The 60,742-nt window shown below is 44.1% G+C and overlaps 2 protein-coding genes across 3 annotated transcripts; both read right to left on the reverse strand.

The window, feature by feature from the left end:
• Nucleotides 1-5,113: 5,113 nt before the first annotated feature.
• Nucleotides 5,114-18,548, reverse strand: LOC118839192 (zinc finger protein 2-like). Its single transcript, XM_036746646.1, has 4 exons — nt 18,451-18,548; nt 15,614-15,740; nt 13,062-13,157; nt 5,114-9,172 (listed from the first exon to the last, which is right to left on the reverse strand). The coding sequence occupies exons 1-4, from the start codon at nt 18,484-18,486 to the stop codon at nt 7,173-7,175; spliced, it is 2,259 nt and encodes a 752-aa protein (XP_036602541.1). The 5' UTR covers nt 18,487-18,548; the 3' UTR covers nt 5,114-7,172.
• Nucleotides 18,549-38,030: 19,482 nt separating this feature from the next.
• Nucleotides 38,031-55,568, reverse strand: LOC118840379 (zinc finger protein 883-like). Of its 2 annotated transcripts, XM_036747873.1 has the most exons (5): nt 55,462-55,568; nt 47,050-47,157; nt 46,335-46,550; nt 43,955-44,081; nt 38,031-41,083 (listed from the first exon to the last, which is right to left on the reverse strand). In XM_036747873.1, the coding sequence occupies exons 3-5, from the start codon at nt 46,365-46,367 to the stop codon at nt 39,072-39,074; spliced, it is 2,172 nt and encodes a 723-aa protein (XP_036603768.1). In that variant the 5' UTR covers nt 46,368-46,550; nt 47,050-47,157; nt 55,462-55,568; the 3' UTR covers nt 38,031-39,071. The 2 variants fall into 2 exon arrangements, with proteins under 2 accessions (XP_036603768.1, XP_036603767.1); XM_036747872.1 differs by lacking the exon at nt 55,462-55,568 and having other exon boundaries at nt 46,335-46,411; nt 47,050-47,148.
• Nucleotides 55,569-60,742: the final 5,174 nt, after the last annotated feature.

Consider the following 60,742-nt stretch of genomic DNA (forward strand, 5'->3'; position numbering starts at 1 on the left):
GAAGTAAACACAGACATCCTGGAACTATAATTTCAATTGACACTGACATATTTCTTTTTCACAAAACTCTCCTGTTAAGAAATTCCTTTCTCATAGTATAATTATAGTATAACATGGGAACTGTAATTTTGGCTGACACAAGCATCCTGAATCAGGAAGGAGGAGGGGAAGCTCACTGACTTTGCTTTGAGGGTATAAATGTTTCTGCAAATGATTCCTTCTAGGAGTTCTGAATTATTTTCTGTCTCCCATGAATGCATGATTCTCTGGCTTAATGAGAATAAATAGGCATGTTATAGCACATGTACAGCCTGATTCTGTTTGTTCTTTGGACCAAGCATTTGGTAAATGGTTTACCATTTTTGGTGCCATGTGACTAGGATGGGACTGATGGAGAGATGATCCCCCTACAACACTAGTGACTTGATGCCATAGGATTGTTTTTTTCTCAGTCTCATCTTTGCCAGGTGTGTGGGTAGGTGAGTCTTTTTACTCTGAGCTCTCATTCTCGGATTTCCATGGATTATTCTCTTTAAGCCAACTTTGGGCACAGGGATCACTTTGGTTTACCTTAAGTCTTAAAAACAAATTAAGTTTAAAGGCTAACAAGACATCTAAAGTGGGAAAGTTTTGCACTGCTGGTGCTGAAAACAGCAGAGTGAGAACCAGAAGCTTCTTCCCTTAGAGCTGGCAAAGCCACTTCAGTTTCAGCACTCTTTCCCATATCACTTAATCCCTTCACTCCTTCTCCTTTTCCTTAAAGGCCACGATCCTGACAGGGACTCAGATTGGAACCTGCCCCTTTAAATCAGCATCCTCTGGGGCATTCTGAGGAAGACTTTCAAGATCCTGTTTCTATTTTCTCTTTGCCCCTCTCTCACCTAGAAGAAGTATACTGGGGCTACACTGTCAGTCTTGGATCTTTCCAAATTCCCCACCCCCTTTCCTCACAGTAATAATAGCCTATTCATGATTGAGGTTTGTAATTTTTTTTCTGATGGGGGAAGGTAAGGCAATTTGGGTTAAATGTAATTATTAATGTAATTAATTTCTTAATTAATTTTTAATGTAATTATTTTCTTAATTTTAATGTAATTATTAATGTAATTATTTTCTTAATTTCTAGTGATACATTCAAGGACCCCTGGTAAACTTTGCTATTGTTATAGGGCTAATTAATTTAATTGGATATGCTCTTCTTGGCTTATAAAATCTTTTCCTCATTATACCTTTTTGACTAGGAATTTTGTGAGAGCTAGAAATTCTATGGTAACCAGGAATTCAGATTGTTATAGTATTTCGGGAATTTATGTTACTTAAAGACATTTAGGGTTATCAATATACTCAGGAAACACATCTAAATATTCTACTTGTTCAGATGTCTTCCTTTCCCTCCCTCTGACCATTTGAACTGAGGCCCAGGCTTGGAATGTTCTTCCATGGCCCCAGCTGCCTCTACTGACTTCTGCCCATCTCCACAGCTAGGAATATGTTCCTTTCAGGAATCACTGCACCTTCCAACTTTCCAGCCTCCTTTCACTCTTCCATAGTGGACTGTGAATCCATTCCAGCCCAGAACGGCCACTCCATTAAGTGGTCTTACTCCTCTCTGGCTGAGTAAACATCTTTTATGTACCCTTCCAATGCCATTAAGCCTATTCATGGAATCCCCTTGAACCTTCACCCAGAGAACACATTCTCCCGGCCTTCTTTGGTGTCCAGAAGTCTTATCACCTACACTGTGTGTAATTCTTATCTCTAGCCTCACTTCACGTCTTCTTCTAGGTTTTATATCTAGGTACCTAGAACTATGTCCATACCTAGGTATGTTTATAGGTCCATGGTCCAGTGATCAACCTAGGAAGTCCACCAGAGAGTACACCATGGAGGAGTCAGTGGCCTAAGGGGGGGATGAAGGGCTTCCCCAGTCTGGGAACTAGATCCCATTCTGCCCCTGGCATAGCCCCCACCTTCACTAAGGAGATGCCTCTGGAGGTTACTGCTTAAGCAGCCCCACTGTTTCTCAGCTGTTTCTCCACAGACTTAGTAGAGACCAGCAGCACTTCATAAACTTTGTGTCAGCAGTCTGCTGAAGCCTATGGACCCCTTTTCAGAATGTTTATTGCCTACATTTATTTTTTCATTTATTTAATATATTTAGTTTTCAGCATTGATTTTCACAAGAGTTTGAATTACAAATTTTCTCCCCATTTCTACCCTCCCACCCACTCCAAGATGGCATATATTCTGGTTGTCCCATTCCCAAGTCAGCCCTCCCTTCTGTCACCCCACTCCCCTCCCATCCCCTTTTCCTCTCCTCTCTTGTCCCTTATGATTTCTCTTTCTTGTTTACCTTTTCATGTTTCTCCTGATTCTTGTGTTTGAAAGTCAAATTTTCTATTCAGCTCTGGTCTTTTCACTGTGAAAGCTTGAAAGTCCTCTATATTTTGCCTTGGAGCATGATACTGAGTTTTGCTGGGTAGGTGATTCTTGGTTTTAATCCTAGCTCCATTGACCTCCGGAATATCATATTCTAAGCCCCTTGATCCCTTAATGTGGAAGCTGCTAGATCTTGTGTTATCCTGACTGCATTTCCACAATACTCAAATTGTTTCTTTCTGGCTGGTTGCAGTATTTTCTCCTTGACCTGGGAGCTCTGGAATTTGGCGACAATGTTCCTAGGAGTTTTCTTTTTGGGATCTATTTGAGGAGGTGATCTGTGCATTCTTTCAATTTCTATTTTACCCTCTGGCTCTAGAATATCAGGGCAATTCTCCTTGATAATTTCTTGAAAGATAATATCTAGGCTCTTTTTTTGATCATGGCTTTCAGGTAGTCCAATAATTTTTAAATTATCTCTCCTGAATCTATTTTCTAGGTCAGTGGTTTTTCCAATGAGGTATTTTACATTGTCTTCCATTTTTTCATTCCTTTGGTTCTGTTTTATAATATCTTGATTTCTCATAAAGTCACTAGCTTCCACTTGCTCCAATCTAATTTTTATGGTAGTATTTTCTTCAGTGGTCTTTTGGACCTCCTTTTCCATTTGGCTAATTCTGCCTTTCAAGGCATCCTTCTCCTCATTGGCTTTTTGGAGCTTTTTTGCCATTTGAGTTAGTCTATTTTTTAAAGTGTTGTTTTCTTCAATATTTTTTTCAGTATTTTTTTGGGTCTCCTTTAGCAAGTCATTGACTTGTTTTTCATGGTTTTCTTGCATCATTCTCATTTCTCATCCCAATTTTTCCTCTGCTTCTCTAACTTGCTTTTCCATGGCCTGAGACCAGTTCATGTTTTTCTTGGAGGCTTTTGGTGTAGGCTCTTGCACTTTGTTGACTTCTTCAGGCTGTATGTTTTGGTCTTCTTTGTCACCAAAGAAGGATTCCAAAGTCTGAGACTGAATTTGGGTGTGTTTTCGCTGCCCGGCCATGCTCCCAGCCAACTTACTTGACCCTTGAGTTTTTCGTTGGGGTGTGACTGCTTGTAGAGCAAAGAGTACTTTGTTCCAAGCTTGAGGGGATGCGCCATTGATTTCAGAGCTATTTTTTTTTTTTTTTACAGCCAGCTCTGCCACACCAGCAATCCTCCTTCCTCAAGAACCACCAACCTGGACCTGATGCTAATCTTCAGCAGGCTCTGCACTCCTGCTCTGATCCGCCACTTAATTCCTCCCACCACGTGGGCCTGGGGCCAGAAGTAACTGCAGCTGTAGTTCTGTAGCTGCACCTCCCCCGCTGCCCCTGGGGAACTCTGTCCCCTGCAGCTTTTCCCACTAACCTTCTCTGTTGTCTTTGGTGTTTGTGGGTTGAGAAGTCTGGTAACTGCCACAGCTCACTGATTCAGGGTGCTAGGGCCTGTCCTGCCCAGCTCCTGGTCTGATTGGTCCTGCTGCCTCCCACACTGAGCTCTGCTCCCCTCCACTCCGTGCGCAATAGACCTCATCCAGCAACTATTCAGGCTGTCCTGGGCTGGATCCCTGCTTCCCTCTGCTATTTTGTGGGTTCTGCAGTTCTAGAATTTGTTCAGAGCTATTTTTATAGGTTTTTGGAGGGCCATGGTGGGGAGCTCACGCAAGTCCCTGCTTTCCAGCTGCAATCTTGGCTCTGCTCCCCTAGAATGTATTGCCTACACTTATGATAGAAGGAAATGTGAAATTATGAAAATAAAGATGTAAAACAATTTCCCCATCCACATTCAGAGACCCTCTGAAATCTGTCCATAGGCCTGAAGCCAAGAATCCCTGATATGGATAAGTTCTCCTGGCACACTACTGTTATCTGACCCAGTGTCTCTATCAGTCCTTAATAGTGGGTACCTGCTAGCCTCCAAATGCCCAGAAAAGGCTTGAGACAACACCAACAGCTACAAACCCACATGCCTCCTTTCTCATGGTGGACTTTGTCCAACACCAGTGGGAGAAGTCATCCTACTCCAGTTTCCCATACTGCCCCAAAGCAGCTGCTGCCATTTCTACATAGGAGGATATGCCCAGTACCAAGGCATGATTAAAGATAACTCGGGTTAGCTCCCTGGCAATAGTATTTCAGGGACTGATACTTTTTCTAATCCCAAGTGAGGCAATCATCCTTCCTGTCTCATGTTTCATCTTTCACTATATCCTTTTATTTATCGATTTCCAACTTTAGTAGAAATTCAGTGCCAGCCTACCAACTTAATAAGTTTTATGTTCTGGGAAAACTTGATGGCATGATGTGAACCTAGCTCTGTATGGCTGACAAACCATATCTGCTGATTAGAAAACTGGTGCTTTTAATGACTAACTCAGGACCTAGGTTATACTGACCAGAAACCCAGTCAAATCCAAAGACTGATGCAAGGAATGTAAGGAGTTTTCTTCTGTTATACATCTCAAGCAATCCACATGTCTTATCTGGAAGCTTCCTCTTTGCTGTCAATCAGCTACTGTTTCCTTGTTCCATCTTTGAATCATATAAAAGGTGTAACTTACAGACACTGGGTGGGGGAGGGGGAGGTTGGCCACCCTTATTTTGGCTCTCCCCTTTAATGGACAAGTTAATAGACTTCTTGTTAAGTTAACCCAGTTTAAGAATCTTAGTGTCTAAAGTAGAGGTGCAAGAAATGATCACTCAAGTCATTCATGTTTGTCCAGTAGAGTTTATTGGAAGAAAACAGGAACAGGAGAGTTGCAAGAATAGCCTCAGCTATGTAGCCACTGTGGACTCTCATTTTCCTGACTCTGGGGTTCACAGTGAGTTTAATCAAATGTCAAACCCTTGATGTCACAAAAATATAAAGCTGGGTGACCTACTGACCTCCCCTTCCAGCTAAGTGTTTTCTATTTAAGGGAAAAAAGGCAGAATTTTCTAGCTAGAGTGGTCAGGACACTTCTAAATGTGTTCATCCATTCTCTGCCCCAAATGTAATCCCACTGTAGGAACTTGCTATAAGGCAGGGAGGAAATGGAAACCGAGGACATGTGGTACATCCTTACCACATGGATGGTCATGGAGTTAACCCAGATCGCTAGCCTCCAACTGCCCAGAAAAGGCTTGAGACAACACCGATAGCTACAAATCCACACGCCTACTTTCTCATCCTTATACAACTGTAATGATTTACATGCATATTGAAGATATTTGCAATTAAAATGTAACAAACAGGCTTTCACAAAAGTTCTCTACATCGGACAATAAATATCCTTAGTTACACAATTAACTGACTGAATGTTGCAGAGAATATAAGATCCCATGGCGTATACTCACTGATTACAAAAAAAAAAATGGAGTCTCAAAAACTCTTCCCCCACCCCCCACCACCACCAAAAGGAGGCTCTTATGCATAGTTAAGATCATACCAGATTCTCTGGTAAATGCAATCACAAAGATGACTTTCTAAAAGTCCTCCAATCATGTTGTAAGGCATAAACAAAGAGATGGATACTTGCCAAAATCTGCATGTTTGCCACTGTCATGGTGGATCACTTGCATGAGGGATTTCCTATAGATGTAAGGAGATTTCCACATAGAAGGATTTCCACCAGGATATGAGCTCCTTGATTTTCTCTATTTCCCAGCACTTGGCCACAGTGCCACGTATCCTGGAAATACTTAAACATCTATTGGTTTAACTTGACTTGAAGGCACTGTCCTCTGGGCACTCCCATCTGTGGATGATATTGTGTAATCTGATTGCGTCCCTCTGCCCCACCTCCCACCCACTGAAAATGTGAAAATTGCAGGGCCTTCTCAGTAAGATCCATAATTATTAAAGAAGAGCATGGATTAACAACTGATACTAGAGAAAGAAAATGGATGAAAATGTTGTTGTCCAGCCATGCAGCTGAATGGTTATTCTACTGAATTACTCCATCAGAACACATTGCTGAAGCAATAATCGCAGATAATGACATGGGCTCAGAACTGAATAGACAAACACCAGGACAGATGCATTTGACAAAACTTGCACTGACATCAGTGATGCCATGCTGTTTCCTGGCTTACCAACATGAATTCTTTTTGTAAGGGTGGCATAGTGTTACACATACTGGAATACCACCATCTCCAAAGAAATAAAGCTGTAAATGACCCAAAGGAAATGGAAGGTGGTTCTAAATAAGTTGTAATATATTTTCAGTGATGAGCTATGCTCAAGCAATGGTATAAAGGATATCACTAAGGGGACATATGGCCAGAAACTGGGGGGGGAGGGGCAAGGGCAACTCATGTGATAAGAGCGAAAGATAACAGATAGACACTCCGTAGGAACTTACAAAATGTAAGGAACAAGAGGAAGGCCTCCAACATAGAAGATGGATGCTCTAGGTGGGGTAGGCTGGGGCCACTAGGGGATGACATAAATGAAAATTACCAACTATGAGAGGGCATGAATGGGCAGCAATCCAAAGAGATGGAAGGAATGTTTCTGTCAGTGAGACCACAGGTTCACCAAAAGCAGTAAAGGAAAAGTGAGGATGAGAATTTGCCCGTGGCCAGAGAGACTTTCTGTTCTCAGGCTCTAACATCCGTTGAGGACTGAACCATTACTGAAGATCTTCTCACTTCCACTGCATTTATAGGACTTCTCACTAGATAAACTCTGCTGTTTGGTAAGACTTCCACATTCATGATGATTAATGAGCTTTTTTTCCACTAAAAATAAAAGACTCCTCCACACATTCCTTGATAGTATTGGCTTCAGCTAAAAGCCCTGTTACATTTATTATATTTCCCAGCTTCTTTCCTATGTGTTTTCTGATGCTCAGCAAGAGACGTGCTTTGGTTGAAAGCTCTGTCACATTGATTACATTTGTAGGGTTTCTCACCAGTATGGATTCTTTGATGTCGTGTAAGGTTCATATTCTGGCTGAAAGATTTCCCACACTCATTACAGTGATATGGTTTCTCTCCAGTATGAGTTCTCTGATGTCGAGTAAGATTCATACTATGAGTGAAGGCTTTCCCACATTCATTACATTTATAGGGTTTCTCTCCAGTATGAATTCTTTCATGTTGAGTAACTGACGAGCTATTGCTGAAGGCCTTACCACATTCACTACAATTATATGGTTTTTCTCCAGTATGAATCCTTTCATGCTGAGTAAGAGATGAGCCATTACTGAAAGCTTTTCCACATTCATTACATTTATATAACTTTTCTCCAGTGTGAATTCTTTGATGTCGTGTAAGGTTCATACTCTGGGTGAAAGCTTTTCCACATTCATTACATTTATAGGGCCTCTCTCCAGTATGAATTCTCTGATGTTTAGTAAGACTTCCCTGCTGACTGAAGGCTTGTCCACATTCATGGCATATGCATAGTTTCTCTCCAGTATGAATTTTCTGATGACGAATAAGGCTGGTGCTCTGGCTGAAGGTTTTTTCACACACATTACATTTATAGGGTTTCTCTCCAGTATGAATTCTCTGATGTTGAATAAGAGTTGTATACTGGCTAAAGGTTTTTCCACATTCATTACATTCATAAGGTTTCTCTCCAGTATGAATCCTATTATGTAGAATAAGTGTGGAGCTATTACTGAAGGCTTTACCACATTCATTGCATTTATAAATTTTCTCCCCACTATGAAGTCTCTGATGTTGAGTAAGGTGTATATTTTGGCTGAAGGCTTTTCCACATTTTTTACATTTAAAGGGCTTCTCTCCAGTGTGAATTCTTTGATGTTGGATAAGGCTTCCCTGTTGACTAAAGGATTGTCCACAATCACCACACCCATAGGGTTTCTCTCCAGTATGAATTCTCTGGTGTATACTACAAGATGAACTGTTGCTGAAGGTCTTCCCACATTCGTGACACCTAAAGAATTTTTCTCCAGTATGAACTCTCTGATGTCGGATCAGGTTTGTGCACTGACTGAAGGCTTTTCCACATTCACTACATTTATAAGGCTTTTCACCTGTATGAATTCTTTGATGTCTAATAAGGCTTGTGTACTGACTGAATGATTTCTCACATTCAGGACATTTATAGGATTTCTGTCCAATTTGAATTCTCTGATGTGAAGGAAGGGATAAGTTGTTACTCAAGGATTTCCTACATGCATTACAATCACAGAATTTTTCTCCAGTATGACTTCTCTGATGTAGAGTAAGAGTTAAGTTATCACTGAAGGTATTCCCACATTCATTATATATGTGGAGGTTCTCACCAATAAGGATTTTCTGATCTTTGGTAAGGTCTCTCTGGTGGAAAGTTTTCCCAAACTCATAATATGCATAGGGTTTCTCTCCATTAAGTATTCTATGACACTGAACAAGGTCTGAGGGGTAACTTAAGGGAATACAGCATTCATCACGTTGACCAGGCTTTTTCTCTGAGGTGATCCTTTCAAGTTGAATTAGGTCAGAATGTTGTTCAAAGCAAAGTTGTTGTGAATCATACTTAGGGAGACTTTTTCTGGCACTCTGCTGTGTCATAAGAATTGGGTCTGAACAGAAACTTCTTCCAAAGTTATTACATTCTTGATCTCTTGGCTCATCAGCTTTCTTGTGGACAAAGGGTACTTGCCTAAAATTTCTCTCCTGGCTCCCCTGCTGCCTCTTAAACCTGCCACCACATTCCCAGGATTCCCCCCAATTAGAACTCCAGGGACCATGCCAGGTTTCTTGGAATGATTTTTCCATAGCAAAATAAGACTCTGAAATTGTTTCCTCCATCTCATACCTGGCCTCCCAACCTGAAAGAAACAAGAAAATGTAAATGTCCCTTGTTCCACAGTCAGTCAGTAAGTACTTATTAAGCACCTACTATGTGTCAAACATGATCCTAAATGATGTGGAGACAGAAAAAAAGCAAAAGACAAGCCCTGCTCTCAAGGAGTTCACAGTCTAATGGAGGAAACAGCATAGACGCAACTATGTATATACCACATATTTACAGGATAAATTGGAAATACCCAATAGTGGGAAAGTATTAGAAGTGGGGAGTGGAGAGGGACAAGGAAAAACCACCTATGGAAGGTCATATTTGAGTTGAGTCGAAGAAAGCTAGGAAAACAAAGAGGCAAAGGTGAAAAGAATATTCTAGGCATGGAGGGCAGCAAATGAATGGCAGGCATGGATTTGGAAAATAAGAGTATCAAGTTCTAGGAACAGCATTAGATATGAAGGGTGAAGGTAAAATGATAGACAAGGATGACCCCAAGGTCGCGTTCCTGGGTGACTAGGAATATGGCAGTATCCTTCCCAGTAAGGAGGAAGGTGGGGAGGAGAATGAGAATTTGGGAGGAAAGAGAATGAGTTCTGTGCTTAGTGTCAGATACCTACAGGACATCCAGTTTAAGATAGCTAAGAGGCAGTTAGTGATGTGAGACTGGAGCTCAGGAGAGAAGTTAGGAGAAATGGAAGAGAACAGTGTTCCAAAAACCCAGAGAAGCGAGAGGGCACAGGAGGAGAAGTTCAGCAATGTCAAAGGCTACACAAAGATCAAGAAGGATGAGCACTGAAAAAAAAGCCACTCAATTTGGCAGTGAAGAAGTCCCTGTTGACTCTGAGCTAGGTTGACTTGGATGATGAGGTCAGAAGCCAGACTGCAGAGAAAGAAGGAGACAAGGAGAGGTGTTACTGACTATAGCATTCTCAAGGAATTTGGCTTAGAAGGGGAGGACAGATATAGGATGATAGCCAGCCCAAGAAAGTGAAGGCTATTTAAGGAGGGGGAAGATATGGTTGTGTTTGTAGGCAGCAGGGAAGGAGCTAGAGTGTAGAGAGATTACAGTGGAAAAGTGGAGTTCATTAGAGAAAGGGTAATCCCTGGAGAAGTGGGGAAAGATGGGTTCCAAGATGCACGGAAAAGCATTTCCTTTGGAGAGAGGACCATGTCCTACTGTGAGACAGGGGTGAAGGAGGAGATTAAGGCAGGAGGCATCTTGGTGATGTGAGATGAGGAAGAAGGGAGAAGGGGGAGTTTTTGTGGAATGGCCCTCAATATCTCTTCAGCTGCCAGGGTGGCAGGAAGGGAAGCAATGGGAGCCTTGAGGAAGAATGGAAAAGTTTGGAATCATCATGCTGAGTGGGAGTGTCAACCCATTAGGGAAGTATCAAAAGATTGCCTTGCTGCAGGAAGGATGCAGTCAAGATGATCTAACCTGCATCTGTAGTGAACCCAATCACCCTAGTTTTGTGACTTTCTCCAGTTGCATGAAGCAGCACATGAGTAGGGGATTGTGGATTGTGGGAGTAATCTGAGGTTGAAATTTGGCAAGTGATCAGTGACAGAATCCTGGGAGGTTGGAGATAGTATCACCTTCATTTTATAGATTTTACAGGTAAGGAAACTGAGGCAGACAGGTGAAATAACTTAACTAGCATTATGCAGCTAGTAATTCTCTGAGGCTAGATTTAAACGCAGAACTTCCTGACTCCCAAATTTCAATTGCCACCTAGCTGCCTCAGAGAACAGATATAAGGCACTTTACAAACCTTAATGTACTATATAAATGTTATTCTTCACATAGCACTTCCAGGTCTAAAGTACTGTGTTCATGATCATTGAACAATGTGCAGATGAGGAAAGGTCCTGCAAGACTGGATAAAGACCCATGTCATGGCTACCCAAAAAGGGAAGAGAATGGAATCTGCCAACTCTAAGCCAGGGACCTTAACTTTGATTTCCCAAAACTTCCAAGTCCTTCACAATCTACCTCTGGCTCCTAGTGGTTTTCTGAACTCGGCACAGATCTCTAGCCTCTGTAGCTTTGCAGCACCCAAGCCTAGTGGTCACATCCTCTGACTTTGGCCTATCAGAAACACCAACAGTCTTGAAGGTGCTGGGGTCCTTGACTTTGTTTTTTCCTCCTCAATTTATCTCATCTTTAATTATTATTTTTTTATGAGTCAAGCCTTCAAGGAGGATAGAAACTCATCTCCTGTTTTTGTTTCTGTATCTTCAGAGCCCAGCAGGGCCTTGCCTAGTTCAAATGCTTTACACAGGCATATTGAGAAAGATGGATAAAGGGCTGCTTAATACCATTATATAAACCGGAGGTTGATGAGAATACAAGAATCCCTCAAATTTAGGTGTGTTGCTCAGTCATGTCCAACCCTTCATGACCTCATTGGGGCTTTTCTTGGCAGAGATACTGGAGTGGTTTGCCATTTACTTCTCCAATGGAACTAGTACATCCATTTTGTGAAGGGAAGAAGTTATTTGCCAAGGGTCACACAGCTAGGAAGTGTCTGAGGCTGGATTTGAACTCAGGTCTTCTTGACTTCAGGCCTAGCACTCAATCCACTAAGCCACTGGCTTCCTCCTCTGAAGGTAATTTAGGTAAAATGACTTATCTTGAAAGAGTATTTTCTATAGACTAGTTGGGAGTAGAAATCAGATCATGGCACTTAAGAGAACAGAATGGAACCAAGGGCATGAAGAAACTAGATAAAGCTGCTTCACTGGAAGATTTCACGAAGTGAAAGCAAGGCAAAATTGAAAGGAGCTGAGAGGAGACAGAAGGATTTCACTTGTTCATTTTAAGTACAGGGCAGACTAGGGATCCCAGCAGGTGGAAGAAAAGGAACAAGAATGTAAGACCAGTGAGACCAACAGGAAATGATCCTGGCAACAGTGTCCTTTAAGGGAGGGAGGTGGGAGGTGTGGGGGGAATTACTGAGCACAAGGGGAAGCTTTACAAATAAGGAAGCACGAGAGTATCTCAGAGATGAGAGGGAAGTATACTGGGAAAAAGCCAGGAAAGTTAGTGATCCAGGCAAAGAATAAGTCAGTCAACAAACATCTATTAAGCACATACTATGGGTCAGGCGCTGTGCTGAGTGCTAGAGTTGCCAGGCAAGGCAAAGATAGTCTCTGCCCTTACAGAACTCACAGGATAAAGGGAGACCTAACATGATCCACACAAGCTATAGACAGGATACCAGACACCAGAGGGAAAGCACTGGAAACAAAAGTCAACGGTCTATGAAAGGACTTATGTCACAGCCTCAGACCTTCTCAACGTGGCTGGGGTCACACAATCAGCACCTCAGAAATGCTACTTAACTGAAGAAGAGGTCTCTTTTTAATTTAAATTTATTTTTTCAAAGGAATCCTCTCCTTCCTATCTTTTTTTCTAACCCCTGCCCTCCCTCCCCCATACACATTGAGAAAATACATTTTAAAAATACCCATTACAAAAACCATGTATAGCTCAATAAAATAAACCCCACACTGGGAATATTTTACACTTGTACCTGCACACATACACATGCACACGCACACACACACACACACACACGTGTGTATATTATATATAACATATGCATATATTTTATATATGTACATTATCTTTGTGTATCATTATATATAAATATTGCTATGTATATTCTCAATGTGGGGATTTGCTTCACTTAATTATAGATGATTTTTATATGTACATGCATATATAATATATATACAAACATATGTAAAAAATAAATATTCCCAATACATGAATAAATATGTATGTACATAACATATCACATTTTAATTCTGCACTGCGTGTTTGAGGAGAGGTTTTAGAGATTTCATGCCCCACTCACCCTGTGACCTGTTGCTTGCATTGGCTCCCACCTACCTTAAATTTATCCCCTCACCTGGAAAAATGCTTCTTGCTGCTTCTCTCTCCAGCATCCAGGGTGTTTCACTTTGTTCTAATTGGAAGATCACATTTGGTTTGGAAACAGGATGTCCTGCTCATGAGGAAGAAGTAAGAAAATTCTGGGAACACAGAGCTTTCTCCAAAGGGAGTTCTCCTCTCTTCTTCCCCCAGGGAAGGTAGACTTGGTAATAATGATACAAAGGGACTCTAAATGACAGCCAGGCAGGCAAAGGATGGGATTGCAATCAGGGCCCGGCAGGTGAGAACCTTTCCTAAGGATTCTGCCCTGAGCTGCCTTCCCCCACTCCCTTAAGTAACTTCAGTCCCTCTTATGGCATCGACGGTCACCTCTCTTCACATGTCCACACACTCTCTCCATGTCCCAAGCTCTGTACACATATCTCCAGTTTCCTACAAGATCTCTCCCCAGTGTGCTGCCACTTCAAAAGCATCATGTCCAGAGCCAGTACTTAGGACAGTGCCCAGCACATACTTAATAAGTGCTTATTGATTCATTAAACGATGGTCCCTCTCCCACAGCTGTTTCTCTTTCTGACTTTGTTTCACTCAATAGCCCTGTGGTTCACTCAGTGTCTCACATTTGAAACTCTGATATTACTTTTGACTTTTCCCTCTTCTACGACTCAGCTTCCAAGTCCTCTCCAGAACCAAATTGCCATCTGTCCCATTCACTCCTCTATTTCCATGGCCACTTTCTTCATAGAGGCCCTCATTACAGCCCACCTTGGCTATGATAACAATATCCCGGCAGGTCATCCTGCCTATCACTTTCTCACTCCTCCAGTTTAGACTCTGCACCAATGTCAGACTCATTTTCCTTGTGCATGGGACTGGACACATAATTTCTCTACTCAAAATCTCTGGATGACTCCATATTTGCTACTGAGCATAATTCAAATTCCTCAGCCTGGAATTCAGTGTCCTCTAGATTTCTGGCACCAACTTATGTTTTAATCTTATTTCAAACTCCCCTCCATGCACTCTGAACTTTAGATGATGCTCACTGCCTGTATCCCTAGTCCAAGTTCCACAATTTGGTTCCTCCATGTCTTCACAGCTCCAACTTGCCCAATATTTCCCAAGCTTTGATGCTCAACTCAAATGCTACTGTTCCCAGAAGCCTTCATAAATCATGTGATGGTAATAACCTTCCATACCTCAGATGACAGAAAGCACCCTGCACCTCTCCAAGGCACCCTTATTGTGTAATATTTTACAAGTGGTTTGTGAATTCCCATCAAAGAACATCACCATGTTAGAAGAATCAAAATGACAAAAAATTGGGGTCAGTGTTGTATCCCCCAGATATACTGTGAGTCCAAAGACTCATCAGAACTCATCCTTGCCTAAATGTGGGCTCTCCCTGTATCCATATGCTTGATAAAACCTGTGGAACTCACTGGAAGCTTCGTTTTCAGGCATGCGCACTGAGATGCTGGGATAGTAGGAATGTCATGAGGAACAGAGGATGGGAAATGTAAAGCCTCGGGGAAGGCCCCACGAGGGCCTAGTTGTGACAAGTACTAATCGTACAATGTCAAGACCTGTCATCTGGAAACAGTGGAAAACAATGGTCTGCCTCTTACTCCTGAAGCATCACGAATATCTGGTCCTTGCTTGCCACCCCATGGCTAGTCTATGATGTTTGACACCTCACAGGAGGCACTACAATCGTAAGGGGCAGATTCTAAATCAGAGAACAAGGCTGCCCTGGAGACTCCTAAACCAACGGTGGTACATAATGTAACAGAAAGTTGCTGCGCTGTAAGAAATGACAATCATAGTAAATACAAAGAAGCATGGGAAGATTTCCATGAACTGATCCAGAGCCAAGAAAACAATCTATACAATGATAACAATGTAACTGGAGAGAAAGACTAAGACAAAATAAACAAAACAAAATGTTGCAAAAATGTAACAAACCAACTTGGCCTCAAAGAAGCATAAAAAGACACGTCCTCCTCCCAGGCCTTTGCAGAAGCTGGGATCCATAGGTGTGGGACACTACATATAAAATCCTATTTTTTTGAAGGTGTAATCAATTTTGTCAAATTTTTTCCCCCTTTTTCTTTTTCTGTGAGGCAATCAGGGTTAAATGACTTGCTCAGAGTCACACAGTTACTCAGTGTCATTTGTCTGAGTCCACATTTGAACCCAAGTCCTCCTGACTCCAGGGCTGGTGTACTATCCACTGCATCACCTAGCTGCCCCACTTCTTTTTCTTTTTAAAAATTCTTTATAAGGCAGGACTGTCCAAAATTCGGCCACATGCCACCTATAAGCATAGAGATTTACATAAATGCTTTAGGAAATGAAGCCGAGCTACCGCAGAGCTCTCACTAAAATTGCAAATCAAAATATGTTGTCTATTGTTTCAATAAAAACCTAAAGTTGGATAGCCCTGTTATAAGGGATAGCTATCTGGAAAGGGGGAAAGAAGCAGGATGCAGAGGAGAATCTAGATAATATAAAAGCAAAGGGTATTGATAAAAATCTATGTTTATTAAAGGAAGAAGCTTTCCTTACCCAAGGAGACCAAGTTTCTATAGTTCTCCAGCATTACATCTCTGTACAGGGCCTTCTGACCAGGGTCCAGTAGCTCCCACTCCTCCCAGGTGAAGTCAATAGCCACATCCTTGAATGTCACCAGTTCCTGAAACACCAGACAGATTCCTGCTCATCCAAGGCCCATTACCCCTCACACAGCCATGGAGGCAGAGAGGAAGCTGGGAAGTGGTTTCTCACAGTGTTCAGCATTCAGAATGCCAATAAAACCAAATCATACTCCCAAGGCAAATTTTCGATTAGATAAGACATAAAACTCTCTCTCCAGGACTAATCTAAAGTCATTCCATAGGAATATACATCCAGAGCTGCAGGGAACCTCAGAAACCATCCAGTCAAACTGCCTCATTTTACTGGTAAGGAAACAGGCTCTGGGAGAAGTTGAGTGGCCCAAGGTCACACAGGTCTGTGAGGCAGCACATCCTAGCCACCTAATTTGATTTAAATGCAGGCCTTTTTAGTTAACTCTCTTTTCACTGTCCCTTGGGGGGGGAAAATTAGGAATTTCTTTATAATTTCTTAATGACAAACTCTTATCTTGATTGCTTCAACAAAAACCATTAAAAATGGAGGCAATTCAAAGATAGACCATAACTGAATCACATTGACCTGACATTCTTGCTATAAATGAAAACAGAGGCCCAAGGGAAATGTAGCACAAGGAAAGGTCACTCACAACTTCCCACTGCATAGAGAGAGGCTGGTTTTTATCAAGTAACCAAAGACAAGAGGAAGCAATACTCGCTCCCACACAGGCAGGGCTCATGGTAATAATTGTATAATAATTATAACACCAACGATAACTAGCATTTATATAGTGCTCTAGGGTTGCAAATAAGCTTCATAAATATTATTTAATCCTCACACCCACCCTGGGAGGTAGGGGCTATCATCATCCTCATTTTACAGATGAAGAAACTGAGGCAGGCAGTGGTAAAATGAATTGTCCAGGACCACAGCTGGTAAATATCTCAGGCAGGATTGGACCCAGGGCTTCCTGACCCAGAGTTCTACCCAGTGTCCCACCTAGCTGCCTCTTAAAGACCCGCAGGGAGATGACTGAGCTTAGGTTCAAACTGCGCCCTCACCCCCCACCCCCACCCCGCAGCAGATGAAGGGATGTAGGGCAGCTCTGACAAGACTCCAAAGACCCTCTGACACTCAGTGACTTCACTGCCATGGTGGCCACTGGGAAACCCAGCAAGGCCAAAGACTTGCCGCCTCTCCATGGCCTTGTGGGTAGGATGCTGGGCCTAGAGCCATGAGATGTGGGAGTCCCTTTACCTCAGAGCCTTGGTTTGCTGATCTGTAAAAGGAAGGGCGTGGAACCAGCTAGAAACCTAGGAGATCACCATCTTCGGTAACAAGACTAATTTTTTTTCTCAATCAACATTTATTAAAATACCTTGGACTATTTGTGCCCGACCTGAGGTAGAGCATTCTGAGCTCATATACTGAAAATTGACCGTAGCACAGTGATGTCGTTTTGGTCCTCTTCGAGAACGAAGGACAACAACCAGCTATTAAAATACTTACTCTGTCCTAGGCATTCCTCTAGGTCCTGGGAATAAAAAGACAATAACAGCCTCTGCCTTCAAGGGGCTTACAGTCTTTTCTTTTTTTTTACATTTAATTTTTAATTTATTTTTTCTCAATTACATGTAAGCAAAAAATTTTAACTTTTAACTTTTTTTTTTAAATTTTGAGTTCCAAATTCTCTCCCTCCCTTTCTCCCCTATTATACATGTGCAGCTGTATAAAATATTTCCCTGTTAGCCATGTTACAAAAGAAAACAGAGACAAAAAGAAAAGAAAAATAAAGAAGGTTTAAAAAGTCTTCTTCAATCTGCATTCAGACTCCTTCAGTTCCTTCTCTGGAGGTGGATAGCACTTTTTGTCGTGAGTCCTTTGGAACTGGCTTAGATCATCATGTGGTCAAGATTGATTTCTTAAAGAAAACACCAGGTGACCAAGGGACCAGGAGAGCATCAGATAACATCACACAATAAAACTGTCTTTTTAAAGACAGGAAGTGGCTCATTGCTGCTGGGGGGGGAGGGGGTGGTGGTAGCAATATCTTAGCACCCTCCGCCATGAGTTTGAGGCCTGTTTTTCCTGAAAAGGTCTGAGGCCTGGACACTTCATCTATCTGGCTTTCAGCTTCCTGAAACTAGGGTGTTACATTAGGGGTTCCTAACCTGGGGTCTGTGAATTAAAAAAATATGTATATTTGACAACTATATCTAAATATGATTGGTTTTCTTTTAAAGGCAGCTAGGTGGAGCAGTGGCCTGGAATCAGGGAGATCTGAGTTCAAATCCAGCCTTGGACACTTACTAGCTGCGTGACCATGCACAGGTCACTTAACCTCTGCCTCAGTTCCTCACCTGTAAAATGGGGATCATCATAGCACCTTCCTTCCAGAGTGGTTACAAGGATAAAGTTAGACAATCACTGCGAAGTTCCAAGCACCGCAGAAATGCTAATTAGGAGCGTTTACTATTAATCTGTGTTTCAGTTTTTGCATGTAAAAGCACTCCGAGAAACAGTCCATGGGCTTTACCAGACCGCCTGCCGAGGGCGTCTAAGACACAAGAGAAAGTGAGAAACTCCTTCCAGCTCCAATGACTATGGGCTCTCCATCACACACCGAGATAGTCAAGAGTCTTTTGGGGAAAGACGGCTGAGGTTCAGGCCCCTGGATGGGACTTGGCTGGGCCAGGGTGCAGCAAGTGACAGTGGTACCCACATCTTGAGAAATGAGACAGCATTTTGGGACAGAGTCAAAGCCAACTTACCTGTGACCCGCCACTGGTCAGGACGCCAGAAGCCATTGCTTTGTGCTCTGTCTCCTCTTCCTTCAGGGTCCTTTTCTGGGGAAGGGCAGAGTCCTGAGAATGCTGAGCTGCAGAAGGAAGAGAAGCCATGAGAGAGACCAAGATGGGTCTGTAGATGCCAAGCTCCCCAGGGTGGGTTCTATTCAGAGAAGCTGGTTAAATGCCCATGGGCAGAGCACAAGACAAAAACAGGGCTGAGGAATATGTGTGCTGCCTTGCGGCATGACAGATGGGTTCTGGCCTTAAACACCTGACAGCCCAAATGCCCTTGTGGTCCCAGAGGGTTTCAGAGGCCCCTAGCATTCCCCTCCAGAGAGGTAAGGAGCCACCTGGTAGAGAGGTAGCTGGCCTTGCAGTCAGGAAGCCCCGGGTACAGGTCCTGTCACCAAGATATTGCTTCTTGAGCACAGCACAGTGCCCAAGGGAAATCTCCAAGACTTCAAGCTATCTATGAGTTGTGAGCCCCCAGTGACTGGTCATGGAGAGTTTCTGACTTTGACAAAATGGCAGGTGGGGCTTGGGCAAAAATATGTAGTGGCAGCGCCACCTGGGGGAATGAGCTAGGGGGGCCATAGGGAGAGCTGAGTGCCAGGCCCAGCTGGGGATGGGACACCTCTCCTACACCAACCCAGGGTACCAAGGCTAGAGTTTCTGGAGGAGAAGGCTCACCAGGAAGACTTCACTGGTCCCTGCTCACCATCCCAAGACAGGCAGAGCCACCCAACTACAATCCTGAGAGCAAAGAAGGAAGAACACTGGGCTGGAGGATGGGCCCCCCTGGGACTCCCAAGTGCTCCCCTCCCCAGGGAAAACCCTACATCACCATGACTCTTCGAAAAAATTTGTCTTGATATTTTTTGGTATTGATGTCACCTACATTTCCCACTTTATCTCCCCCAGGGAACCATCCCTTCTATTAAAAATAAAACAAGAGGAAGAAAGTAAAGCAAACTTCAAAACTCATCAGCTTATCCAAAGTCTGGCATTATATGCAGTTTCCCAAGCTTCTGCTTCCCCACCTCTGCAGAGAAGTGGTCACTCCACTAACTAGTCACAGGGCATTTGTAAAGATGTAATACCCACCCGCACCCACACCTACGGGATGATATGGGTAAGGCATATGAAAGTCATTTACACATTATATTATAATATATATTATATAGAATATACAGTACATGTAATATCTGTAGCTATTATTCCAATATTAAAGAGAACAGTCCAGATGGACCTGAGTGCGGTTTAGTGGCTGGAGGAAACAGAGACCCTACGGTGGGATTTCACTTGAAGAGATCAGGGATAAGCAAAGAAAAGGCAAAAGAATCTATTGGGCCAAAAATATCTATAGCAGCTCTTTTTGTGGTGTCCAAGACCTGGAAATGGAGGGGATGCCCATCAACTGGGGAATGGCTGAACAAGCTGTGGTCAGAAATGACAAAGGGGATGACTTCAGAAAAGCCTGGGAAGACTTGTACGACTGATGCAAGGTGAAGGGAGCAGAACCAGGAGAACATTACACATAGCAGCAGCAATATTGTAAGGATGACTACACGTGAAAGCCCTAGCCACTCTGACTACAAAAGCGATCTAAGGCAATTCCAAAGGACCTATGATGACAAACGTTCTCTCATTCCAGGGTTAGAACTGATGAACTCTGAGTGCTGACTAAAGGCCTGACTTTTTTAGTTTCTTGACTTTTCTTGGGTTGGTGTTTTTGCGACATGGTTAATACAGAAAGCGTTTTACATGACTTCACATGTATGAGAATTGCTTGCCTTCTTAACAGGTGGGGGAGAAGCAGGAGGGAGAGAATTTGGAACTCAAAATTTTAAAAAAGAATGTTAAAAAAAAGAAATCTGAGGGAAAAAAACGAAGGATTAGATAAATGATTGACCTCCAGGACAGCCGTCCCCCCCACCAACTTTGTTCTTCAGGGAGTTCGGCACCTGGTTCACAGGGCAGGCTTTCTCTCCTCCCCAATACCTGCCCCTACTAGGGGACATCAGCATTTCTACTGATCCTCCCTCAAATCCCCCAAGCTCCCATGACCTCCTCCTCCTCCAGTCCACCAATGCACACACTTCTGAGGCCCCCATCCCCTCACCTGACTAAAACCTATTGTCATCCCAGCCCTCCCTGGTCTGTGGTCTGCCCACGCTGTGACCTCCAACAAGCCCTCAGGTTATCTCTCAAGGCTTCTCTCTCCCCTCTTTTCCCCATCTTGAACCCTTGGTGAATCAATTCAACACTACATTCCTCTTCTCTTGAGTCAGGGCCCCCTTCACCTACCCCTGACCTAGACTGGCCAAGCCTCAGCTGGGCTCCCTCTTGCTCTCGGTCATCTGCATGTTGCTGGATGGAGATGGAGAGAATCAAGCAACCATCTCAAGAAAGTCCACCCAAAATCTGTTTGTCACAAGGGCAGGGGACAGAGGAAGGAAGGTTAAGTATCATTGGGCAGTGTCAGCAATATTTATAAAAAGGGGGAACATAATTTAAAGAGAGAAAAGGAATAGCACATGGAGAGTTCCAGTGTTAGAATGGGTATTCTCAGGTAGTACAGTAGAAAGAACACGGACTCTGGAGTCAGAGGTGCTTGGTTCAAATCCTGTCTTTGCACCTTCCAAACAGGATGACCATGACCAAATCCCTTCACATCCTGGCATCTCATTTTCCTCATCTTTAAAATGAAAGGGCTGGTGGGGCAGCTAGGTGGCGTAGTGAGTACAGCAACAGCCCTGGAATCAGGAATACCTGAGTTCAAATCCAGCCTCGGACACTTGACACATTTACTAGCTGTGTGACCTTGGGCAAGTCACTTAATCCCAATTGCCCTGTCTTCCCCCATGCAAAAAAAAAAAATGACTAGCAGCCTTTGGGGGTCCTTTCTAGCTCTCGGATCCTATTAACAACCCCCGTCCCTCATAAGCCTTCCGTGATGCTCACCTCTCTTCCCAAACATTCGGGCCAAGGCCTCCGTAGGCACCCCCACTGTGTCTCTTCGGGCCTGACGTGGGTTCAGGAGGGGCATCTGTCCTTGGACACTTGGGTCAAAGAGATCAGCAGGGATCGATCCTTCTCAGAGATAGTGCCTGGGGCTCAAAGACAAGGGCCCCTTTAGCTGAGACCTCCACACAGGGTTCCAGATTCTGCCTTCCCAGCAGAACGCCCTCTGATGCTCCCAGCAAAGGCCCTGGTAGAGCTGCTGTGGTCAGTGAAGGGGCTGACTCAGCCACAGGGCTCCAGGAGCCCCCGTCCTACCCTGTGTAGGAGGACCTGGGATTCAGAGTCCAATTCTGCCTTTCTCATATGTCTGTTTCTTCTTGGTCCTGTTTCCTCTTCTGTAAAACAATGCAGTTGAACCAGATGACCTCTAGTGTCCCTTCTAGTTAAAATTTAGTGACTTTATGAGACAGTTAGCATCCTAACACACACACATGCACATCTGCTGACACACAAGCATTGCATGTGTGGGAGCCAGCATGGAGCAATGGGAAGCAAACCCACTGCCCACTGGCCTTAGACTGCTGAGTCCTGGCTTCAGATCCTGTCCCTGCCACTTATTACAGCTGTCACTGGAATCAGGTCACCATCACTGCCTGGGCCTCAGCTGGGGTGGCAGGAAGGCCCTTCTAGGACCCCAAGCATGTGACCAGCTTTGCTAATTTAACATTCCTTCCCTAAGGCTTCATGCACATTCCCTGTGGGCCAGCTCCTGGGGCCCCAGCAGGACTGGGTTCAAGATCACAGGGCCTTCATCTGAATCCCTGGAAGGAGAACATGGATGGAAGCAGGAAGACCCGAGGTCCAATCAGACCTCAGATACCAGCTGGCTGTGTGACTCTGGCCAAGTCACTTCATCTCTGGCTGCCTCAGTTTCCCCTTCTGTAAAATGGGCACCTCCCTCACAGGGCTGCTGTAAGGAATCAGGGACATGAGATTTGTAAAGTCCGAGGTGCACCCAAAGGGCCACAGAAATGCCAGCTGTCCTCCTGAATAAGGGACAGAGCAATGCTGCCTGAGGCCCAAGGAGGCCAGGGACAGAAGGGCTGGGTGGTCTGAGGAGGGCCAGATCCCGGGCAGAGCTGGCCAGGAAGGACCGGATGCCAAGACAGCGACCAGCACCCTGGGGGGAGAGGGCTTCCCTCCTGACCCCTCCCCAGGAGCTCTCCAGCTATTCCCTCACCCCCTCCTTCCTCAGGGGGGTCCCTCCAGGACCCCCACTCCTTCGGATGCCGTCACTTCCTCCAGGGAAATGAGGGGGTTATTTACAGTAAGAGCTAACATCTATACAGCACCTACTGTATGCAAGCACTGTGCTAAGAGCTTCGTGATCTCACTGGATGCTCCCAACCACACTGGGCGGGAGAGGGAGGGGCTACTGTCACCCCCACTTTACTGATGAGGAAACTGAGGCAAGCGAGGTCACAGAGCCAGGACACACCTGTGACTCCAGGGCCCGGTGACTTCCCCTGACAACTGGATGCGGGGCTGGGGCTGCCCCGCCTCCCCCTGTTAAAGGGAAGAAGCCAAGGGATAGGGGTGGTGTGATTTGGTTTCTTTAGCAGAGGGAGGGGGCTTGGGGAAGAGGGTGGGGAGGAGGGAGCCCCGCCCCTCCCTCTGCCCCCTAGGGGTGCTTGGCCCAGCTTAAACTCACCAGCCGCTCCCCCATCAAACCCACATACTTTCCCTTACAATTAGTCTGGGCAAACACAGCCGCCCCAGCCCCTCCCCGATCTTGGCAGCGTGCACACACTCCCTGGCCCCCAATTCCTTCCCTGTCACACACACTTGCACGTGCAATCACACTCTTGGCCAAACGTGCAAACACTCAGACACCCTCCCACTGCACACACACTCACCACCAGCCCCGCCCCTCCCACATCGCACTGGTCCCAGACCCTCCCTGTCTTGCACACTCAATCCCACACTCAGAAGCTTGCACACACGCACATGCTTGCACGGACACTCCCATGTTCGCTAACCTGGCAGGGTCAGCCCCAGTCTTCGCTCTTGGGTGGGGGCAAGGGGGGGGAGGGGAAGAGAGAAGGCGCCCTAAAAAGCGCTGGGTGGGGCCACGCCTGCGCAATGACTCCCTCCAACACCTCCCTGCCCTGCCCACATTCAACCAGCAGGGACCCAAGAACAAAGGGCAAAAAAAAACCTGAGTTCCTGGGGAAAGTTGCGCCTGCGCACCTTGAGATTCCCGGCATGCCCTGGGGTTCTGCCGCAGCCACAGGAAGTGCTGGGGCGAAGGTGACGTCACGGCGCAGGCATTGTGGGAAATGGAGTCCGCACGTGAGGCACTGCCACCCGGACCTGGAGGCCACGTGCCGAGCCGCGAGGCCCGGGAGGACGTTGGGTTCTTTTAGCTCATCTCATTAAAAGAGCACCAAGCGCTGCAAGGAGGGCCTGGGAAGCTGAGTCCAAGGCCCCTTCTGCCGCATAAATGCCAGCTGTCTCTGTGTCCCGCTTTCTCACGGCCATACTGCAATTGGAATCAATGAAACCCCGGCGCTGTCCAGCCCTGTAGAGAGGAACCTGTGGGAACGTAGGAATAATTAATCTGTGAAAGTTTTGATTTCATTAATTAAGCTCTACAGAGTTGGGTAATACCCCATAAGCTCATCAAAATATAAAGATATCCAGATTATAATTTAGAAATGAAAGAAATTTGATTATTCCTTTTTTACATATTTGGTTTCCAATCAATTTTCCGTATCTTAGTTTTCCATTAATTCCTGCATCTGTCTTTCATCTCAGCAATCTCCAACATGGAGATTTTTTTTATTTGTTTGTTTGTTTTTAAGAACCTGTTTCTTTTGGTTGACCATGCCAAAAGAAAAGGAATAGATAAAACACCTGTTAGCTTTGGTTTAGCACAAATAGCATATAGCACAGGCAATACAGACACTTATTTGCCATTCTCTTACAGATTTGCCTAATTGTATAAGGTCTTTTTTGTTTCTTGAAGTAATTCCTTAGTTTCATCATTTACAAAACAGACACATGAAGAACATACACCAAGCACAAGATTAAGTAAGGCCTGAACTTCTCCTAAGTTTTTCTCTGAGAGCTTTTGAAGTCAGTATCTTACCTGTCTTCTCTAAGCGTAGAACTTGTGACCATCTTCTGTCTGGGGTCCTGCTGTCAGCCTAAGGTAATTCTTCTGTTTCCTAATTATGTTAATGCTCTCAGAATCTCACCAAAAAACCCACAAAATCCTAATTTAGTAACAATACAAAATTGCTTTAGTGTAATTTGTCAATTGGGTTCACACAATTTAAATACACTTTGAGGGCAGCTAGGTGGCACAGTGAGTAGAGCACCAGCCCTGGAATCAAGAGGACCTGAGTCCAAGTCACCTGAGACACTTGACAAACTTGCTAGCTGTGTGACCTTAGGCAAGTCACTTAACCCCAATTGCCCCTCAAAAAAAAGTGTACTTTGTACTTAGAACAAGTCCCTAAGAAACAGAAGATCTGATTAATGTTCCATTCCTCTAGACTTTTTCCCAAAGTATAACCACATGAAGAAAAAAACTGAGAATGATGAAGAACTTAGCAATTTCAGTAGTTCATTTATTCTAAGCAGATTTGGGAGATTGTTCAATAAAATTCCATAACTTTCTACATAATCAAAAATTCCATGCTTTGGCCAAAACAATCCCTAAACCCTTTGTATTCTCAAACCAAACTATTCATAGCTCAATAGCTCTTTCTTTACACTTCCCTAGATAGAGCATCCACGCTTGTCCCAATTGGGATCCCATAGTATGCATTTCTCCTCTTACTTCTGATCCCATCTCTCCTACGGCAGTGTCCCTAACCTGGAGTGACACTTCTCAGAGGAACTCCTCCTGAGAGAATTGAATTAGATTCCCTAGGACTGTCTTGGCTATTCTATTTGAGAAGTTGTCCACTGAAGATGCTAGAGATGTCCACTCTTTGATTGTGGATCATGGAAGACAGTCTTCTATCTGCCTGAGTTCTGCCTATATGGAAGTTCTTTAACTTTAACACTGTAATATTCAGGGATTCATTTTGGCAAATTGTCCACAATTTCCAATTTTTAATTTCTGGGCTTAACCTCTAGGATCCTAAGACTGAGCAATTAGGGCCCAAAGGCTCTCTACAAGTGAATATTCAGCAAAATTTGTACCAACTTTCCTTTATGACTTTACCTCTGATTGCCAGTTACTGACTTAATCCTAAGAAAATTGTCAACAGGCAATCTCAGTCAGAAGACTTAGGTGAAAACCAAGTTTATTACAAGAGAAATGAACCCAAAGGGTTCCAAGTCTTTACAGAAGTTTTCATTTTTGTAATAGGACAAAGGGAGGAGACGATACCAGGAAAGAGTATGACATTGGAGAGGGAACAATGCAACAAAGTTGGGAAGAAAGACAAGACCACTCCCCACAGGGAGGAGCAAGGTGATGACAAAAGCCTCATTCTTCTCCCTGGGGAACTGGATAGACTATGGTCTGCTTATCTGCAAAGGACCCCAGCTATACAATCATTATTCCATCTTGGCAAAGACTGGATGGCATCTGTCTTGCCTACCAAGGACGTACAGTGAGTCCATTTTGGGATGCAAACAACAAATTATGTCAGCTCAGAGGGAGCTTCATCCTTGATATATTCAGGGCCTCCTGCATGCTCTGTGTCCAGTGTTTCTGGATAATACTGCAACTCAGAAAGACAAATTCAGGGGACACCTTATCAGTCCTTAAGGAAATATAAGTGAAAATAATCTTACTCACTGAAAGACAGGCTTTTCCTCTTTCCTCTCTTCATCTGTGTAAAACTAAAATAAGCCCTCTTCTCCTGTCAGAAGAAGGTGGGATTGCTCCACAGGCCTTGACAGCTTACTGTTGAGGTGAGAAATCTCTCCCCTAAGGCTGTAGGGTCTAGCTGGAATTATTGTTCCCTCAAGGTGGTGGAAGAGAGCTGTAATGGGGAATCATTCCTGTAACCAAAGGTTCATAAACTTCTTTGGCCTACAGCCCCTTTTAAAAAAAATTACTCAGCACCCTCCTGGAAATCTATTTTCTTTAACTGCTTAATGTTTTGTCTTTTTTAAAAATAAGGGTCATTTCAAAAATATTTAAAATAGTTTTTAATGATGCATTTTAAATTTAATAATTTATTATAAATTTGTGGGCTTTTCCTGCATTGAAATATTGATGATGCAATATTGCATCATGTAACCATATAGTATCATATTGTAAACAAGTCATTACATGCACATATTCTTGCCAAAACAGGCTGGATTTCCCAACAATGCACAACATGCTCACCTGCCAACACTTGCTTGTTAAGACCTGTCAGCAGACTTGACTACTTATTGGTATAACTTCCATTTTGTATTATTATTTGGAAAATAATGTAATCACTACAATTTTAGTTCCGTTACACAACAGATGAAACATGTACAGTTTTTAAAAATTCTCTTCTCTCCTTTCCTAATGCTTCCACCCCCGCTTCTTTTTATTCAAAGCCCAGCAATTGCACCTGAGGCTACTATCACCCCCCTTGTATCATTCCAGCACCCCCCCCCGGGGGTGGTGTCACCCACTTTGGGAACCTATGCCTAAGCTCTGCCCACCCAGAGACTGATCATAGGGTCCTCTAGATCAGCACTTCTTAAAATGTGGATTTTGACCCCATATGGAGTCATGACTCACAGTTTAAGAAGTGCTGAAAGTGTTGTGAGTGGAAAAAGTTTAAGAAGCCCTACTCTAGATGGGTTCCTCACCTCACTGTGAGCCACCAAAAGTTCCCCCTCATCCAATTTGAGAGATTTCTCTACCGATGACATACATGGCTTAATTACTCCTTGATAAAAGAATTTAAAGGCAAAAAAAAATACCTATTTTTAACCTTGCTAAAGTTTTAAATTTAGCTAGGTGGCTAGTTGGCTGAAAATGAAGACCTATCAATGCTACTGCTGATGAGTGGAATGAAATATAAGTAAGTAAATGAAAGTAAGAAAAAAGGAGGAGAATAAAACAATAGACTATGTTTAAAAGGTTAAAATTATGGCCATATAATTTTTATACATTTATATATTTTATATATAGAAAAAATATAATTTTTAGAAAAATAGAATCTGAGTGCTCTAGAGCTTATGACTTTAGACAGCCCCTTAACCCAATTGAATTTAGGGTAAAACAAGGCAAACTCACCAATCTTCAGCTTAGAGAGACTTACCTCAGGACCAGAAAATTTGGGTATTGAAAGTGAAAGAACTCCAACCTCCAAGGGCTGGTGTCCTTTGGGGAGCCATTGGTGAAAATTGATCCTGGTGTGCACTTCATTTTTGAGTCCCTTGCAGGGGAAGCTCTAAATAGGTTGAGGTCTATTCATTATTGTCCCTCTTCAGGGTGCAAATAATGTGGAGTTTAAAATTTTCCAACCTACAATAAAAGAGACTGAGGCAGAGCTCTGAGTCAATGGTACTTTCTTAAGGGGTTCACGGTCCCCTCTAATGAAGTAGACCTCAGATCTCCCTCATGACCTGAGACAGGCCTTCTTCTAGTGCCTTATTTTTATAAGACTTGACAACAAATTTAATATTTGAACATTCCAGAGGGGCTATAAAAGGACAGAATCCCATTGGTTGATAGACCTTGCTTTGTGGGCTAAAAATGATGCATCAGATAGAAGTGGTATGTCAGCAGGGCAAGTCTTGGGTTGGGTGAAGCATGGGGCATCTCAGGATGGTCACAAAATGGTCAACTGCTCTTGTTGGACAAGAGAGAATGGTACAGAGGAACAAAAATAAGGTGGATGACTTTCCATGTAATTGAGTTACCCCTGCCACGCTGGGGTTGGTCACCAATGAGAAGGAAAAAGAATGGTGGGGGGGTTCTGGTTAGCTTCCTATGATTAATCAAGTGAACATACACTCTGTAGTTCATAGCTCTGAGACCTAATATATAGAACTTATAATCACTAGTCCATGGAATCACAGCAAACTGCTGTGATTGTTTTATTGTATTATTGTATTATTATTTGGAAAATAATGTAATCACTACAATTTTAGTTCCGTTACACAACAGATGAAACATGTACAGTTTTTAAAAATTCTCTTCTCTCCTTTCCTAATGCTTCCACCCCCGCTTCTTTTTATTCAAAGCCCAGCAATTGCACCTGAGGCTACTATCACCCCCCTTGTATCATTCCAGCACCCCCCCCCGGGGGTGGTGTCACCCACTTTGGGAACCTATGCCTAAGCTCTGCCCACCCAGAGACTGATCATAGGGTCCTCTAGATCAGCACTTCTGGGGCCTGAATGAATCTTACAAGATCTACCTAATTGCCCTAATAGGAAAATTTATCTCTCTTCAAAGGAAACCACAAAATGATTTACTTTTAGGACAGACTCAATCCAATCAAATCTGGATTTACAATCACAAATGGTATCTTTTAAAATCTCATTTTCCCCAAGGTCCATTAGCTGCCAGGACCTCAAATTATATGGCCCACATTTTTCAGTTACCTTACTTCCAAAGATATGTGGAGGCAGTCTCACACTTTTATCCCCATTTTTTTGAACACATATGGTTCTAAAATGTGAAAAGTGTAAACATAATGACATTATGACTGAATATCAATCTACCACGTGAAGATTGGAACATGCCCTTCTAATGGACCTTGAATGACAGAATTTTGCTATGTTATACTCAATTCCATCCCACAGATTTGTTACTATAGTTTCCATTTGGTAAGTGGTGCAACTTGAAAGAATTCTGTCAAAACAGGCATTTCTTCAACTGGAGCCCACAATATTACAAGCTTATACCAAAGAGATCAAAACCCTCCTCAAACTTGGCTTTCCCAAGCTTCAAACCTTTCACCTTCAAATCCTCCATTGACAGGGCAAAGAGACTCTAACTTCTTTTCATTTTCCATCCAGCCTCTTCTTATCCATAATTCTTTAAATCTTCTCACTCCTTTGCCTTCCAGGGAACTTTGATTAAAGCCCTACAAACTTCAAAACGGCCCCTTTCTTGTTCCACTCTGATTTACACCTTGACTTTACCTACACTTCTTTCCCTTATTTCCATCTCATCCTTAGTTAGCGATCCTGGTCTAATACTCCACTGAAACTTTTGTATAAAAATTTTCTTACATTTTATATTTTGAGTTACATAGTCCTTTTCAGTTTCTTTTAGCTGACTTTATCTCTAGTTTACCTAGACAATTAAGTTTAGTTAAGTCATTCACAGAAGAAAATGCAATGATGAGGCCAATCTGATAAGAGCTGGAGGAGGTAGATTGAAACCTTCATTTATTTATTTATAACATTGTAGAACTCTTGATACTACCTTCTACCAAAGCAAGGAATCTATCACCTTCCAAGGGAAAGAGTGGGGGAAAAAAATCTTATAGGTTAATTGCATGTAATCTTGCTTCTACAGACCTGCAAACCTCCCCTCCAAAAAAAAAAAAATCCAAGAAAATATTTCAGTATTTCCAAAAACATTCAAAGTATAATTTAGAAATTTACAGTAAAGACATTACATTTAACTTAGTCTCTGACCAATTTCCAGTGCCCAAAATTCTTCTTTCTTTGTTGTTTGTCCACATCTCTGCACCTTTTCCTGGCCAAGGTTAAGGCATAGAAGAGATCATCTGTCCCTTTTTCTTTATATCCCACTGAAAGTCTTATCAGAGTGCCAGGGGAAGGAAGTCCCTGTATTTTGGGAAGGAGAACTTATCATCAGAACTGCATGCAGTGTGTCACAGAGATTACAGAGAGCTATTCCAAGTATGAACTTTTATTAACTTAAACTCATCCAAGACTTTGATTTAAAAATTATCATCTCCTATGATGCAAGCAACTTTGAGGAGGCTAATATCAAATGGGTGGCATCAATATATTGTGGTTGAATCCTATTAGACTTTTCATGACCCCATTTGGGGTTTTCTTGGCAGACATGTTGGAGTGAGTTGGGATTTCCTTTTCCAGTTCATTTTACAGAGGAGGAAATGACAGCCATTAGGGTTAAGTGAGTTGTCCAGGGTCACACAGCTAGGAAGGGTCTGAGGCCAGATTTGAACTCAAGGAGAGGAGTCTTCCTGACTCCAGGCCTGGGTCTCTATCCACTGTGCCACCTACCTTCCCCAACGTCATCTTCTCCAATATTCTAAGCTCCCTAAACCTGCTCCAATTTATGATTCCCTCTGCCTTTTTTGAGAACTAGGGGACTGGATTGGGCTGGAATTGGAGCCAGGAATTGGGGGTCACTGCTGCCAAATAGCACAGAAAGCAACACAGAAATTAAAAAGGTAAAAGCCTCGGTCTTATGAATATGCTCAAGAACAGGTTCAGGTCTCAGAGAAAACACAAACCATCCAGAGGCTTCTGAAAAGGCTTTTTAGAGATGAAATTACATCAGAATGACAGAGAGAAATCCTTTATTTCAGTATCCCAAACTTGTGCATTCCCCTTAGGCCATAACATTTCAAGGGAAAGCTAGATCTATAATCCCAAACTTCTTTCAGTGTTGTAAAGGTTGAACCAGTTACAGAGTCATAATCTCATACATTCCCTAAGGAAATAAACTGTATACAGGTAAACTGAGTTGGGTTACACAGTATACTAAAGTTAGTGGGTTCTCAAATAAGCTGAATGAGGAAGAGGATTTACATTGTAGCCAAGGCATCAGGGACAATTGAGATTCTTCCTCTCATTTCTTTTCTAAGGAATGTTTAAGGCTCTAAGCAAATGTTCGCATTCCATTGGACAGGTTTTAGTCAGGTGAGATTAGAGTTAATCAAAAGTGGCCAGAGCAATAAAAGGATAGAACCAACTCCCCTAACCATAATAACTAACATTTAAACAGCACCTACTATGTGGCATGCACAGTGCTAAAAGCTTAGCTAATATTATGTCCTTGGATCCTCACAACAAGCCTGAGAGGTGGGTGCCATTATCTGCATTTTACAAATGAGGAAACTGAGGCAGGCATTTGCTCCTGTTGCCAGAATTGACAGGATCCTTGCTCGGGACAGCCAGAGTAAAGCAGCACAAGATGCAGCCAGACAGGGGCATGGCAGTACTTATATCTGCTCTGGGGTGTGACCCACATCCTCAGGAGGTGATGGACACTTGGGTCCTTCAGTTTCAGAGGTCACCTATGTATATTATTTATGTATGTGTGCTTGTGCGTGTGTTCATGTGTGTGTGTATGTGTCTAATTCTTTCCTCCTGTGCTCCTGGACCCAGAGAGAAGACAGAAGACTTTTGGGTAACACTAGTTAGGGCCCTTAGGCAAGAACAGGGAGAGAAAAGGTGCATTTTTCTTTTAATGAAACCACCTGGGGTGGGTGGGAGAGGGAGGGGCTGCTGTCATCTCCACTTTACAGATGAGGAAACTGAGGCAAGTAAGGTCACAGAGCCAGGACACACCTGTGACTCTGGGACCCTGTGACTGGCCCTGACAATGGGATGTGGGACTGGGGCTGCTCCCCTTCCTGTTACCAAAAGATGGGGGTTGGGGGGAATGGGAGATTAGGGGGTCCTGGGGGAGGGGAGGCAGGGAAGAAACATGAATTTGATTGGGGACTTGAACAGAGTAAAGCTTTTGAAGAAGCTAAAGCTGTTATACAAATGGCCTATGCAAAGTGGACCGGTGGAATTACAAGTGACTGTACAAGATGACTATGTGAATTGGAGTTTATGGCAGAAACAACAAAGCCAAAATGTACCCTTAGAATTTTGGTCAAGGAAACTACCTTCATCTGGATTACAATGTACACCTTTTGAAAAGCTGCATATTGGGCTTTGGTAGAGACTGAACAACTGACTCTGAGTCATGAAGGGATATTAAGGCCTGGAATCCTGATTGTGATTTGGGTAATAAGTACCCCAGCATCTCACAGAATTGGACATGTGCAAGAGGCTGGCATAATTAAATGGAAATTGTATATTCAAAATAGAGCAAAAACAGGCAAAAGTAGAGTTTCTGTTCTTCATGAATCTATTGCAAGCATCGACATCGATGAAAATGACAAAACCTCTGAACCAAGGCAACAGTTGGTATAATCCTTGGTAAAATGGAATGATGGGTATGATGGACTGAATGAAGAACAGAAGAAACATGCATGGTTTACAGATGGGACAGCAACATATTTGGGCCATAAAAGACATCAGAAAGCGGTAGCCTATAACCCATGTACTAAGAGAACTTTGGAAAGTAGTGGGATAGGTGGTAGTCAATATGCTGAACTTATGGCAGTACATAAACCTATTAAAACAGAAAAAGCAGAGCAGTATCATATATTCACTGATTCACTGTAACTAATGGGTTAGCTACATGGATGCCAATTTGGACAAACCAAAATTGGGAAATTCATGGTAAACAAGTTTGGGGCAAAGAACCATAGTTAGATATATGGGACATGACTTTGGTTACTAATTTGTCAGTTTTTCAGGCACATGCTCATGTGCCCCTCACTATGCCAGAACGTGAGTACAATGCATATGCTGATCGAGGAGCAAAGATTGCTACTGAACATATTGTCCCTACTCTGGCACCTACTTATGATCCAGTACTAGCTAAATGGGTCCACCAAACTCCTAGACATTTAGGGGTCCAGGCCACACACTGGTGGGCACAAGATCAAGGTATTAGTATCTCTTATTCATTCTTAAAGCAAGTAACAGAGGAATATCATGTATGTCAATTGGAAAAGGAGTGAACTGTTCCTAGGGTAGTAACTGGAGAAATAGCAAGGGAAAAAGTTCCAGCCCAAATTTGGCAGATAGATTATATTGGACCACTACCCCAAGATAAAGGATCTAAATTTATATGTACTTGTATTGACACCTATTCGGGTGTACTAGTACTTGTCCTTGTAAGAATGCAACCCAGAAAAAAACCTGTAAAACTCTAGATATTATAAGTCTATATTATGGAACCCCAATGCAGATTCAAAGTGACAGTAGGTCACATTTCAAAGGCAATGAGATGAAGAGACATTATGTATTGACCAATATAGAGTGGATATATCATATTCCATATTATCCACAAGCAACTGGATTGATAGAATGAATTGTTGAAAGAGCAGTTAAGAAAGTTAAGTTCTAATAATTCATATCAACATTGGAAGGGTGATTTGTTCACTGCTTTACATAATTTGAATAATAGACCATTAGGAGGAAGTACACTTCTGGCCAGAATGATGACCCCGAATCTGCAGATTAGAAAACAGCAAACACGTAAGATCCAAAATATTGAGTATTGGGCTGTGAGGGAAGCTGTTCCTCCACCATATCCAGGAATACCTGGTTTGGCAGGACAATGACTTACATTGTTTAGAGAATTTCTGGTTGGACAGAAAAGAGATAAGAAAAATCTCTACTGGGATATGTATGATAATCCCTAAGAAATATTTTGGATGGATATTACCTAAACCAGGATTAGCAACTCAAGGAATACATGTATTGGCTGTAGTGATTGATGCTGGTTATCAAGAAGAAACTATTGTGACACTTCAGAAGTTAGGTGAAGAAACTATACAGTTGGGTAAAAATGATAGAATAGTTCAATTGGTTATTATTCCTTGTGAAACAATACCTCTTGTGAAAACTGACCCTCCTTCCAAAATAACTATCAGAGGAAAGGAAGGATTTGGTTCTACTGATAGAATAAAATTGGGAGTTAAAGTCTGAGGAAAATGGAAGTCAGATGATGTTCTAAAGGCTGCAGAAATTATAGCACGTGGGAAAGACAATACTGTAACAGTTGTTTACCCAGGAGAAAATGGTTATGAAACTGTATCTTTGACTCATGTATTCTATCCTGAATGAAGCTATGATAGTCTATCTGTTTCTTTTTGGCTTTTGTCTATTAAATTTGTGAGATTTGTTTCCTGCAGGCTTAGTACCATCCACCTGCAGATGCTTGATCGCTTAAGCCAGATGTCACCGTCCGATGTGTCTGGACATCACCTCTGGACCTGTCCGTGACTGTGATGTGTCATCCCTGGACCTGGCATCAACCGAGTTCTATATACCAGCTGGCTAAAGAACTGACCTCTCAAATAAGACTTTTTATCTCTTGGGGCAGGAACAGCTCTATATCCAATTTCAGCAGGAAGAAGCTTTGGAAGATGAGACCTTTGCCCCTTACCCCAAGATTTTGAGACCCATGCATATGAGGGGGGGAATGATGACATTGTTTTATATGCTTTTCTTGTGTTATCCCTATCACATTGTTGTGTAAAGTTCTGTTGACACCAGTTATCCTAGAATTCCCATTGCCCTATGTAATGAGTAACAAAGATCTTGGGGCCTTATGTAGTAGCAATTAGATTTGAAGATCTTTCCCACCCATTAATAGGCCATGTGACCTGCTTATGTCACAGGAAGCCTAAGTTACATGGTGGGAGGAGCTTCCTGACAGGAAAAGGAAGTTATGTCACACAAACATGCTCTGAGAGAGAGAGAGGGGTTATGGCTGCTAGTGGCTGCTAATTGCTGCCCTCATGATTGTTAGAACTGAACAGGCTGACTTAGCTGTATTGTGAGTTTGTTTTGGGGAAGACCCCAGCAGAGGGTCTGAGAGGTTTTGGGATGCTGAGGCTCCATGTTGTGATATTCTGTATTGAATGTTTTGGGTTCCTTGCTGTTATGAAGTGGACTGACTGGCTGTGGGAGTTGAGCATTTGGTTATGGGATATGGTTCTCTGGTGTCTGAATAAACGGTTTACTTCTTCTACCTTCTATGTGGAGAGTCTAGTATACTTTGAGATACAGAACTACATAGACATTTTGATAATTATCATCTACATTGTTATTATTGCTTTACTGTTTCAGCTCGTCACATGCTTGAGGTCCTAGAAGGGCCTTCCACCCCAGCTGAGACCCAGGCAGGGAGGGTGACTTCCTTCCAGTGACAGGTAACAAGTGAGAGCGACAGGATCTGAAGCCAGGATTCAGCACTCTAAGGCCAGTGGACAGTGGGTTTGCATCCCATTGCTCCATGCTGGCTCCCACACATACAACACATCTGTATGAGCAGAAATGTGTGTACATGCCAAGAGAAAGAACATATACAACTGCAAATGATTTCCCAATGGATGACCAAAGCTATGCACAATCTTCATTTCTTTTCTGTACGCTAATCAAAGTAGTCACTTCATTCCAAGGTTACTTTGTAATCTCATCTCATCCCTGCTGTAATTACCACATTAAGATGTTAGAAATGTTTGTTTTTCCTTGCACAACGCAGAATCTTTGAAAAACATGATGGGTAGGCATGCACCTTACAAATCATCTTGAAACCACCTTGGGCCACCCACCCTAAACCTTCTTAAAAACCAGACCTTACATTGTCTCTCACTGAAGTATTAAGGCTACTTTCTGATTTGAACTAATTTTCTGTGTGTTACTGTTCTTCTATCTAGGAGATCTCAAGGGAACTGTTTGGTAACACAAGTCAGTCATTTCATAGTTTCTGTGAGAGTGTAGCCAGTATGCCAGTGGCAGAAAGAAGAATGTCTGATGGATTCTTTCCTTCCAAAAGTGGCTGTATTCTGTCAACCAGGTGAAGCCCATCCCTGAAAATGCAGAGGAGTCCAAGCTGGGTTGAAAGCAGAACAGTGTTATTAAGAAGAAAATCAGACACTAGTACCATACAAAAACCAACAGTCTGAGAGGGGCAAGGGAGATCTATGCATGAAAACTGCAAAGGTGAAGTTCCTGAGTATTGGGGAAAAGGATGGACAATCTTTTCTAAGAACAGGTGGACACAGAAACAGGACATTTAGCAGCAGCAGTTGATTGCAAGGCTGGTTTGGGTTATTCTGGGGTGGGGAGAGGGTGTACAACAGCAAGGTCAGCCAGCGAACACCAGCAAAGGTGTCTAGAAGTGAGCAAGACCGTGGCTCACTGCAGGCTCCTTCCATCAAACACACTTACTCTTGTGTCCAGTGCATGTGCCTGGTAAGGTAACTCATGGAAAATGGACATCTTAATCTCAGGGAAACTTCTCAGTAGGCAAGTTCAAATTTGATCCCACCCTGCTTGGTTGACCTGCTCTTAGTCCAGGTGTGAGAGAGGTAAGTGGGGGTGGGGAAGGCTGAAATTCCAAGTTACTTTACCCAGCCTGAGTCAGCTAGGTGGCCTGTGTTCAGTGATGTCACCCTGCCTCAATAATGCAGAGGTCTCTAACGAAACACTCCTTCCTTTGAGCTTGAGGAGCTGATCCCCCATCCACCCCAATGCTAGACTGAATCAGATTTAGGACTCACCAGAGATCTGTTATTCTTCTGCGCCAGAAAAAAAAAAAAAAAGACTTGTAGCCCGCTACTGTTCCCACTTACTAAAGGCCCTTTCTGCCTAACAAAATAATGAATCCTAATCATTCACCTATAAACTCCACATTAATTTTCTCAATCAGGTTTCAACAAAACACCATCACCTCACAACTGGAGTATTACATTGACAAGGGTGGACCCCTGCTGGGGGAGGGGTCTGCCTTCCTCAAGTATCTCCTCATTCCAGTCAAGCCCCAAAGTTATTTTCCTAAAGTGCAGGTGTAACCATGTCACCTCCTTCCTCCACTCAATAAACTGCAGTAGCTCCCTGTTTCCAGGAGCAAGTACAAAACAATCTGCTTGGCATTCAAAGCCCTACATAACAACCCTCTGGGATGTCATAAAAACAGCCACCTTTCTCCCCCATGTCCTCTTTGATCAAATGACATTGCCTTCCGGGAGGTTTCACAGACAAGACTATCTCTCTCTCTCTCTCTCAGATCCCAGCATTTTCTCTGGCTGTCCCTCATAACTGAAACACTCACCACCCTTTGCTCTGACCACTGATCTTCCTGGCTTCCTTTAAATCCCACCTAATACCCTGCCTTCTGCCACAAGTCTTCTCCAACCCCTCTTAATCACAATGTTTTAACTCTTATAAATATGTCCTATTTATACTTTTATTATATATTAATACATTATAAATTAAACATATATTTATGTCCTTTGTGCATACTTGTAGGTTGCTCCCTGAGGGCAGGGGCTGTTGTTTTCCACTTCTTCTATCTCTGCTGTTTAGCATAGTGTCTAGCACATTGTGATTGCTCTGGTGTTCACTCCTGGCTGACAGTTCCCAGGAACCTGTGCCGGAGGTTTTGTTTGTTACCTTAGTTCAATGACCTTGCTGATGGCTCCTTGCATAAGGAAATATCTTATTAACTAGGGCCACCCCCTCCACTGACTGCGTGTTCAGGAGTTGCATTCATATGATATATACGTGATAATCGTTTATCTTTGATCATTTCCCCATTTCAACTTTTAAAGCAACCCACTTAAAAATATTAATATATCTCAAATGAAACAGTATGTTTTACAACATACGCTGCAACTGCTTGAAGAAAAAGGATTGGCTCTGGGCTACTGAGATATGTAAGCAAATTTCCCTTGGATAAGGTCTGGGACTTTGTCTCTGACTCTGTTTCTCTTTGTCTCCCTATTTCTCAGTTATCCATTTATTTTAGCCAGCTGACTTTACTAAGAGACTGATGATCCAAGGAAAAATAGTCATAAAATAGCCAGTAAATCTATACTGATTTAATGGTTGCAATGGTTAACAAATGGTTACAAATATTGTTTAATTAAATCCTCACCTCAACTCTGTGAGAGAGATGCTCTTATTACCCCCATTATAGAGATGGGGAAACTCAGGCAGGATTTGGTGACATGAATTGCCCAGTGAATAGAAAAAGGAAGTGCCAGAGACTGAATTAAAATTTAGGCCTTGTGGTTACAAGAACAGCACTTCATTCACCATGCCACCTAGCCCCTTAAAGAAAGCAACAGAGAAATTAATGTCCAACAGGTTCCAAAACATTTAAGAAGGAATTTTTCTGCCAGCAAACAACAGGAAATGAAGTAAATACCAACTAATGGAGGGATAGCTAAAAAAATGAAGCCTATGAAAGTCATGTCATATTGAGGAGGGCTGAAAAACATTAGGATTTCAGCTCTGTGTGAAAGACTTTCCACATTGATTATATTCAAAAGGTCTCTCCCTAGTGTGGATTCTCTGATCTGAAGCAAGATTGGAAGTACATCTAAAAGTCTTTCCACATTTGATTACATCCATAAGGCTACTTGCCAGTGTGGATTCTCTGATGGATAACAAGACTGTCCCTGTCTGTAAGAGGCTTTCCACAGTGATTACACTCATAAGGTTTCTCTCCAGTGTGGATTCTCTGATGTCCAGCAAGCTGACATCTTTTTCTGAAAGTCACTCCACATTGATTATACTCAAAAGATTTTTTGCCACTGTGGATTCTCTAATGGGCAGCAAGTCCCTGCCTCATTGTGAAAGCCTTGTCACACTGATTACATTCATAAGGCTTCTCTCCAATGTGGATTCTCTGATGTGCAGCAAGATTACACCTGTCTATGAAAGTCTTTCCACAATGATTACATTCAAGTTTTCTCCCTAGTATGTATTCTCTGATGTGAAGCAAGATGGCTGGTTTGTGTGAAAATCTTCTCAACAGTGTGGACTCTGATGTCAAGCAAGACTGCCATATGTAAAAGCCTTTCACATTGATTTCATTCATAAGGCTTCTCTCCAGTGTGGATTCTCTGATGTCTAGCAAGTTGGCTCCCATGCCTGAAAGCCTTTCCACATTGATTACATTCATAAGGCTTCTCTCCAGTGTGGATTCTCTGATGTCCAGCAAGGTGACTACTATGTGTGAAAGCCTTTCCACACTGATTACATTCATAAGGCCTCTCTCCAGTGTGGATTCTCTGATGTCCAACAAGATGGCTCCTCTGCCTGAAAGCCTTTCCACATTGATTACATTCATAAGGCTTCTCAATATTGTGGATTCTCCGATGTGTAGCAAAATTACACCTATTTGTGAAAGTCTTTCCACAATGACTGCATTCAAAACGTTTCTCTCCAGGATGTATTCTCTGATGTGCAGCAAGATGGCTGGTCTGTGTGAAAGCCTTTCCACATTGATTACATTCATAAGGCTTCTCTCCAGTGTGGATTCTCTGGTGTGTAACAAGACTGCCCCTTTCTGTAAAAGCCTTTCCACATTGATTACATTCATAAGACTTCTCTCCAGTGTGGATTCTCTGGTGTGTAACAAGACTGGCCCTTTCTGTAAAAGCCTTTCCACATTGATTACATTCATAAGGCTTCTCTCCAGTGTGGATTCTCTGATGTCTGGCAAGTTGGCTTCTATGTGTGAAAGCCTTTCCACATTGATTACATTCATAAGGCTTCTCCCCAGTGTGGATTCTCTGATGTGCAGCAAGGTGGCTACTATGTGTGAAAGCCTTTCCACACTGATTACATTCATAAGGCTTCTCTCCAGTGTGGACTCTCTGATGTCCAAGAAGATGGCTCCTCTGTGTGAAAGCCTTTCCACACTGATTACATTCATAAGGCTTCTCTCCAGTGTGGATTCTCTGATGTCCAACAAGATTGCCCTTCTGTGTGAAAGCCTTTCCACATCGATTACATTCATAAGGCTTCTCTCCAGTGTGGACTCTCTGGTGTCTAACAAGACTGCCCCTTTCTGCAAAAGCCTTTCCACAATGATCACATTCATAAGGCTTCTCTTCAATGTGGATTCTCTGATGTCCAGCAACCTGGTATCTTGTTCTGAAAGTCCTTCCACATTCATTATATTCATAAGGCTTCACTCCAGTGTGGATTCTCTGATGTGCAGCAAGATTACACCTGTCTATGAAAGCCTTTCCACATTGATTACATTCATTCTCTCCAGTGTGGGTTCTCTGATTTGCAGCAAGCCTGGAACTCTGTGTGAAAGTCTTTTCACACTGATTACATTCAAATGGTTTTTCTCCAGTGTGGATCATCTGATGGCTAATAAAGTGTGATCTGGGGCAGAAAGTTTTTCCACATTTATTACATTTATAAAACTTCTTCCTAGTATGACTCTTTTGAGGACTATCAGGATCTGATTCCCAACCAAAGGCCTTCTCACACTGAGGACATGAATATCTTTTCATCCCAGGGTGAAATCTAGGTTGGCAAGGAAGAGATGACTGATTGGATAAGTTTGCTTCACATTCATTACACTCATCAGGCTCCTTTCTAATGGAAATTTGCTGATGAGCAATGAACTTAGAGTTCTGGCTCAAGGCCTTCCCACCTTTATTACTCACAGAAAGCATTTCTCCAGTATCACTTTTCTGACATCTCATGAGGTCTGAACTCCAGTTCCAGGCCATTTTGCATTGACTACCTGGATACACTGGCACTTCAGGAGGCTTCTCATGGGACTGAAAAAGCTCTACCTCTTCAGTAAAGCATTTACTATATTCACTATCCTGAACACAGTCATTCCCTGAGGTCAGTTTCCTACAGTGATTTTGTATAGAAGGCAGTCTGAATCTCCTTCCATTTTCATCCAATTCACAGTCACTCTTTGCATTTTTATTTAACTTGATATCACAGTCATGGATTCCTCTCAACTTGAAGTCCCAGGGAACATCACTCACAAATCTTTGCCGGTCATGTATTGCCGGAAAAATTCCAAGATTGCTAGTGACCTCATTTACTTCGAAACTGGTTTCTAAATCTGAAGAAAACAATCAAACAAATATACATCAAAAGATACACACTTGTAAGTATATGCAAATGCAATGATTAATTGAGAATTATGTGGCTCATGACCTTCTCATCACCAACCTAAATGCAACAAAACTCTCTGTGCTCTCAAAGCAACCACTGACATTCAATATACTGTATCATTGTAAGAAGAGAGAGCCAAGCTGTGAGGGTGACAAGGGAGATGTACACCGCAGACTACCGGACACATCAGAGACTCATTCACTCCAAGCTAGACATTCACATTCAACAAAAGCAGCAGCCACATTGCAAGATGGCAAGATTGCAAGATGAAAACCCTACAGGGTCTACCGGTCCCTGGGTTTGTTTTCACAGCTGTACTCCCAGGAATTATATACTGTCTAGAGTTACTTTAAGTGGGGTATCTCTTACTATCTCTTCTTGCATGGCTTTGATGTGATATTTAGGAATGGTGATCATTTAGAAGGGTTTAAATTATATCCTGCTAATTTGCTAAAATTATTAACTACTTTAATAATAAACCTTTTGATTGAGTCCCTGGGACTTTCCAAGTATGTCCTCATATCATCTACTAAAAAAAGTGAGTTTTATTGCCTCATTCCCTGCTCAGATTATTTCTATTTCTTCTCTTATTGTTACTGTATTTCCAATACAACACTGAACAGTATAGGTGACAGCGGGCATCCTTGTTTCACACCTAATCTGCCTGGGAAGGCTTCTAGCTTATCCTCACTACAAATAATAGTTGCTGATGTGTTTAGGTAAAAGCTTTTTTTTTCTTTTATCAATTTAAGGAAAAAGCTATTAATACCTATACTTTTAGGATTTTTAATAGAAATAAATATTATATTTGATCAAAAGCTTATTGTTTAGCTATTGATATAACCATGTGATTTGTTTTCTCACTACTGATATAATCAATTATGTGAATAATTTTCTCTAAGTTCAAGCATTCCTCCACTTTCTATTTAAATCCAAATTGGACTCAATGTGCAATCTTTGTAATCTATTGTGCTTATTCCCTACCTACTATTTTATTCAGGATTTTTGCATCTATATTCATTCATAAAATTGGTGCATTATTTTCCTTCTCTTTTTTAGTCTTCCTTGTGGGGGTATCAACACCATATTTGTTTCATAAAGGGAGTTTGTAGTACCTCTTCATTGCCTATTTTTCCAACTCATTGATTTAATGTTGGAAATAGTTGATCTTTCTCACTTGTGGTCTGATTAATATCTTTTTCCAAAATAGGTTTACTTAGATGTTCTAGTTTTTCTTCTGTTAATCCCAAGGGAATAAGGTTCCAGCACAACTGGCCCTCGCTCCCACCTAATTCTAAGAGGATTAATTTGCATGTCATAATTGCTCCGTTTTACCTCTCCCTAATTTTTCTTCTTACCTTGCAAAACACCTTTCACTGTGCAACATACCCTCCTTTTGTGGTAACGCCTATGTTTTTCTTTTTTTTTCTTTCTTTTTTTTTTCTTCAACATACTTTGGAATTCAGTTCAGATACTTTGACATATATTTCATAAATTATCATGAAACCACACTTTGATCAGAATAGATAATAAGAAAACCTTAGACAAACTGTCCACTTGGCCCACACTAGTGTTAGCCAATCACAGGTTTTCAATGGTGCTTAGATCACATGAATTCACAAGCTACTGAAATATATGATTTCCACTTCTTTGAAAAGTTACTTTTGAAATTTTTTTTTTAAATTTATGTAATGGAACAAGCATTTGAGTAAGAAAGTACTGTAAAAAAGATGATTGTATGTGAAACTGCAAATCTACTATGGACAACTTCCTATTTCTTTAAAATTTAGAACAGAATTATGATAGAAATTTCTTTTTATTTTTGTGCTTGTTTTTTTCCCACCCCTCAGAATTGGCTCCCATTACATACAAATAGGTGAGTATGCTGTCTGTGTACATGTATTTGTATGTGTGTACACCATTCCAGACACACTACTTTCAAATTTTTACAACAATTTTTTTACCAAATATTGAATTCTTATTCCAAAATATTGTCTTTATACTTCTCAAAAACATTTGCTGCTGCATGTATACACCATTCCATTGATCTATCTTTCTATTTCTTACCTTGTACCAGAGAGTTTTGATACTTACTGCCTTACAACAAAACGTGAGATCTGGTACTCCTAAACCTACTTCCTTGACATTTTTTTTTCATTATTTTCTTTGATATTCTTGACCTTTTGTTTTCCCAAATGAATTTTCTTATTACTTTTCCTGAGTAAAAAAAAATTGGGTAATTTCATTGGAATAGTATTGAATATGTAAATTAGTACGGATAAAATTCTCATTTTTATTATATTGGTCCCGCCTATCCATGAACAATTAATAGTTCTCCAATTCTTTAAATCTGAATTTATTTTTATATAAAGGTTTCTATAATTTGGTTTAGATAGTTCCTGTTTTTGTTTTGGCAGCTGGATTCCCAGGTATTTTATACTGTCTAGATTTTGAAGGAATTTGTTTTCTTCCTTTAAGGAAATTCTTGGAGAGTCAAGTATTTCCTGTCCTATTGTGCCATCTTGCCAAAATACTCTCCAATTCTTTTTACTAAGACATTTTCAGTGAAGTTGTCAGACACCATCATGGGGGAGGAATATGGCATCAAGGTCAGACACCTGATTGATGGTAAATTATTTAACCTGAAAAGGTGACAAGGCAAGACCAAAGTGGATGGAGAGTTGCTGCATGCAGATGACTGTGGACTCAATGAGGCTTCTGAGCCTGAGCTGCACCAGAATATGGATCCATTCTCTTCCCCTTGTGAAAATTTAGGTCTGACAATTAATATCAAGAAAAGAAAGGCAATGGTCCTTACCCAGGGACAGCAGGTTCTGGATATTCTCCAGCATGACCTCCTTGTACAGTTCTTTTTGAGAATGGTTCAAGAGGTGCCACTCCTCCTCAGTGAAGTCCACAACCACATCCTTGAAGGTCACCAACTCCTAAACCATCAAAAGTCACATGACTCTAGAGTTGAGAGACTCCAGAATTCATGTAGTCCAACTCTCATAAACTTAGAAGAGGAAACTGAAGCCCAGACAAGGGATTTGTCTAAAATGCATAACCTTTATGAGTGTCAGATCCAACACTTGAAATCAGTCATTAAGAACCCAATGGAATATTGAAGAAAGCATTTTACATTTGAAGTGAGAATCGTGATGGAATCATAAAAGCCAGAAAAATGTCTTACTATACAATGCTTTTCCTAATAGAATTAGGGACAAGATATGTGCTCTATTAGTGATGCACAAGAATCTGTGGGGGAGAAAGTGAGGTCATGCGTAATTCCTCCTGTGTCCTAAGTGACATATTAACAATATCCTATGAAATTAAAAAAAAAAAAGGGGGCAGCTAGGTGGCACAGTGAGTAGAGCACCGGCCCTGAAGTCAGGAGGATCTGAGTTCAAATCTGACCTCAGACACTTGACACACTTACTAGCTGTGTGACCTTGGGCAAGTCACTTAAACCCAATTGCCCTGCCTTACTTCCTCCAAAAAAAATAAAAATAAAAAAAGAATATCCTATGAACAGTTCGTGAGAAGTTGCTAAGTACTGTGCATTCTGGGAGAAAAAACCAACTTAACAGTGATCCCTGAGCAGAGAACAAAGAAATTATCAAGTAAATTGCCTAAAAGAACATAATAAACTATGAAGTAGAGAAAAGCATGAAAAGGATTCTAAAGAGAGACTGCTCACAATCTGGCCTCTGTTGAGTGGTATGGGACTGTTTCCAGCCAAGTGAGGAAGAGTTCTCCATTCTTATACTGAGGGGGTGAGATCACCCAGGGTATGATGAGCCATACTCAAACATCTTCTGTCTTTGCTTTATGACTGCTTTTGATTGTTCATGCTCATGGCATACATTCATTCATTTTAATATTTAATTAAAAAGAAATAAGAGTAACTATATAGGGAAAGGAGAATTCCTGTACCTTAGGGGGAGAGCCTGTCTCTAGGTCCTCTGTGGATCTGTGAGACACACATGTCCACCAGGGAGGATGTCACACTCTAGAGTGAATAAATGAACCACAGTTTACTGCCTGTCTGTACCTTGTGCTCCCTTATTCTGACTGTCCCTGGCAAAAACCCTCACAATTCCTACAATTGGATCAAACGAGACAGTATTTATATGGCTCCTGACATATAGCAGACACTATGTATCCAGACCCTCAACCCTTTCCAGCCTTCTTACACCTTGGCCCTCTTCTCCTCTCTGACCCAGAGACACTGGCCTCCTGGCTGATCCTTGACCAAGACACTCCATCTGCTGACCCTGTGCCTTCTCAGTGGCTGTCTCTCAAGCTTGAAATGTCCTCCCCCCTCACCTGGGCTTCCTGGCTTCCTTCACATCTCAGGTAAGATCTCACCTTCGCAAAACAAGCTGTTCCTGGTCCCTATTCTCTCATAGTGCCAATGATCTGCAATCTGTGCCTCATAATGAAATTAATTAGTTGGCTACCTGATTAATATCACTTTGTCTCTGGCCTGTTGTTTCTGTCATTCTCAGGGTAGACACTGGCTCAGTAAAATCCAGTTAACAACTCCCTTTTCTTCTAGGACACCTCTGCCCACCTGCCCTCCACTGCATTTGAAAATGGATGCTCTTCAAGGAAAGTGGCTTTATTTCTCTACCTTTACAGATGGTTTTGCTTCCCCTCAGCATGCCCACACTTGTCCTAGTACACATGTATATGTGGGAGCCAGCACGGAGCAATAGGAAGCAAACCCACTGCCCACTGGCCTCAGACTGTTGAGTCCTGGATTCAGAGCCTGTCCCTGCCACTTATTACAGCTGTCACTGGAATCAGGTCACCATCACTGCCTGGGCCTCAGCTGGGCTGGCCAGGAAGGCCCTTCTAGGACCTCAATTATATGACTAGCTTTGCTAATTTAATATTCCTTCACTAAGGCTTCACTCACATTCACTGTTGGCCAGGCCCTGGGGCCCCAGCAGGAATGGGTTCAAGATCACAGGGTCTTCATCTGAATCCCTGGAAAGGGTACATGGATGGAAGCAGGAAGACTTGAGGTCCAATCAAGCCTCAGGCACTGGTTGGCTGTGTGACCCTGGCCAAGTCACTTCATCTCTGGCTGTCTCAGTTTCCCCTTCTGTAAAAGGGGATGAAGCTTCCTTGGCTCTCTTAGATTCCAGCTTTGCTGATGCTGTTCCAGTCTGTGGATGGACTGCACTCACCTGGGATGAGGGTCTCTGGCTCCCAGGGGCCATTCTCCTTGGTCTCAGGAATACGCTTTGGTCCTCAGCAAGCCAAGCTGGGGAGAGAAGAACCTCAGGGTGGGAGAGACACTGACTTTGCCTTCTCTTCCCAGGGTGGATGTCAGAGTGACAGATGGTAAGTTTTCAGAGCAGTTACAAAGGCCCTGCCCTCCCCTCAGGGGAGAGATTCCACACCTAGAAGAGGGAGGCAGGGAGGGTTTGGCTTGGAAGTGAACTTGATCTGAGCAGAAAGAGGACTTGCCAGCTCCCCGCCTCACCCCCCCCCTCCCCCCCCCCCACATTCCTTCTCTTTGTCCTCGTGCCCCTCCCCCATCCTCCTACAGGAACCCCAGGGGTAGATGGGGCTTGGGATTTCAGATGGCATGAGAACAGTCAGAGCTTCAATGACTTCAGACGCAGAGCTCTGCTTCCACCTGATACTATGAGTGAGATGTGTTGGTCTGGCAACTGTGACCCAATGGCAGAACTGGGGATGGCACCATTGGACCTTTGGGATGTGACAGAGAGCCTGGAAAAGTAGAAGGGACAACTTGCTGAGCAGGACTTGGAGGGAGGCTTGCTCCTGGCAAGCCTGAAGGACACTCAGCAAGAAGTCAGAAGAGGAAGATGAAACCTAATGGAAAAGTCAGCTAGCAGATGAGGGGAGCAGGGAGGAGTCCTTGTTCAGACCTACCTGGCACCTGCATGTGCAGAGCTGGCTCCCAGAAGGCAGACAGATCTCGGCTCCAAGAGAAGAAGGCACAGAGATCTCAGCTCCAAGGATCATGGAGAGATCTCTGTTCTGAGGGAAGAAGGCAGAGAGACTTTAGCTCCAAAGAAAGAGGGCAGAGAGCCTTTAGCCCCAAAGAAAGAGAGCAGAAAGATCTTAGCTCTAAACAAGGTAGAGATCTTAGCTCCAAAGGAAGAAGGCACAGAGACCTTAGATCCAACAAAGGAAGAGAGTCTCAGCTCCTAGGACTTCTGTTCCCAGCAAATGTGCTTTGGCTGGGTCTTCCTAATCCAAAGAGTATTTACCCAGCCCTGCTGTCCATCCTACAGATTGACCCCTCTTCTCCTCTGTCCTCCTCCCAGGCTTCCAAACTTGCCCCAGGGAGAGAATTCCACCTCGATCACCACCCATCAGGCTCCTCATCTCTGAGGTACCCTTCCCCATTGTCCTCTCACTTCCCTCCCTCCCTTAGCCTGCTCTGAGACTCCAACTCTTCTCAGCAGAATATCCTGGTCTTCCAGGTCTGCCCCTGTTACACTCATCTTCTTCCCCACAAGGATATGCCCAGCCTACATCCCTCCTGGCTCTCCCAGCCATTCCCTTACCTTGATTCCCTCCCCCCTCAGGTCCCCCTTTCTTCTCTACAGCCTGGGTCCAGACCTGCCCATGCCCATTGAACTCTCCTCCATACTGGAAACATTTACCCCCTTGGCCGATCTCCATTCCTGACCTTCCATACCCCAATCCTAACACTGAGGGGGCCTTTCCCTCTATCTTGTTTTTCTTTCCCAAGAGATCTTCTCTCACTGGAAGGCAGCTGGATCCTTATGAGGAGCTAAGGCCAGGATATCAGGAGCCCTGGGTCCCAAGTCATATGTTACAGCGCACATTATAAACTTTTTTCTCTTCACCCCTCAAAACATGGGTTCTAATAGGAAGGGGAGAGGTGCAGGAAGCATGTCATATTGGTCCTGGCATACAAGGAGGGCAGGAAATTAGGAAGGAGACCAGAGAATGAATAGAGACCAGAGAGAGACCAGAGACTGTTGATGTGGGATTGCTGTGTGTGTGCTGTGGGGGGTGGAGGGAGTTCAAAACCCCAGCACAGAATCCTTAATGATTATTCTGGTTTTTTTTTGTTTGTTTTTTTTTTACAAAAGTAAAAACAGTCCCCAGTCTCCTGGAACTTATCTGGCAATGTGGAATGGTAAGCAGAGAGGGGCTTTATTAATGAAAATATTACTGGGCTGGGCAGTGAGGCCTTAGGGCATAGAGTGACACTTATCACCCAGGTACAGGAGCAGAGGGGGATATCACCTTGGTTCTCCTTTCCTCAAATGGGGAGCAAAAGGAAAGTTTGCGGATGAAAAATAAAGACAAAAGAAGGCGCATACATACATACATACCTATAAACACAGGTATATATTTACAAGAAGACATATATCTACATATCTGCTTGGCTTCCTGGTAAAACTTACCCCTCACTTGAGAAATAAGAGCTTTTCAAGAGAACTCAGGCATTTTAAGAGCATCTTAACAATGGCATTCTAACTGCGGGAATCACCAGGGTAAATACAAAACCAGGGATAGAGCATCACAACGGAGGAGAAGCCAAAGGCCAGTTTGGGAGCTCAGTGCTGTGTGAAGAGGAAATGTGTGTAACCAACTGGGAGAGGTTACTGGGGCCAGGTGTGATAGCTCTGAAATAGCAAAGAGAAGCATCTGTAATTGCAGATAGATATTATGGGAGCCAATGGAATTCAATGAGTGGAAGTGATGTGGGGAGGACTGAACTGTAGGGCTGTAGAGATCCCACGACTTCCAGGTAGATTTTTTTTTCACCCAATACCTATTAAGTTAGTTAAGTCAATCCAGTAAGTTGCTAGACAGGTCTTTGGAGTGTAAATGGCTCATATGGGCAGTTTTGCTGACTTGGCCCCACAAGAGAGAATTCTTTCTGTAGTCAGTATTCCAATGTGGTTCAGCAAAATAGTGAAATGGAGAGGGACAGATAGTTCTCGAAAGGAAAAAAAAAATGAAAGGCAAAAAATAAACAATAAAACTATAATACTTGGAGATAACAATTGTAACAGCAAGTCAATAAACACAACATTGATGATAATCATGAATATGCCTTATGTAGTTCTCTACTGCAAAGGAGAGATTCTCCATATAGAAGGTAGAAGAAGTGAAACATTTATTCACACACCAGATAACCATATCCCACAACCAGTGAGCCCACTTTATCATAACATCAAGGAACTTAAAACACAATTATCACAGTATGGAGCCTGGCCATCCCAAAATCTCTCTGGCCCCTAATGGGGCCTTTGCCAAAAACTCACAGTTACGGCTATCACAGGTCGACTTTCTTTCCCTCAGTTCTGTCACTAACAGCCATTAGCAGCCATAATGGCTCTCTCTGCATTTCTTGTGACACAACTTCCTTCTCTCAGGGAGTTCCTCCCACCACATGTGACTTTGGCTTCCTGTGATGTAAGCAATTCACATGGCCTATTAATGGGTGGGAAAGATCTTCAAATCTAAATTGCTATTACAACAATATACCACTTTAAGACTTAGACAAATTAAAAGGATAAACAAAAAGATTTAGCACCTAATGTGCTATTGGGAAAGGGAGCCAAGGGTAAAGAGTCAGGGATGGCTTCTAGGTTGCTAACGTGGAAGAAATAAACTGAATTTGGGGGAAATAGCTTCTCTCCAGAAGCAGTTACCTTAGTGAAATCTAAAGAAACTGAGATTCCTTATATGGTTATGAAAACAGAGACAGACCCTCAGTTGTACTTTTTTTCACAGCATAAGCCCACTGATTCCATCTTGGAGGAGGCCTCCAATAACTGGGCAGAACCCACCAAGATATTCTGAGGGAATGAACTAGAGACCTACCTCCCCTAGCCCAACAGACATTCTGGGCAAGGGAAAACATCCCCACCGAAACAATCTTTGCAACTCCTGAGCCCAAGGTTAACATTCTCCTCAAAGGCAAATCACCTGATGTCCTGTCTCTATTACCCAGCCTCCCCAATGAGGAAAGTGGCTACTCAGCCTCCGCAGATGGACTGCAGCTGGGCCAAACTCTATTCATGTCTCTATTTCCCCTTGTTTTCTTGAGGTGCTACCCACAGGGAACTGCCAGGGAGCTGATGCTACTTCATATTCTGGGAGGAATTCAAGCTAAATGGAACAGGGGAGAGAGGCCTGAGCCGGGATTCAAGAAGGACTGAGTTCCCATTTGACCTCAGGCACTTCCCAGTTGTGTGACTCTGGGCAAGTCATTTGACCTGTTTGTCTCACTTTCCTCAATTATAAAGTGGGGAGAAGAATGGCACCTTCCCCCAAAAGGTGCTCTAAGGATTCAATTCCTTAACCAATAGGTTAAGTTCTTGGCAGTGCCAGGCACATGGCTGCAATATAAAGGCCAACTAAAAAATGAGACTGGAGCAAGAGAAAGCTAGTGACTCTATGAGAAATCAAGATATTATAAAACAGAATCAAAGGAATGAAAAAGTGGAAGACAATGTGAAATATCTCATTGCAAAAACCACTGACCTAGAAAATAGATCCAGGAGAGATAATTTAAAAATTACTGGACTACCTGAAAGGCATGATCAAAAAAAGAGCTTAGATATCATCTTTCAAGAAATTATCAAGGAGAACTGCCCTGATAGTCTAGAGCCAGAGGGTAAAATAGAAATTGAAAGAATGCACAGATCGCTTCCTCAAATAGATCCCAAAAAGAAAGCTCCTAGGAACATTGTCGTCAAATTCCAGAGCTCCCAGGTCAAGGAGAAAATACTGCAAGCAGCCAGAAAGAAACAATTTGAGTATTGTGGAAAAACAATCAGGATAACACAGGATCTGGCAGCTTCCACGTTAAGGGACCGAAGGGCTTAGAATACCATATTCCAGAGGTCAATGGAGTTAGGATTAAAACCAAGAATCACCTACCCAGCAAAACTGAGTATCATGCTCCAAGGCAAAATATGGACTTTCAATAAAATAGAGGACTTTCAAGCTTTCTCAGTGAAAAGACCAGAGGTGAATAGAAAATTTGACTTTCAAACACAAGAATCAAGAGAAGCATGAAAGGGTAAACAAGAAAGAGAAATCATAAGGGACTTACTAAAGTTGAACTGTTTTGGTTACATTCCTACATGAAAAGATGATGTGTATGATTCATGAGACCTCAATATCATAGTAGCTGAAAGGAATATATATATATACATACATATATATATATATATATATATATACACACATGTGTATACAAATACATACATATGTGTGTCTATGTATGTATATACGGAGGTGTGTGTATATATATATATATATACATGGGGGTATGTATGTATGTGCACATATATATATACACACACATACACACACACACAGAGGACACAGGGTGAGTTGAATATGAAGGGATGATATCTAAAAAAATAAAATCAAACGAAGGGATAAGAGAGGAATATATTGAGAGAGGGAGAAAGGGAGAGATAGAATGGGGCAAATTATCTAGCATAAAAGTGGCAAGAAAAAGCGGTTCTCTAGGAAGAGAAGAGGGGGCAGGTGAGGGGGGATGAGTAAATCTTCCTCTCATCAGATTTGACCTGAGGAGGGAATACCATACACACTCAATTGGATATCTTACCCCACCGGAAAGGAGGAGGAAGAAGATAAAAAAAGGGGAGATGTTAGAAGGGAAGGCAGACAGGGGAAAGAGGTAATCAAAAACACTTTCGAAAAGGGACAGGGTCGAGGGAGAAAATTCAATAAAGGGGGATAGGTTAGGAAGGAGCAAAACATAGTTAATCTTTCCCAACATGAGTATTGTGGAAGGGTTTTACATAATGATACGAATGTGGCCTATGTTGAATTGCTTGCCTTCTTAGGGAGGGTGGGCGGGGAGGGAAGAGGAGAGAGAATTTGGAATTCCAAGTTTTAAAAACAGACGTTCAAAAACAACAACAACAAAAAATGTTTTTGTATGCAACTAGGAAATAAGATTCACAGGCAATGTGGCATAGAAATTTATCTTGCCTACAAGAGAAGAAGGGAAAGGGGGATGGGAGGGGAGTGGGGTGACAGATGGGAGGGCTGACTGGGGAACAGGACAACCAGAATATACGCCATCTTGGAGTGGGCAGGAGGGTAGAAATGGGGAGAAAATTTGTAATTCAAACTCTTGTGAAAATCAATGCTGAAAAGTAAATATATTAAATAAATTAAATTTAAAAAAAAAAAAGAGGGCAGAGATACTTTAGCCCCAAAGGAAGAGGGCAGAGAGATCTTAGCTCTAAAGAAGGTAGACAGATCTTAGTTCCAAAGGAAGAAGGCAGAGAGACCTTAGCTCCAATGGAAAAAGGCAGAGAGACTTTAGATCCAACAAAGGAAGACAGATCTTAGCTCCTAGGACTTCTGTTCCCAACTAATCTGCTCTGGCTGGGTCTTCCCAATTCCAAGAGTCCTGCCCAGCACTGCTGTCCATCCTACAAATTGACCCCTCTTCTCCTCTGTCCTTCCAGGCTTCCAAACTTCCCCCAGGGAGAGAATTCCACCACTATCACCACCCACCAGGCTACTCTTCTCTGAGGTACCCTTCCCCATTGTCCTCTCACCTCCCTTAGCCTCCTCTGAGACTCCAACTCTTCTCAGCAGAATATCCTGGTCTTCCAGGTCTGCCCCTGTTACACTCATCTTCTTCCCCACAAGGATATGCCCAGCCTACATCCCTCCTGGCTCTCCCAGCCATTCCCTTACCTTGATTCCCTCCCCCGCTCAGGTCCCTCTTTCTTCTCTGCAGCCTGGGTCCAGACCTGCCCACCCCCACTGAACTCTCCTACATACTGGAAACATTTACCCCCTTGGTCGATCTCCATTCCTGACCTTCCATGCCTCAATCCTAACACTGAGGTGGTCTTTGCCTCTATCTTGTTTTTATAACCCAAGAGATATTCTCTCACTGGAAGAGAGCTTGCATCCTAATGAGGAGCTGAGGCCAGGATATCAGGAGCCCTGGGTCCCAAGTCATATGTTGCAAGTCACATTATCAACTTCTATCTACTGATATAACCTTCATATCTGCCTCTAAGTCTAGGGGTTTGGCTCTTATCTGATTGATAACGCAACTGAAATCTATCCTCTGGGAGACCTGACTGTTTTTCTCTTCACCCCTCAAAACACAGGTTCCAATGGGAAGGGGAGTGGTGCGGGAAGTGTGTCATGTTGGTCCTGGCATACAAGCATGGCAGGAAATTAAGAAGGAGACCAGAGAACAGCCAGAGACCAGAGACCATTAATGTGGGATTGCTGGGGGGGGAGGGGGGAAGGGAGTTCAAAATCCCAGCACAGAATCCTTAATGATCATTCTGGTTTTGTTTTTTTTTTTTACAAAAGTAAAAACAGTCCCCAGTCTCCTGGACCTTATCTGGCAATGGGGAATGGTGGGCAGAGAGGGGCTTTATGGCTGAAAATGTTACTGGGCTGCGCAGTGAGGCCTTAGGGAACAGAGTGACACTCATCCCCCAAGTACAGGAGCAGAGGGGAATATCACCTTGGTTCTCCTTTCCTCAACTGGAGAGGAAAAGGAAAGTTTGGGGATGAAAAATAAAGACAAAAGAAAGGGTATACATACATACATACCTACACACATATTTGTATATTCACATGTAGACACATATATCTATATGTCTGCTTGGCTTACTGGTAAAACTTACTCCTCATTTGTGAAATAAGAGCTTTTCTAGAGCTTGTCAAGGGAACTCAGGGATTTTAAGAGCATCCTAATAATGGCATTCTAACTATGGGAATCACCAGGGTAAATACAAAGCCAGGTATGAAGCATCACAAAGGAGAAGCCAAAAGGCCAGTTTGGTAGCTCATTGCTGTGTGAAGAGGAACTGTGTGTAACCAACTAGGAGACATAGCTGGGGCCAGGTTCTGAGAGCTCTGCAACAGCAAACAGATACAAATGCAACTGAACATAGATATTATGGGAGCCACTGGAATTTACTGAGTGGAAGTGATGTGGGGAGGGCTGAACTGTAGGGCTGTAGAAATCCCATGACTTCCAGGTAGATTCCCCCCCCCCCCCATGCCTATTTAGTTAAATCAATCCAGTTAAATTGCTAGACAGGGCTTTTGAATGGCAATGGCTCATACGGGCAGTTTTACTGACTTGGCCCCATAAGAGAGAATTCTTTTTGTAGTCAGCATTCCAACGTGGCTCAGCAAAATAGTGAAATGGAGAGGGACTGATAGTTCTTGAAAGGAAAAAAAATGAAAGGCAAAAATAGACAGTAAAACTATAATGCTTGGAGGTAACAACTGTAACAGCAAGGCAATAAACACAACATCGATGATACTCGTGAACATGCCTTAGCTAGTTCTCTATCACAAAGGATGAGAGACTCTCCACATAGAAGGTAGAAGAAATAAACATTTATTCAGACTCCAGATAACCATACCCCACAACCACTGAGCCCACTTTGACATAACATCAAGAAACTTAAAACACACTATCACAGCATGGAGCCTGGCCATCCCAAAACCTCTCTGGCCCCTGCTGGGGCCTTCCCCAAAACTCACAGTACAGCTATCACAGATTGACTTTCCCTCAGTTCTGTCACTAACAGCCGTTAACAGCCACAATGGGCTCTCTCTGCATTTCTTGTGACACAACTTCTTCTCCTCTCAGAAAGTTCCTCCCACCACATGTGACTTGGGCTCCCTGTGATGTGAGTAGTTCACACGGCCTGTTGATGGGTGGGAAAGATCTTCAAATCTAAATTGCTATTACAACAACATACCGCTTTCAGACTTAGACAAATTAAAGGGTCTAGAGTTTCTCCCCTCCCCCCCCCAAGGCCTACAAGGACATTAGGCTGAGCCCACCACGAGCTCGGGCATAGTTCCCCTTCCTGATGGGGCGCCTTGTCTGGGGACACAGGCCCCTCTCTCTGCCTTCTCCAGGACGCTGCTTGGCGTAGGTGGACTCAGGGAGCTCCCCGGGCTTACAAGCCGACAGGCCGGCCGGGATCCCTCCACGCCCGCACCAAGTCTCTCACACAACCACAACACCTCGGTCTGCCGGACCTTACACGGAAGCGCCTTGTGTCCTCTGGCGACACTGCCCGGCCCAGACCCTCCGGAGGACCCAGACAAATGGCCTGCGGCTGAGCTTTGATCTCCGGAACCATTTGAAGGCGCCAAGGTTTTGTAGCCGGGAGAGAGACGGACACAAGTTCCCTCCGACCCGCTTTAACGTCCCTTCCCCAGGACCCAGAGCTGAGGGAACAAAGTAGGGAGCCCCTGGTTAAATTTAATGAAGAAAAGGGGAACAAGGCATACCTCACTTACCTGATGATCCCCTTCTCTCAGGCCCACGAGCCTCGGCTCCTGAAGCAGGATCCCACACAGTCTGACGTCTCTCTTGCTCCTCTCTCTAGCCCTTCTTTCTGTGAGGTAAGGCGTGGAACGGTACCAGGAAGTTACCGGGCTTCTACAGGATGTCCCGCCCCCTAAACAGCCGGCACCGCCCGCCCATTGGTCCCCTAAACATCCGCTTCCAGGACGTTTGTCTCGGAGGCACTCCTGGACTCCATTTCCCAGCAGTCCTTGAGACTACCGGATTCGCCGGCTCAATGGTCTCCTAGACCTGTTTCCCAGAATCCCTCGTTTCCTACTCCTTCCCTTGCAAGCGGTGGAACCTATCTTCCTCCAGCCCGAGCTCCTGATTCCTCCGTTCTGTCTAAGCTATTCCCTTTACCGAAGAAGCAGATTTCAGTGGCGGAACATTCGGGCTCTTGTTCCTTTTTCAGTCACTGATCTCAGCCCACGTGGACACAGTGAGAGGTCTCTAGCTTTCTCGGAGACAACGGAAGCCTCCTCCTCTTAGCCTCCGTCCTTACTCTGAAAACGCGGCTGAGTTTGTAGAGGGTTTCCGATGGATTCCTCTTCAGTTTGATTTCTCGGGAGGACACGTGAATATCCTTCTCGCCCTTTCTTGAACCACTGAGGCTAACCCAAGTTGAGGGTAACCAAGGGATCTATTTTTTACAATTTATTTTTAATTTTTAGTTTACTACACTCAGTTGCACAAGTTTTTGGGTTCCAGATATTCTCTCCCTCCCACTCCTCACCCATCCCTCCCAGACTATATAATCCAATGTAGGTTCTACAAATACCTTCACATTGAACTTATTTACATAATAGTTCAGTTGTAAAGAAGAATTATAACCAATGGAATGAATCATGAGAATGGAGAAAGGAAACCAAAAAAGAAGGAAAAGGAAACAAAAGAGAGAGAGAGCAAAAAGTTTGCCTCAATCTGCATTCAGACTTCATAATTCTTTCTCTGGGTGTGCATAGCTTTTTCCATCATGAGTCTTTTGGACCTGTCTTTGAACCTTGCATTGATGAGAGGAGTCAACTCTATCAAAGTTAGTCCTTACAGATACCATTTGTCTGTAATCTTGTATAATGATCTCCTGGTTCTGCTCCCCTCCCTCTGCATCAGTTCATATATGTCATTCCAGGTTGTAATGAAGTCCATCTGCTCCTCATTTCTTATAGCACAATAATATTCCATTACATTCATATACCACAATTTGTTTACCCATTCCCCAATTGATGGACATCCCCTTGATTGCCAATTCTTTGCCACCACAAAAAGAGCTACCCTAAATATTTTTGTACATATGGGTTCCTGCCGCGTTCCCCCTAGGCCTCTTCCTGGGCTGGGGGTCGCGGGCAGTCCTCCCCGGGGGACCTCTTCTGCTCCTACACCGAGCCTTCGGTCGTCACCGGCCGGCCTGGCCTCCACCCAGACCGGAATTCACCAGACAGAATGCCAGAGGATCTCGCTCACGGTCTTTATTGGTACATCTTCCACGGCGACTGCTCGACTCTGACTCTCTTCCCCTATCCCCGTACATTATATAACCTATTGCAGCCAATCCAGTGGCGAGAGCTATAACATTGCCTTATATGGACGGGCTTCATCCTAAGCCGGCACCGCCCAGCGATATACCCGGAAAAGCGTTATACCCGGAAAGCTGTAGTCCCTGCCCCACCCTCCACCCAGCCCTAAGCGGCGTCCCACCCCCACCCAAATCCCAACAATTCACCCCTTAAACTAAAATTAAAAGGAAGAAGGGGAAACATAGGGCAGTGCTCACAAAGCGGAATCAAGATCCAACCAACCTGAGGGGTCCTCCCCCACACCTACGGCCCGCAGGGCGCGGTAACCAACCCGCTGGCGGCGAGAAAGCAGGGAGATGCGGGCGCAAAGAACGCGGACCGCAATAAGCAGGGCGAGGAAGGCCGCCGCAGCAGCCAGGTAGGGCCACCAGGAGAACCACGGACCTGAAAGCCAAGAAGGCCACCAGGAGGAGAGGTTGGGCGGGACCCATGGGGAGACCCTAGGTTGATGGCCTGGTACTCCCGCCGAAGGTTGTGCAGCGTGTCCCAAAAATCCTCATCCCAGGTCCCGGTCAGGGCCCGGGAAAGGTTGCGGCTGAGCTCGGCCGCGATAGAGGAGTTAGAATAAGGGGCATTCGTCACACAGAGGCCTTCGCCCACGCGACGACGACAAGAGTGATCTACAAAGGAGTCCAACCGCTCCACGACCAGATCGAGGCGCGTGTTCAGGGTGAGCAGTCCTCCCCGAAGATGGAGGAGGGATGTCTCCACAGTCTGCAGGGCCTGCGCTGTCTGGGCGGTGGCGTTGTTGAGGGCCTCGGCCGTGACCGCAGAGCCAGCCATGGCCGTCGCGGTAAGGCCAAGGGAGGCAAAAGCTGATACGGAGTCCCACCACGAGGAGAATCACCCCCACCGCCCGCGGCTTACGCTGTTTTCTCCTCCCTGGCGGTAACGGGGAACGGGGGGGGGGGCGCAGCCGGATTCTGAGAGGACAGAGGGATGGGGACGAATTCGGGGGCGCGGACCACCACCGCAGTCGGCGCAAAGGAGCCATTCCAGCAAGGGGAGAGGTAACATTCAACCTTTGAACAGTTGAGAAGGGGGGTCGGAGAGAGAGCCAGAAGAAAGGGGGTTGGACGCAAACGTCCTGGGGGGGAAGAAAGGGGGTTGGACGCAAACGTCCTGGGGGGGAACAGTCTGAGGAGTCAAGGTCCAATTTTTTCCCTCTTTCTCCCAAGAGAGAACCGCCGCTCCCGGTGAACGATGAGGAACCCCCAGAGCAGGCGAAGTCCAGGTGTCGGGCACATGGCTGAAAAAGGAAAGAAAAGGAATTAGTCAGGGCTGCTCTACCTCTTCAGAGTCACTAGGGTCCGTCCTGACGAGGATGTCCCGAACCTGACGGAGAGGGACCCAAAAGGGCCCGTCCCCGGCCTGGGGGCCCTGTACAGCCAGGCACCCGCGGCGTCGGGCCACAACCCGACTTGGGCCGTGCCATTGTCCTTGGGGGTCTCTCCAAAGAACTGAAGACCCCTCCCGGGCGCGAACCGGAGGCGGAAGTATGGAGGTGGGGTCTGAGTGTCCGACGAGACCGGCGTAAAAACGGGCCGCCGGTGTCGTCCCGTCTGCGCGAACAGACAAAAAGTTTAGGGCGAAGAGCACGCGGGCGAGGTCTGGGGTCGACGGTCGACGAGGGAGTTTGCCGAACATTTTAGTAAAACAATCCTTCAGGCTGCGGTTGGTGCGCTCGACCACCGCCTGTCCCTGCGGATTATAAGCGATGCCCGTGGTATGTAGGATGCCGAACTCACGGCAGAAGTCCTCGAAGGCCTTTGCGACATAGGCAGGGCCATTGTCCGTCTTGATCTCCGTAGGAACGCCGATGTGTGCGAACGCCTGGTAGAGGTGAGCAATAACACAGCGGGCCGTCTCCCCAGGCTGAAAGGAGGCGCTGACAAATCCCGAAAACGTGTCCACTGAGACGTGGAGAACCCGGGAGGCAATGTGCGTCATGTCCATCTGCCAGAGAGCGTTAGAACTGTCCCCTCTGGGGTTGCGAGCTCTTTCCGGGATGCGGGGCTGAAAGGGGGCGCAAGAGGCACAAGCTTTGACAATGTCTCTGGCCTGCTGTCGAGATATTCCGTACAGATGACGGAGAGATCGGGCGGAGAGGTGCCAACGGGAATGGGCCAATTGGGCCGGATCTTCGGAAACCTCATCCGCGACAGCAAGGAAAGTCTCAGGCGGCGACCGGAGGGCGGCGTCCACAACAGCATTCCCCGAATAGATGGGGCCCGCGGTCGTCCGGTGAGAGTGGACATGGAGGAGGTAAACGCGGGCCGAACGAGTCTGCAGAGCCTGTTGGACCTGTGAAAAGAGTGGGTGGAGCGGTACACCGGGAGAAATAAAGGAGTCTGGGAGGCCAGAAACAAGCTCCACGGCATATTTGCTATCTGAAATCACATTAATAGGCGTATCAGGGAACAACTGGAGCGCCTGAAGGATCGCCCACAACTCACTGGGCTGCACCGAGGGATATGGAGAGCGCAGTCGCAGGCACTGTTGCAAATGGGGGATATACAGCGCCACTCTGTGGTCCTTAGAAGCATCGGTAAAAATCTGGGGCCCCTGTACCGGTTGCGGGCTCACCGGGGACGGGGCGAGGGAGATGGGGAAAAGGGGGATGGTCTCCAAGAGTTTGGGCAAAGGGCCGCCGCCCACCGGGACGTCAAGCAGTGTCACCGCCCACGCCCAGGACGCCTGCATCAGTTCAGGAAGGACGGGAACAAGGTACGGTGCGTCCAGGGTGGGCACACAGCCTAGCAACGCTAGGCAGCGACGCCGGGCTGCTATTACAAGGCGAGCCAAAGCGTCCAAGCGCCCCTCCAGCGAGGAGGCCGCGCCTGAAACATAGATCCACTCAATTACTCCATGGGCCTGATACAAGGCACCCCATGGTAATAGGCCGTCTTGCAGGGGCCTAAAATAAACTGTCTTATTTGGCTCATATCGTGTCAGCGCGGACGTTGCTCGAGCAATGATGCGATGCAGTGCATCGCGGGCTGCAGGGGTCCAAGCTCGAGGAGATTTAAGGTCCGTGGGTCCTCTGAGAAGGTCATAAAGGGGTTGCATATCCCCGGGGGGAATAGGAAGATAAGAGCGGACCCACTGCACCGAGCCCACAAGTTTTTGAAAATCATTAAGAGTCTTGCAGCGCGCCTCCTGTAGCACAGGAAAGGGGCGCCGCACGGAGGTCTCCCCCACCACCGAGCCAAGATACTTAGCCGGGACCGTAAGTTGGACCTTCTCAGGATCCAGGAACAGGCCCGCACGATGTAGCGTCCTCCGAACATCTCTCAAGCAAGGGTCCAACAATTGCTGAGTAGGCGCCGCCACCAGGATATCATCCATATAATGAAGAAGGAGAGCTGAAGGGTGGTCCCGACGGACCGGTTCCAGCACCCCGTCCACATGTCTCTGGCACAGCGTAGGGCTGTTGGCCATTCCCTGCGGGAGAACCTTGAACTCGAACCGCCTGTGGGGACGAGAAACATTAGTAGATGGCAGAGAGAACGCAAACTTGGGGGTGTCTTTCGGGTGGAGGGGAATGGAGAAAAAGCAGTCCTTTATGTCCACCACGGCCAAAGGCCATCCAGCCGGAATGGCCGTGGGAGAAGGAAGCCCGGGCTGGAGCTTCCCCATTGGTAACATAATACGGTTG

Source organism: Trichosurus vulpecula, chromosome 2, assembly GCF_011100635.1.
Source record: "Trichosurus vulpecula isolate mTriVul1 chromosome 2, mTriVul1.pri, whole genome shotgun sequence".
Taxonomy (NCBI): Eukaryota; Metazoa; Chordata; class Mammalia; order Diprotodontia; family Phalangeridae; genus Trichosurus; species Trichosurus vulpecula.

What these genes read in the sequence shown, in the direction of transcription:
- LOC118839192 (XM_036746646.1), bottom strand. Translation starts at nt 18,486, where the DNA reads ATGGCTTCTGGCGTCCTGACCAGTGGCGGGTCACAG. An exon ending in TAGAAACTTGGTCTCCTTGG is followed by an intron (nt 13,158 to 15,613) that starts GTAAGGAAAGCT and finishes CCTCATGAGCAG; the next exon opens with GACATCCTGTTTCCAAACCA. An exon ending in AGCAAGAAGCATTTTTCCAG is followed by an intron (nt 9,173 to 13,061) that starts GTGAGGGGATAA and finishes TGTTTCTTTCAG; the next exon opens with GTTGGGAGGCCAGGTATGAG.
- LOC118840379 (XM_036747872.1), bottom strand. An exon ending in GCCAGAGACCCTCATCCCAG is followed by an intron (nt 44,082 to 46,334) that starts GTGAGTGCAGTC and finishes TTGATGGTTTAG; the next exon opens with GAGTTGGTGACCTTCAAGGA. An exon ending in CCAGAACCTGCTGTCCCTGG is followed by an intron (nt 41,084 to 43,954) that starts GTAAGGACCATT and finishes TGTTTTCTTCAG; the next exon opens with ATTTAGAAACCAGTTTCGAA.